The 71,799-nt window shown below is 47.1% G+C and overlaps 1 protein-coding gene across 1 annotated transcript; it reads left to right on the top strand.

The window, feature by feature from the left end:
- The first annotated feature begins 32,257 nt into the window (after positions 1–32,257).
- PPP1R11 (protein phosphatase 1 regulatory inhibitor subunit 11) lies at positions 32,258–69,882 on the top strand. Its single transcript, XM_030197473.1, has 4 exons — positions 32,258–32,346; positions 32,494–32,647; positions 64,534–64,642; positions 68,027–69,882. Exons 2-4 carry the CDS (start codon positions 32,579–32,581, stop codon positions 68,203–68,205), a joined length of 357 nt encoding a protein of 118 aa, XP_030053333.1. The 5' UTR covers positions 32,258–32,346; positions 32,494–32,578; the 3' UTR covers positions 68,206–69,882.
- Positions 69,883–71,799: the final 1,917 nt, after the last annotated feature.

The following is a 71,799-nucleotide window of genomic DNA, read 5'->3' as shown; positions in this document are numbered from 1 at the left end:
TTGGGACAAGCCAAGTCAAAATAACTAAAAACTATGCAAAAAACAAAACCCAACAAGAAAAAAAAAAACTAAAATAAAAGAGACAGGAAAGAACACATAAGTATTGCCATACTGGGACAGACCGAAGGTCCATCAAGCCCAGCATCCTATTTCCACCAGTGGCTAATCCAAGTTACAAGTGCTTGGCAAGATCCTAAAACAGTACAAATCATTTTATACTGCTTATCCTAGAAATAAGCAATAGATTTTCCCCAAGTCCTTTTTAATAATGGCTTATGGACTTTTCTTTTAGGAAGCTATCCAAACCTATTTTAAACCCCGCTAAGCTAACTGCTTTTATCACATTCTCTGGTAACAAATTCCAGAGTTTAATGACATGTTGAGTGAAGAAATATTTTATCCAATTCATTTTAAAATGTACTACTTTGTAGCTTCATTGCGTACCCCCTAGTCCTAGTATTTTTGAAAAGATACTGTTACTAATCTATCTATTTATATGTTTAAAATAAAAGGCATTGAGAATCCTTCCTCTTCTCTTTTAACAACTCTCCCACCCACCTCACTTTCTTCCTCTCCTTCTCTCAATCCCCAACCTCCCCCTATTTTTCTTTATCTCTTGAGTAGAGAGGTGTGGTAGCCGTGTTAGTCCACTTTTAAAGGTAATCAATAGAAATAAAACATGGAAATAAAAATGTTATAAGAAATGATTTATCTTGGGGAAAAGAGCTCTAGAGCACTCGCTACTGTTTATAATTTAAGAGCAGGCGCTGTATTTATAAGTTTTAGGATATTAATTTCTCCACCAATCACCAAAGGTGATAATTGCAATAAATTAAATAAATTAAGTATATATAAAAGATACCATATACTCAGAACACAAAGAGACCGTATTTTTAGCTTCAAAAAGGTTGATTTAATAATACAATTGCACACGAGAGGTAGGTTTTTTAAAGAGATCTTTTACAGATAATCTGTACTTAAGTAAGGTAAAGTAGCAGGTCTAGATCAAAAGTTATGTTACTTACAAGTCCTTGTTACATAGTATGAACAGCATGAGGTAAGCACATGTTCAGGACAGGAGCAGGGCTTCTGCAGTGAGTGGATCTGAATTGCTTGCAGCTGAAGAGAGAATCTGAATCTTGGGGAAACAGCTTTTGCTTTTATATCTTGCAAGCTGCAGGAGGATATGATCACAGAGTCCCAGCACCTGCTTCCTGGTTTGCACTGGATAACTTGCAAGGCATTATGGTTATTGTAGTCTGTTCACATGATCTGCAGATGTCCTGGTATCCATTTGTCTGATAGTTGATGGGAGGGGCAGGTATACCTCTGATGACAGGCAAATGTTCTGTTTATGCTTGTCCTCTGAGTTCTTTGTTTTCAATGGGGTATTCAGGTACCCACCTTAGTCAAGCTTTTGTTAGGTGGGAGGGCAGAGGAAGTTGGGCAGTCTGGATGGACCGTGCAGGTCTTTTTCTGCCGTCATCTACTATGTTACTATGTAAAACATGGAAAAGAAAATAAGATGATACCTTTTTTATTGGACACTAGTAAAAAAGGCCCGTTTCTGACACAAATGAAACGGGCGCTAGCAAGGTTTTCCTTGGAGTGTGTATGTTTGAGAGAGTGTATGTGAGAGTGACTGTGTGAGAGAGAGAGTGAATGTGTGTGTGTGAGAGAGAGAGTGTGAGTCTGGGTGCGAGTGTGTCTGTGAGAATGAGAGTGTGTGCAAGTGTGTATGTGAGACACAGTGTGAGAGAGAGTGTGTTTCACACAGATACAGTGTGTGCAAGAGAGAGTGTGTGTGAGACACAGTATCTCTGTGAGACTGAGTGTATGAGACCAAGAGAGTGTGGGTGACTGTGTGACACATAGAGAGTGAATGTGATACAGTGTGAGAAATAGAGTGTATGAGAGTGAGAGAAAGAAAGACATTGACTGTGAGAGAGAGTGAGAGAGTGTGTGTGTGTGACAGAGATACCTCCCCCCCTCTGTGGTGTCAGGCCTCCCTCCCTCCCTCTCTCTGGTGTCAGGCCCACCCCCCCTCTTTCTCTGGTGTCTGAGCATTACTGTGCAGGACGCTGAGCTCTGGCTGTGCTTGAAGAAACTGACCAATCCTATTTAAGCCGAGAAACCTCGTGTGGTTGGTCACTTCTGCTTGTGAGGAACCCGGAAGTACGTGATGTCAATTCAGGAGATGGATACAGAGAGCAGGAATGCCTCAGCCATGCAGTCAGCTTCAGAATGTTGGAGGTGCGTTTTATTATATAGGAGGATGATCTGAAAATACAGAGTTTAAAATTGCTGTTTCTACCAGGTAGAATAATTTTTAAAGCTGTTTTAGTGATATTTAATGTAGATTTCAAATAAATTAAAATGGTGTGCATTAAGAAACCAAACACAAAAACCTTTTGTCCTTTACCCCTAGTAAAAAAAAGGCCCTTTTCTGTCACAAATGAAACGGGCGCTAGCAAGGTTTTCCTTGGAGTATGTATGTTTGGGTGAGTATGTGTGAGATTGACTGTGTGTGTGAGAGAGAGAGAGAGAGTGAATGTGTGTGTGTGTGTTTTTCTTTTTTTGTGTGTGTTTGTTGCTTGTGTGGAAGGTTGGTTTTTCCTTTTTGTGTGTGTGTGTGTGGGGGGGGGGGGGGGGTGTAGCTCCTGTAAGCACTTGGGAACCTGCCTGCCAAGTCGTTAATATGCCTGTGCTCTGGTGAGCTGTGTTTGCAAATTTGAACTGCATGTGTATTTGTCAGCATTCCTTGTTCTGTGGAAGGCTGCGTTTTGATGTGTTTTTTTTTGGGGGGGTGGGGGGGGGAAGTTCCTTGAAGCACTTGGGTACCTGCCTGTGAAGTCATTAATGTGTTTTGTGGATAGCTGTGTTTGCTTGTGGTTGGGGGGAGTGTGTCTTTTGAAGCTCCTGCTTGCTGTTTTTATCTCCATTTGTATTTGTCTGGTTTTCTGGTTGTGTGGAAGTGTGCGTTTAGATTTTGTGTGGGTTGGGGGGGCGAGGGGGTGCAGACGTCGAGTCAGTGGTTAGTTTTGTGTGGGTGGTCATTTCTTAGGGTGGCTGCACATACCGGGAGCAGGAGCATGGGCATGCAAATAGTTTTGTCCTTCCAGCGACAAAGTTGGAGAAACAAGTCAAATGCTAAAGAAGAGATTTAATTTACATAGACACCATATGAAAAATGCTAGTACCAATAAAATGTCATGCCTGTGGGGCAGCACTTTACAAAACCAGAACACTGTACCAGTGATTTCATGGTAAGAATCCTTAAAGGGAACTTTAAAACAATACAGTCAGAATGATTAAATATTTTGACACCCATGACAGGACTTAACAAAGATCTGGGTTTTCTAGCCCATTATAAACCATAAAATTGTACTGCTTTGTCACCCTCCTATCTCCATGCATATCTCACCTGTCCCTCTTTCTGTCTCTCACCTGTCCACCCCCATCCTGTTAGACTGTTTCTGGAATCAATGCTTTGATGTTTCACTTATATATACTGTCATCTACCAACATTTGCTTATTTCCGATCTGACCAAGAAGGGCAACCTCCACCCCCATCCCGCTCTCTGTTGGAGTTCCTCAGGGATCTGTCCTTGGACCCCTTCTTTTTTCAATCTACACCTCTTCCCTGGGCTTGCTAATCTCATCTCATGGTTTCCAATATCATCTTTATGCTGACGACACCCAGCTCTATCTCTCCACACCAGACATCACTGCAGAAACCCAGGCCAAAGTATCGGCCTGCTTATCCGACATTGCTGCCTAGATGTCCAACCGCCACCTGAAATTGAACGTGGCCAAGACCGAGCTTATTGTCTTTCCACCCAAACCCACTTCTCCTCTCCCTCCACTCTCTATCTCAGTTGATAACACCCTCATCCTCCCCGTCTCATCTGCCCTCAACCTCGGAGTCATCTTCGACTCCTCCCTCTCCTTCTCTGCGCATATCCAGCAGATAGCCAAGACCTGTCGCTTCTTTCTCTATAACATCAGCAAAATTCGCCGTTTCCTATCTGAACACACCACCTGAACTCTCATCCACTCTCTCATTACCTCTCGCCTTGACTACTGCAACCTACTCCTCACTGGCCTCCCACTTAGCCATCTATCCCCCCTTCAATCCATTCAGAACTCTGCTGCACGTCTTATCTTCCGTCTGGACCGATATGCTCATATCACCCCTCTCCTCAAGTCACTTCACTGTCTTCCGATCAGGTACTGCATACAGTTCAAGCTTCTCCTACTAACCTACAAATGCACTCGATCTGCAGCCCCTCCTTACCTCTCTACCCTCATCTCCCCTTACATTCCTGGACCGGATGGTATTCATCCTAGAGTACTGATAGAACTGAAAAATGAGCTTGCGGAGCTACTGCTAGTGATATGCAACTTATCCTTAAAATCGAGTGTGGTACTGGAAGATTGGAGGGTGGCCAATGTAACACCGATTTTTAAAAAAGGCTCCGGGGAGATCTGGGAAATTATAGACCGGTGAGTCTGACATCAGTGCCGGGGAAAATGGTAGAGGCTATTATTAAAAACAAAATTACAGAGCACATCCGAGGACATGGATTACTGAGACCGAGTCAGCACGGCTTTTGTGTGGGGAAATCTTGCCTGACCAATTTACTTCAATTCTTTGAAGGAGTAAACAAACATGTGGACAAAGGGGAACCGGTTGATATTGTGTATCTGGATTTCCAAAAGGCGTTTGACAAGGTACCTCATGAAAGGCTACAGAGGAAATTGGAGGGTCATGGGATAGGAGGAAATGTCCTATTGTGGATTAAAAACTGGTTGAGGGATAGGAAACAGAGAGTGGGGTTAAATGGGCAGTATTCACAATGGAGAAGGGTAGTTAGTGGGGTTCCTCAGGGGTCTGTGCTAGGACCGCTGCTTTTTAATATATTTATAAATGATTTAGAGATGGGAGTAACTAGCGAGGTAATTACATTTGCTGATGACACAAAGTTATTCAAAGTTGTTAAATCGCGACAGGATTGTGAAAAATTACAAGAGGACCTTACGAGACTGGGAGACTGGGCGGCTAAATGGCAGATGACGTTTAATGTGAGCAAGTGCAAGGTGATGCATGTGGGAAAAAAGAACCCGAATTATAGCTACGTCATGCAAGTTTCCACGTTACGAGTTACGGACCAAGAAAGGGATCTGGGTGTCGTCGTCGATAATACACTGAAACCTTCTGCTCAGTGTGCTGCTGCGGCTAGGAAAGCGAATAGAATGTTGGGTATTATTAGGAAAGGTATGGAAAACAGGTGTGAGGATGTTATAATGCTGTTGTATCGCTCCATGGTGAGACCGCACCTTGAGTATTGTGTTCAATTCTGGTCGCCGCATCTCAAGAAAGATATAGTAGAATTGGAAAAGGTGCAGAGAAGGGCGACTAAAATGATAGCGGGGATGGGACGACTTCCCTATGAAGAAAGATTAAGGAGGCTAGGGCTATTCAGCTTGGAGAAGAGACGGCTGAGGGGAGACATGATAGAGGTATATAAAATAATGAGTGGAGTGGAACAGGTGGATGTGAAGCGTCTGTTCACGCTTTCCAAAAATACTAGGACTAGGGGGCATGCGATGAAACTACAGTGTAGTGAATTTAAAACAAATCGGAGAAAATTTTTCTTCACCCAACGTATAATTAAACTCTGGAATTCGTCGCCAGAGAAAGTGGTGAAGGCGGTTAGCTTAGCAGAGTTTAAAAAGGGGTTGGACGGTTTCCTAAAGGAGAAGTCCATAAACCGCTACTAAATGGACTTGGGAAAAATCCACAATTCCAGGAATAACATGTATAGAATGTTTGTACGTTTGGGAAGCTTGTCAGGTGCCCTTGGCCTGGATTGGCCGCTGTCGTGGACAGGATGCTGGGCTCGATGGACCCTTGGTCTTTTCCCAGTATGGCATTACTTTATGTTCCTACGCCGTAACCTCCGCTCTCAAGACAAATGCCTCCTTTCAGTACCCTTCTCCACCACCGCCAACTCCAGGCTCCGCCCTTTCTGCCTCGCCTCACCCCATGCCTGGAATAAACTCCCTGAGCCCATACGCCAAGCCCCCTCCCTGCCCATCTTCAAATCCTTGCTCAAAGCCCACCTCTTCAATGTCGCCTTCGGCACCTAACCACTACATCTCTATTCAAGTAATCTAGACTGCCCCAACTTGACATTTCGTCCTTTAGATTGTAAGCTCCTTTGAGCAGGGACTGTCCTTCTTCGTTAAACTGTACAGCGCTGCGTAACCCTAGCGCTTTAGAAATGTTAAGTAGTAGTAGTAGTAACCTTCAAAAGCTAATCAAGAAATGTATTATGTCCAATAAAAAAGGTATCAGGTTATTTTCTTTTCCGTGTTTTATTGCTATCTTTATCTCTTAAACCTCTGACTCCCTTTCCCGATTCTCAAACAGCAGCAGCAGTAAAGAGTAGTTACTTACCTGTAACAGGTGTTCTCCGAAGACAGCAGGCTGCATATTCTCACAAGTGGGTGACGCCACGTCGGCCCCGGAGGATTTTAAAGCAAAATCTAAAAATCTCTTCTACGGCGTTCCGTCGCGCGAGCGATCGCACTGCGCATGTGCGCACACCTCTTCCCGCTCGCTGTGCGGACACGCCCCTCAGTTTTTCTTTTTCCGCGTCTGAGGAGACACGGAGTTCGTTAGTGCTTCGTGTTTTCTTCAGGTCCTTGGAGTAAAATCTCTTTTTTTATTTTAACCTTTTGGGTGTTCTTTATTTTTTCATTTGTACTCTTTCATGGCAGGCTCATTGTGGCTTATATATATAGATACTTTTTGTACCTGGGGCAAGGAAAAGTTAAGTAATTGCCAGAGTCACAAGGGGCTGTGCCTGAAAGGAAGACAAAGCATATAAGCTTCTCTTTTTCTTTTTTCTTATAAAAGTGCTGGTATATTGTTATCTGTGGGCTCTCTCTCGCCAGCAAACTAAACAAGCCCACATTTTTAGGATCCATTTATTAAAACTTTACAAATGGCTCTCCAGAGCTGTGAGAGCCTGCTTCAGCACACCACTGTCCTTAAGTCCCACAAGTGGTGAAGGTGTATGTCACAGGAAAAAAACAGGGACCTAAGCAGGTGCATCCCTGGTCAGCCACTGAATGGGCAACCTGGTGACACAAAATCAGTGGTGTAACCTTTGAAGTGAGTCTCCACCCGCCTCGGCGCCTCCTGCTCTGCAGGTCATTCGGGCGCATCGGAGGATGTGTCTTGGGCCGGATCATCTCCCTGTGAAGCGCAAGTAGTGTCTCAAAGGCGAGACGTATTCTACTCTGCCAGGGATGCCCAAAGGAGATCATTCTGGAGTCCGACAGAGACCGATGCACGCTGGGTACAGTTATGCATCGAATAGGTCTCCACCTGCCTCGGCGCCTCCTGCTTGGCAGGTCATTCGGGCGCATCGGCGGATGTGTCTTGGGCCGGATCATCTCCCTGTGAAGCGCAAGTAGTGTCTCAAAGACGAGACGTATTCTACTCTGCCAGGGATGCCCAAAGGAGATCATTCTGGAGTCCGACAGAGACCGATGCACGCTGGGTATAGTTATGCATCGAATAGGTCTCCACCTGCCTCGGCGCCTCCTGCTTGGCAGGTCATTCGGGCGCATCAGCGGGTGTTGGTACCATCGGTGCCCAGAGCTTTGCTCCCTCTGTTATGGAGGTATCCGGGCTTCAGATATCAGTCGGTGCCGAGAGCGTTGCTCCCTCTGTTATGGAGGTATCCTGGCACTGGACGTCGATACACCAGTACCAGGTATCAACAGTGCCATCGGTACCGGGTATCATCGGTGCCGTGGATACCATCGGTACCGGGTGTCATGGGTACCGTCGGTACCGAGTATCTTCGGTACCGTCGGGGTACCGAGTATCTTCGGTACCATGGGTGCCGTCGGTACCGAGTATCATCGGTGCCATGGGTACTGTCGGTACCGAGGAGTATCGGTACCAGGAACATTGGTACCATGGTCGGTGCCATGGGTCCCGTCGGTACCGGGTATCATCGGTACCATGGGTCCCGTCGGCACCGGGTATCATCGGTACCATGGGTGCCGTCGATACCGAGTGTCATCGGTGCCATGGGTGCTGTCGGTACCGGGTATCATGGGCACCATCGGCACCAGGTATCATGGGCACCATCGACTATCGGTACCAGGTATCATCGCCCATCGGTACCGAGTATCATGAGTACCATCGGTACCATAGTATCAGGTATCGTCGGTACCGCGGATACCATGGGTATCAGGTATCATGGATGCCGTCGGTACATGAGTACCATCGATACCAGATATCATGACCAGGTACCATCAGTGCCATGGGTGCCATTGGTACCAGGTGTCATGAGCACCGTCGATGCCATGTGTACCATCGGTACCGTCGGTGCTGTTGGTGCCGGATATCATGGGTACCATCGGTACCAGGTATCATGGGTACCATCGATACCAGATATCATGACTATCATCGGTACCAAGTACCATGGGTACCATTGGTACCGGGGGCCATCGGTACCATGTGTATCATCGGTACCGTCGGTGCCATGGTCTGGCAGTCTGGTTTCGATTCCCTTGCATTTCCAGATTTTGTCCTTGGCTTCAGGACCATGGGTACCATTGGATGCCATGGGTGCTACCGCCTCCTGCGGCATCTAGCTTTTCACCTGGTCTCCTTCACCGATGCTGCCTCTGGTATGGGTGTTCGCACCCTACTGGGGCAACTTCTCGACCCCGTAGTAGAACTTACCGCGCCTCCATATCGGACGCGTTTGGATCTGAGCTGCTCTGTTTGAGTAGTTAGCTCAGTTCAATGATGGTTCATCTGACATTACAGTGGAGATTGTGAATCCCAATGCCCAGATGCTCGAGGTCCTAGACTACCATCTTCACCTGAGTCTTCTGCCACTCAGAACAGATAGGAGTTCTAAGAACTTACTTCGGTTACGAGCATTCCCACCAGAGTAGTCTAAACCTTTTCACCAAGTGGTCAGGTAGCACACGGTGTGTCGCAGGTTCCTGTCCAAGGGCATTTTCGACACTTGTAATGTAACACCTAGATTTCTGCTCTAGGTACAATGATGCGCAGACTCTCATGACTGTGTGCCTCTCACCTGGAGGAGGAGACTCAGCAGAAGATTGTAGATATGCTGTGCATACACTTCCTCATCTCGGAAGTTCTTTAGAGAGAAGAGTAGTTTTCCTTGTGCCTTAAGGGGTCGTACCTATACTCCTACTTCTCGACAGCCGGTTCAGGCTATGCCTCAGCACGCTCGTTCTAGTCAGCGGCGTGCACCTAATCAGGCCCCTGCAGCTATTCCCCAGGAACCAGAGAGGGGTTTTTGACTAGCCGTACCGGCCAATCTGCCTGTCGGGGGGGAAGTTTAAATTTTCTCCACCAAAGGTGACTTCTTTTATCCTCCAACCGGTGGTTTTTTTCAAATAGTCCGGTTAGGATACATTCTCAATCTGGAATCAAACCCTCCACATTGTTCATTGGAAGCTTAATCCTTTAGCTTCCATCAAACGTGAGTACTTGCAGAGGAACTCTCTGCCTTTCTCAGCGCCAATGCAGTCGAGCCCGTTCCACCAGGGCAAGAAGGGTTGCGATTCTATTCCAGGTCCTTCCTTGTGGGTTGCGTCCCATCATAGACATAAGGGGCCTAAACAGATTTTGGTACAGGATGCTTTCCCTGGGCATCCTTCTTCCCATACTTCAGGAAAACGATTGGTTATGCTCTCTGGACTTACAGGATACTTATACTCTCTTTGCTTCCAGAGTATGTTTTTTCCTAGTGCCTGGCTGTTGTTGCAGCGTATCTTCATGGACTGGGAGTGCATGTGTTCCCTTAACACGATGATTGCCCGTCTCAACAGATTACAGCACAGTACATATTGAGACTTCTAGACACATGGCTTCCACAGTTCACGTAACTCCCATGGCACTTTTGCACATGACATCCGCTCAGTGCATCCTAGCTTCCCAGTGGTATCAAGTTTAGGGTATCTAGAGGATGTAACCCAACTGTTCGCCAGTCTTCGGAATTCCCCTCAGAGGTGGTTAATTCTCTCCATTTTGATTCTGAGGCGTCCCGTCCACCTTACTCAGTCAAAAGCTGCTGACGAAGGTTGCATCCCTCCTGGCTATCCAACCAAATTATTTTAATTCAACCAAACAATCGGGTTGTGATGCACTCGATAACAAAGGAGTACTGGATCTTGCCCTCTGAGTCAGGATGCCATGCAGATGTAGCGGTGGGCCCGCAACGCGGCATGTTTTCTCCAAGCCACTTATCTAATTGGCGTAAACAGCAGTCTGGCCGACAGGCTGAGCAGGATAATGCTACAGTCATGGTTGTTGAGCATGCCTATAGTTCGAAAGATCTTCCGGAAGTGAGATACCCCCTCAGTGGATCTTTTTGCTACTTAGTCCAATCGCAAAGTCCCTCAGTTCTGTTCCAGGCTGCAGGTTCACGGCAGGCTACCATCGGATGCCTTTCTCCTTCTTTGGGGGACAGGTTTTCTGTATGCGTATCCTCCCATACATCTGGTGGAAAAGACTTTGCTGATTCTCAAGCAAGATTGTGGAGCCATGATTCTGATTGCTCCTTTCTAGCTGCGTCAGATAGGATTCCCTCTTCTTCTGGAGTTGGAGTTTTCCAGCTCTCATTACGCAGAATGAGGGGGCACTTCTACATCCCAACCTCCAATCTCTGGCTCACACGGTCTGGATGTTGAGAGTGTGGGTTTCGTTGAGTTTTCCAGAGTGTCTCCCGACTCTTGCTTGCTTCCAGAAAAGATTTCACAAAGAGGTGTTATTCTTTTTCATGGAAGAGGTTTGCCGTCTGGTGTGACAGCAAGGCCCTAGATCCTGCCTCTTGTCTTATACAGACCTTGCTTGAGTTCTTTCTACACCTGTCTGAGTCTGGTCTCAAGACCAACTCTGTCAGTATTCATCTTCGTGCTACAAGAGCTTATCATCAACGTGTGAAAGGTCAGCCTTTAGCTGTCCACTTCATGAGAGGTTTATTTCTCCCCCAATATTGAGAGAATTCCTTGTATGTGTCTAGGGGAGATTATTTCTGTTGGGCTTAGCACCCCCAATAAATTTGACAGTTGGCTCTTATGCTTCGGTCAGAGTCCCTATCACTCCTTATCCAGTATCTTGGGGTCTCAATGTCGTTTTCATCCAGCTGCTGCAAGCTCAATTCGGGCCACTGGATTCCTGCCATCTGAAGTATTGGACCTGGAAGGTCGTTTTCCTTAGTGGCTGTTCCTTCAACTCGTAAGGTCGGCGAGCTTCAGTCTCTAGTAGCTCAAGCGCCTTACCTTACTTCTCATCTTAACAGAGTAGTTCTCCGCATGCAGACAAAGTTCTTACTGGCGCTGGTATCAGAGTACCAGCTGATCCAGTCAATTGTCTTGCCAACATTCTTTCTCCCTCATCTTACATCCCTGGCGAAAGCAAGCTGCGCACTTTTTGCGTGGAGCAGACGAGCTCCCTCGGACGGTCCGCCCAGTTGTTTATTTCTTTTAATGCCAGTTGCTGTTGGAAACCGCATCATTTCTTCTTGGCTAGCAGATTGCATCTCCTTCATTTTTGTCCAAGCTGGACTGACTCTAGAGGGCCATGTCACGGCTCACAAAATTAGAGCCATGGCTGAGTCGGTGGCTCATCTAAGATCAGTCACTATTGAAGAGATCTGCAAAGCTGCGGCGTGGTCATCAGTCCACACATTCACATCTCACTACTGCCTTCAGCAGGATAGCCGACGCGTCAGTCGGTTTGGGCAGTCGGGGCTGCAGAACTTCTTTGGGGCTTAGAATCCAACTCCAACCCTCCTAAGCCCATTTTTGTTCTGTTCCAGGCTACACTCATTTAGATGTTTCTTCTTTTCAGGTCAATTTTTATTCTGGCCTCGCCGTTGCGAGACTCAATTGACCACTGTTTGTTGTGTTGTGTAAGCCTGGAAGCTAGGGATACCCCACTTGTGAGAATATCAGCCTGCTTGTCTTTGGAGAAAGAGTAGTTACTTACCTGTAACAGGTATTCTCCGAAGACAGCAGGCTGCATATTCTCACAAACCCTCCCACCTCCCCTTTTGGAGTTGTCTCCTCCATGTTTTGGATTTAACTGAGGGGCGTGTCCGCACAGCGAGCGGGAAGAGGTGTGCGCACATGCGCAGTGAGATCGCTCGCGCGACGGAACGCCGTAGAAGAGATTTTTAGATTTTGCTTTAAAATCCTCCGGGGCCGACGTGGCGTGGACCTACCTCCAAGAAACGCCAAAAGATCATCCCGCAAATTTCTCAACCTACACTTCCCCAGCTGTAAAGGACTAAAATACAAGCAGATGCACGCCACCACCTTCTCCTACATAAGCACGCAATTATAGAACGCATTGCCTATAGACCTAAGAACAATCGAAGAAACAACTGTTTTCCGCAAATCTCTGAAGACTTATCTCTTCAACAAGGCCTACAATGAGAACCGATAGCTACACTAGTCCCTCTCACCAACCCACTCAGTTAAGAAAGCCCACCTCCTATAATTACCCTAACCACTCCCTCCCTTCCTTCTTTCTTCCCTCACTTAATTTCTACACAATACTAAATATATCTGCTATCCTGTAACGACAATGTTTACATACTATGTAAGCCACATTGAGCCTGCAAATAGGTGGGATAATGTGGGATACAAATGCAATAAATAAATAAATGTTGAGAGTCTGATTTATCACAAAATTTTGGGACAAGCCAAGTCAAAATAACTAAAAACTATGCAAAAAACAAAACCCAACAAGAAAAAAAAAACTAAAATAAAAGAGACAGGAAAGAACACATAAGTATTGCCATACTGGGACAGACCGAAGGTCCATCAAGCCCAGCATCCTATTTCCACCAGTGGCTAATCCAAGTTACAAGTGCTTGGCAAGATCCTAAAACAGTACAAATCATTTTATACTGCTTATCCTAGAAATAAGCAGTAGATTTTCCACAAGTCCTTTTTAATAATGGCTTATGGACTTTTCTTTTAGGAAGCTATCCAAACCTATTTTAAACCCCGCTAAGCTAACTGCTTTTATCACATTCTCTGGTAACAAATTCCAGAGTTTAATGACATGTTGAGTGAAGAAATATTTTATCCAATTCATTTTAAAATGTACTACTTTGTAGCTTCATTGCGTACCCCCTAGTCCTAGTATTTTTGAAAAGATACTGTTACTAATCTATCTATTTATATGTTTAAAATAAAAGGCATTGAGAATCCTTCCTCTTCTCTTTTAACAACTCTCCCACCCACCTCACTTTCTTCCTCTCCTTCTCTCAATCCCCAACCTCCCCCTATTTTTCTTTATCTCTTGAGTAGAGAGGTGTGGTAGCCGTGTTAGTCCACTTTTAAAGGTAATCAATAGAAATAAAACATGGAAATAAAAATGTTATAAGAAATGATTTATCTTGGGGAAAAGAGCTCTAGAGCACTCGCTACTGTTTATAATTTAAGAGCAGGCGCTGTATTTATAAGTTTTAGGATATTAATTTCTCCACCAATCACCAAAGGTGATAATTGCAATAAATTAAATAAATTAAGTATATATAAAAGATACCATATACTCAGAACACAAAGAGACCGTATTTTTAGCTTCAAAAAGGTTGATTTAATAATACAATTGCACACGAGAGGTAGGTTTTTTAAAGAGATCTTTTACAGATAATCTGTACTTAAGTAAGGTAAAGTAGCAGGTCTAGATCAAAAGTTATGTTACTTACAAGTCCTTGTTACATAGTATGAACAGCATGAGGTAAGCACATGTTCAGGACAGGAGCAGGGCTTCTGCAGTGAGTGGATCTGAATTGCTTGCAGCTGAAGAGAGAATCTGAATCTTGGGGAAACAGCTTTTGCTTTTATATCTTGCAAGCTGCAGGAGGATATGATCACAGAGTCCCAGCACCTGCTTCCTGGTTTGCACTGGATAACTTGCAAGGCATTATGGTTATTGTAGTCTGTTCACATGATCTGCAGATGTCCTGGTATCCATTTGTCTGATAGTTGATGGGAGGGGCAGGTATACCTCTGATGACAGGCAAATGTTCTGTTTATGCTTTTCCTCTGAGTTCTTTGTTTTCAATGGGGTATTCAGGTACCCACCTTAGTCAAGCTTTTGTTAGGTGGGAGGGCAGAGGAAGTTGGGCAGTCTGGATGGACCGTGCAGGTCTTTTTCTGCCGTCATCTACTATGTTACTATGAGGCATATTTTCAAAGCACTTTGGGAGGCTAAGTTCCATAGGTTTCTATGGAACTTTGGGAGGCTAAGTGCTTTGAAAATGAGCCTCTATGAGGCTCATTTTCAAAGCACTTAGCCTCCCAAAGTTCCATAGAAACCTATGGAACTTAGCCTCCCAAAGTGCTTTGAAAATATGCCTCTATGTAAAACATGGAAAAGAAAATAAGATGATACCTTTTTTATTGGACACTAGTAAAAAAGGCCCGTTTCTGACACAAATGAAACGGGCGCTAGCAAGGTTTTCCTTGGAGTGTGTATGTTTGAGAGAGTGTATGTGAGAGTGACTGTGTGAGAGAGAGAGTGAATGTGTGTGTGTGAGAGAGAGAGTGTGAGTCTGGGTGCGAGTGTGTCTGTGAGAATGAGAGTGTGTGCAAGTGTGTATGTGAGACACAGTGTGAGAGAGAGTGTGTTTCACACAGATACAGTGTGTGCAAGAGAGAGTGTGTGTGAGACACAGTATCTCTGTGAGACTGAGTGTATGAGACCAAGAGAGTGTGGGTGACTGTGAGGCTCATTTTCAAAGCACTTAGCCTCCCAAAGTTCCATAGAAACCTATGGAACTTAGCCTCCCAAAGTGCTTTGAAAATATGCCTCTGTGTGACACATAGAGAGTGAATGTGATAGTGTGAGAAATAGAGTGTATGAGAGTGAGAGAAAGAAAGACATTGACTGTGAGAGAGAGTGAGAGAGTGTGTGTGTGTGACAGAGATACCTCCCCCCCTCTGTGGTGTCAGGCCTCCCTCCCTCCCTCTCTCTGGTGTCAGGCCCACCCCCCCTCTTTCTCTGGTGTCTGAGCATTACTGTGCAGGACGCTGAGCTCTGGCTGTGCTTGAAGAAACTGACCAATCCTATTTAAGCCGAGAAACCTCGTGTGGTTGGTCACTTCTGCTTGTGAGGAACCCGGAAGTACGTGATGTCAATTCAGGAGATGGATACAGAGAGCAGGAATGCCTCAGCCATGCAGTCAGCTTCAGAATGTTGGAGGTGCGTTTTATTATATAGGAGGATGATCTGAAAATACAGAGTTTAAAATTGCTGTTTCTACCAGGTAGAATAATTTTTAAAGCTGTTTTAGTGATATTTAATGTAGATTTCAAATAAATTAAAATGGTGTGCATTAAGAAACCAAACACAAAAACCTTTTGTCCTTTACCCCTAGTAAAAAAAAGGCCCTTTTCTGTCACAAATGAAACGGGCGCTAGCAAGGTTTTCCTTGGAGTATGTATGTTTGGGTGAGTATGTGTGAGATTGACTGTGTGTGTGAGAGAGAGAGAGAGAGTGAATGTGTGTGTGTGTGTTTTTCTTTTTTTGTGTGTGTTTGTTGCTTGTGTGGAAGGTTGGTTTTTCCTTTTTGTGTGTGTGTGTGTGTGTGGGGGGGGGGGGGGGGTGTAGCTCCTGTAAGCACTTGGGAACCTGCCTGCCAAGTCGTTAATATGCCTGTGCTCTGGTGAGCTGTGTTTGCAAATTTGAACTGCATGTGTATTTGTCAGCATTCCTTGTTCTGTGGAAGGCTGCGTTTTGATGTGTTTTTTTTTGGGGGGGGGGGGGGGGGAAGTTCCTTGAAGCACTTGGGTACCTGCCTGTGAAGTCATTAATGTGTTTTGTGGATAGCTGTGTTTGCTTGTGGTTGGGGGGAGTGTGTCTTTTGAAGCTCCTGCTTGCTGTTTTTATCTCCATTTGTATTTGTCTGGTTTTCTGGTTGTGTGGAAGTGTGCGTTTAGATTTTGTGTGGGTTGGGGGGGCGAGGGGGTGCAGACGTCGAGTCAGTGGTTAGTTTTGTGTGGGTGGTCATTTCTTAGGGTGGCTGCACATACCGGGAGCAGGAGCATGGGCATGCAAATAGTTTTGTCCTTCCAGCGACAAAGTTGGAGAAACAAGTCAAATGCTAAAGAAGAGATTTAATTTACATAGACACCATATGAAAAATGCTAGTACCAATAAAATGTCATGCCTGTGGGGCAGCACTTTACAAAACCAGAACACTGTACCAGTGATTTCATGGTAAGAATCCTTAAAGGGAACTTTAAAACAATACAGTCAGAATGATTAAATATTTTGACACCCATGACAGGACTTAACAAAGATCTGGGTTTTCTAGCCCATTATAAACCATAAAATTGTACTGCTTTGTCACCCTCCTATCTCCATGCATATCTCACCTGTCCCTCTTTCTGTCTCTCACCTGTCCACCCCCATCCTGTTAGACTGTTTCTGGAATCAATGCTTTGATGTTTCACTTATATATACTGTCATCTACCAACATTTGCTTATTTCCGATCTGACCAAGAAGGGCAACCTCCACCCCCATCCCGCTCTCTGTTGGAGTTCCTCAGGGATCTGTCCTTGGACCCCTTCTTTTTTCAATCTACACCTCTTCCCTGGGCTTGCTAATCTCATCTCATGGTTTCCAATATCATCTTTATGCTGACGACACCCAGCTCTATCTCTCCACACCAGACATCACTGCAGAAACCCAGGCCAAAGTATCGGCCTGCTTATCCGACATTGCTGCCTAGATGTCCAACCGCCACCTGAAATTGAACGTGGCCAAGACCGAGCTTATTGTCTTTCCACCCAAACCCACTTCTCCTCTCCCTCCACTCTCTATCTCAGTTGATAACACCCTCATCCTCCCCGTCTCATCTGCCCTCAACCTCGGAGTCATCTTCGACTCCTCCCTCTCCTTCTCTGCGCATATCCAGCAGATAGCCAAGACCTGTCGCTTCTTTCTCTATAACATCAGCAAAATTCGCCGTTTCCTATCTGAACACACCACCTGAACTCTCATCCACTCTCTCATTACCTCTCGCCTTGACTACTGCAACCTACTCCTCACTGGCCTCCCACTTAGCCATCTATCCCCCCTTCAATCCATTCAGAACTCTGCTGCACGTCTTATCTTCCGTCTGGACCGATATGCTCATATCACCCCTCTCCTCAAGTCACTTCACTGTCTTCCGATCAGGTACTGCATACAGTTCAAGCTTCTCCTACTAACCTACAAATGCACTCGATCTGCAGCCCCTCCTTACCTCTCTACCCTCATCTCCCCTTACATTCCTGGACCGGATGGTATTCATCCTAGAGTACTGATAGAACTGAAAAATGAGCTTGCGGAGCTACTGCTAGTGATATGCAACTTATCCTTAAAATCGAGTGTGGTACTGGAAGATTGGAGGGTGGCCAATGTAACACCGATTTTTAAAAAAGGCTCCGGGGAGATCTGGGAAATTATAGACCGGTGAGTCTGACATCAGTGCCGGGGAAAATGGTAGAGGCTATTATTAAAAACAAAATTACAGAGCACATCCGAGGACATGGATTACTGAGACCGAGTCAGCACGGCTTTTGTGTGGGGAAATCTTGCCTGACCAATTTACTTCAATTCTTTGAAGGAGTAAACAAACATGTGGACAAAGGGGAACCGGTTGATATTGTGTATCTGGATTTCCAAAAGGCGTTTGACAAGGTACCTCATGAAAGGCTACAGAGGAAATTGGAGGGTCATGGGATAGGAGGAAATGTCCTATTGTGGATTAAAAACTGGTTGAGGGATAGGAAACAGAGAGTGGGGTTAAATGGGCAGTATTCACAATGGAGAAGGGTAGTTAGTGGGGTTCCTCAGGGGTCTGTGCTAGGACCGCTGCTTTTTAATATATTTATAAATGATTTAGAGATGGGAGTAACTAGCGAGGTAATTACATTTGCTGATGACACAAAGTTATTCAAAGTTGTTAAATCGCGACAGGATTGTGAAAAATTACAAGAGGACCTTACGAGACTGGGAGACTGGGCGGCTAAATGGCAGATGACGTTTAATGTGAGCAAGTGCAAGGTGATGCATGTGGGAAAAAAGAACCCGAATTATAGCTACGTCATGCAAGTTTCCACGTTAGGAGTTACGGACCAAGAAAGGGATCTGGGTGTCGTCGTCGATAATACACTGAAACCTTCTGCTCAGTGTGCTGCTGCGGCTAGGAAAGCGAATAGAATGTTGGGTATTATTAGGAAAGGTATGGAAAACAGGTGTGAGGATGTTATAATGCTGTTGTATCGCTCCATGGTGAGACCGCACCTTGAGTATTGTGTTCAATTCTGGTCGCCGCATCTCAAGAAAGATATAGTAGAATTGGAAAAGGTGCAGAGAAGGGCGACTAAAATGATAGCGGGGATGGGACGACTTCCCTATGAAGAAAGATTAAGGAGGCTAGGGCTATTCAGCTTGGAGAAGAGACGGCTGAGGGGAGACATGATAGAGGTATATAAAATAATGAGTGGAGTGGAACAGGTGGATGTGAAGCGTCTGTTCACGCTTTCCAAAAATACTAGGACTAGGGGGCATGCGATGAAACTACAGTGTAGTGAATTTAAAACAAATCGGAGAAAATTTTTCTTCACCCAACGTATAATTAAACTCTGGAATTCGTCGCCAGAGAAAGTGGTGAAGGCGGTTAGCTTAGCAGAGTTTAAAAAGGGGTTGGACGGTTTCCTAAAGGAGAAGTCCATAAACCGCTACTAAATGGACTTGGGAAAAATCCACAATTCCAGGAATAACATGTATAGAATGTTTGTACGTTTGGGAAGCTTGTCAGGTGCCCTTGGCCTGGATTGGCCGCTGTCGTGGACAGGATGCTGGGCTCGATGGACCCTTGGTCTTTTCCCAGTATGGCATTACTTTATGTTCCTACGCCGTAACCTCCGCTCTCAAGACAAATGCCTCCTTTCAGTACCCTTCTCCACCACCGCCAACTCCAGGCTCCGCCCTTTCTGCCTCGCCTCACCCCATGCCTGGAATAAACTCCCTGAGCCCATACGCCAAGCCCCCTCCCTGCCCATCTTCAAATCCTTGCTCAAAGCCCACCTCTTCAATGTCGCCTTCGGCACCTAACCACTACATCTCTATTCAAGTAATCTAGACTGCCCCAACTTGACATTTCGTCCTTTAGATTGTAAGCTCCTTTGAGCAGGGACTGTCCTTCTTCGTTAAACTGTACAGCGCTGCGTAACCCTAGCGCTTTAGAAATGTTAAGTAGTAGTAGTAGTAACCTTCAAAAGCTAATCAAGAAATGTATTATGTCCAATAAAAAAGGTATCAGGTTATTTTCTTTTCCGTGTTTTATTGCTATCTTTATCTCTTAAACCTCTGACTCCCTTTCCCGATTCTCAAACAGCAGCAGCAGTAAAGAGTAGTTACTTACCTGTAACAGGTGTTCTCCGAAGACAGCAGGCTGCATATTCTCACAAGTGGGTGACGCCATGTCGGCCCCGGAGGATTTTAAAGCAAAATCTAAAAATCTCTTCTACGGCGTTCCGTCGCGCGAGCGATCGCACTGCGCATGTGCGCACACCTCTTTCCGCTCGCTGTGCGGACACGCCCCTCAGTTTTTCTTTTTCCGCGTCTGAGGAGACACGGAGTTCGTTAGTGCTTCGTGTTTTCTTCAGGTCCTCGGAGTAAAATCTCTTTTTTTATTTTACCCTTTTGGGTGTTCTTTATTTTTTCATTTGTACTCTTTCATGGCAGGCTCATTGTGGCTTATATATACAGGTACTTTTTGTACCTGGGGCAAGGAAAAGTTAAGTAATTGCCAGAGTCACAAGGGGCTGTGCCTGAAAGGAAGACAAAGCATATAAGCTTCTCTTTTTCTTTTTTCTTATAAAAGTGCTGGTATATTGTTATCTGTGGGCTCTCTCTCGCCAGCAAACTAAACAAGCCCACATTTTTAGGATCCATTTATTAAAACTTTACAAATGGCTCTCCAGAGCTGTGAGAGCCTGCTTCAGCACACCACTGTCCTTAAGTCCCACAAGTGGTGAAGGTGTATGTCACAGGAAAAAAACAGGGACCTAAGCAGGTGCATCCCTGGTCAGCCACTGAATGGGCAACCTGGTGACACAAAATCAGTGGTGTAACCTTTGAAGTGAGTCTCCACCCGCCTCGGCGCCTCCTGCTCTGCAGGTCATTCGGGCGCATCGGAGGATGTGTCTTGGGCCAGATCATCTCCCTGTGAAGCGCAAGTAGTGTCTCAAAGGCGAGACGTATTCTACTCTGCCAGGGATGCCCAAAGGAGATCATTCTGGAGTCCGACAGAGACCGATGCACGCTGGGTACAGTTATGCATCGAATAGGTCTCCACCTGCCTCGGCGCCTCCTGCTTGGCAGGTCATTCGGGCGCATCAGCGGGTGTCGGTACCATCGGTGCCCAGAGCTTTGCTCCCTCTGTTATGGAGGTATCCGGGCTTCAGATATCAGTCGGTGCCGAGAGCGTTGCTCCCTCTGTTATGGAGGTATCCTGGCACTGGACGTCGATACACCGGTACCAGGTATCAACAGTGCCATCGGTACCGGGTATCATCGGTGCCGTGGATACCATCGGTACCGGGTGTCATGGGTACCGTCGGTACCGAGTATCTTCGGTACCGTCGGGTACCGAGTATCTTCGGTACCATGGGTGCCGTCGGTACCGAGTATCAGCGGTGCCATGGGTACTGTCGGTACCGAATATCATCGGTGCGTCGGTACCGAGGAGTATCGGTACCAGGAACATTGGTACCATGGTCGGTGCCATGGGTCCCGTCGGTACCGGGTATCATCGGTACCATGGGTCCCGTCGGCACCGGGTATCATCGGTACCATGGGTGCCGTCGATACCGAGTGTCATCGGTGCCATGGGTGCTGTCGGTACCGGGTATCATGGGCACCATCGGCACCAGGTATCATGGGCACCATCGACTATCGGTACCAGGTATCATCGCCCATCGGTACCGAGTATCATGAGTACCATCGGTACCATAGTATCAGGTATCGTCGGTACCGCGGATACCATGGGTATCAGGTATCATGGATGCCGTCGGCACATGAGTACCATCGATACCAGATATCATGACCAGGTACCATCAGTGCCATGGGTGCCATTGGTACCAGGTGTCATGAGCACCGTCGGTGCCATGTGTACCATCGGTACCGTCGGTGCTGTTGGTGCCGGATATCATGGGTACCATCGGTACCACATGTCATGGGTACCATCGGTACCAGGTATCATGGGTACCATCGATACCAGATATCATGACTATCATCTGTACCAAGTACCATGGGTACCATTGGTACCGGGGGCCATCGGTACCATGTGTATCATCGGTACCGTCGGTGCCATGGTCTGGCAGTCTGGTTTCGATTCCCTTGCATTTCCAGATTTTGTCCTTGGCTTCAGGACCATGGGTACCATTGGATGCCATGGGTGCTACCGCCTCCTGCGGCATCTAGCTTTTCACCTGGTCTCCTTCACCGATGCTGCCTCTGGTATGGGTGTTCGCACCCTACTGGGGCAACTTCTCGACCCCGTAGTAGAACTTACCGCGCCTCCATATCGGACGCGTTTGGATCTGAGCTGCTCTGTTTGAGTAGTTAGCTCAGTTCAATGATGGTTCATCTGACATTACAGTGGAGATTGTGAATCCCAATGCCCAGATGCTCGAGGTCCTAGACTACCATCTTCACCTGAGTCTTCTGCCACTCAGAACAGATAGGAGTTCTAAGAACTTACTTCGGTTACGAGCATTCCCACCAGAGTAGTCTAAACCTTTTCACCAAGTGGTCAGGTAGCACACGGTGTGTCGCAGGTTCCTGTCCAAGGGCATTTTCGACACTTGTAATGTAACACCTAGATTTCTGCTCTAGGTACAATGATGCGCAGACTCTCATGACTGTGTGCCTCTCACCTGGAGGAGGAGACTCAGCAGAAGATTGTAGATATGCTGTGCATACACTTCCTCATCTCGGAAGTTCTTTAGAGAGAAGAGTAGTTTTCCTTGTGCCTTAAGGGGTCGTACCTATACTCCTACTTCTCGACAGCCGGTTCAGGCTATGCCTCAGCACGCTCGTTCTAGTCAGCGGCGTGCACCTAATCAGGCCCCTGCAGCTATTCCCCAGGAACCAGAGAGGGGTTTTTGACTAGCCGTACCGGCCAATCTGCCTGTCGGGGGGGAAGTTTAAATTTTCTCCACCAAAGGTGACTTCTTTTATCCTCCAACCGGTGGTTTTTTTCAAATAGTCCGGTTAGGATACATTCTCAATCTGGAATCAAACCCTCCACATTGTTCATTGGAAGCTTAATCCTTTAGCTTCCATCAAACGTGAGTACTTGCAGAGGAACTCTCTGCCTTTCTCAGCGCCAATGCAGTCGAGCCCGTTCCACCAGGGCAAGAAGGGTTGCGATTCTATTCCAGGTCCTTCCTTGTGGGTTGCGTCCCATCATAGACATAAGGGGCCTAAACAGATTTTGGTACAGGATGCTTTCCCTGGGCATCCTTCTTCCCATACTTCAGGAAAACGATTGGTTATGCTCTCTGGACTTACAGGATACTTATACTCTCTTTGCTTCCAGAGTATGTTTTTTCCTAGTGCCTGGCTGTTGTTGCAGCGTATCTTCATGGACTGGGAGTGCATGTGTTCCCTTAACACGATGATTGCCCGTCTCAACAGATTACAGCACAGTACATATTGAGACTTCTAGACACATGGCTTCCACAGTTCACGTAACTCCCATGGCACTTTTGCACATGACATCCGCTCAGTGCATCCTAGCTTCCCAGTGGTATCAAGTTTAGGGTATCTAGAGGATGTAACCCAACTGTTCGCCAGTCTTCGGAATTCCCCTCAGAGGTGGTTAATTCTCTCCATTTTGATTCTGAGGCGTCCCGTCCACCTTACTCAGTCAAAAGCTGCTGACGAAGGTTGCATCCCTCCTGGCTATCCAACTAAATTATTTTAATTCAACCAAACAATCGGGTTGTGATGCACTCGATAACAAAGGAGTACTGGATCTTGCCCTCTGAGTCAGGATGCCATGCAGATGTAGCGGTGGGCCCGCAACGCGGCATGTTTTCTCCAAGCCACTTATCTAATTGGCGTAAACAGCAGTCTGGCCGACAGGCTGAGCAGGATAATGCTACAGTCATGGTTGTTGAGCATGCCTATAGTTCGAAAGATCTCCCGGAAGTGAGATACCCCCTCAGTGGATCTTTTTGCTACTTAGTCCAATCGCAAAGTCCCTCAGTTCTGTTCCAGGCTGCAGGTTCACGGCAGGCTACCATCGGATGCCTTTCTCCTTCTTTGGGGGACAGGTTTTCTGTATGCGTATCCTCCCATACATCTGGTGGAAAAGACTTTGCTGATTCTCAAGCAAGATTGTGGAGCCATGATTCTGATTGCTCCTTTCTAGCTGCGTCAGATAGGATTCCCTCTTCTTCTGGAGTTGGAATGTTTTCCAGCTCTCATTACGCAGAATGAGGGGGCACTTCTACATCCCAACCTCCAATCTCTGGCTCACACGGTCTGGATGTTGAGAGTGAGGGTTTCGTTGAGTTTTCCAGAGTGTCTCCCGACTCTTGCTTGCTTCCAGAAAAGATTTCACAAAGAGGTGTTATTCTTTTTCATGGAAGAGGTTTGCCGTCTGGTGTGACAGCAAGGCCCTAGATCCTGCCTCTTGTCTTATACAGACCTTGCTTGAGTTCTTTCTACACCTGTCTGAGTCTGGTCTCAAGACCAACTCTGTCAGTATTCATCTTCGTGCTACAAGAGCTTATCATCAACGTGTGAAAGGTCAGCCTTTAGCTGTCCACTTCATGAGAGGTTTATTTCTCCCCCAATATTGAGAGAATTCCTTGTATGTGTCTAGGGGAGATTATTTCTGTTGGGCTTAGCACCCCCGATAAATTTGACAGTTGGCTCTTATGCTTCGGTCAGAGTCCCTATCACTCCTTATCCAGTATCTTGGGGTCTCAATGTCGTTTTCATCCAGCTGCTGCAAGCTCAATTCGGGCCACTGGATTCCTGCCATCTGAAGTATTGGACCTGGAAGGTCGTTTTCCTTAGTGGCTGTTCCTTCAACTCGTAAGGTCGGCGAGCTTCAGTCTCTAGTAGCTCAAGCGCCTTACCTTACTTCTCATCTTAACAGAGTAGTTCTCCGCATGCAGACAAAGTTCTTACTGGCGCTGGTATCAGAGTACCAGCTGATCCAGTCAATTGTCTTGCCAACATTCTTTCTCCCTCATCTTACATCCCTGGCGAAAGCAAGCTGCGCACTTTTTGCGTGGAGCAGACGAGCTCCCTCGGACGGTCCGCCCAGTTGTTTATTTCTTTTAATGCCAGTTGCTGTTGGAAACCGCATCATTTCTTCTTGGCTAGCAGATTGCATCTCCTTCATTTTTGTCCAAGCTGGACTGACTCTAGAGGGCCATGTCACGGCTCACAAAATTAGAGCCATGGCTGAGTCGGTGGCTCATCTAAGATCAGTCACTATTGAAGAGATCTGCAAAGCTGCGGCGTGGTCATCAGTCCACACATTCACATCTCACTACTGCCTTCAGCAGGATAGCCGACGCGTCAGTCGGTTTGGGCAGTCGGGGCTGCAGAACTTCTTTGGGGCTTAGAATCCAACTCCAACCCTCCTAAGCCCATTTTTGTTCTGTTCCAGGCTACACTCATTTAGATGTTTCTTCTTTTCAGGTCAATTTTTATTCTGGCCTCGCCGTTGCGAGACTCAATTGACCACTGTTTGTTGTGTTGTGTAAGCCTGGAAGCTAGGGATACCCCACTTGTGAGAATATCAGCCTGCTTGTCTTTGGAGAAAGAGTAGTTACTTACCTGTAACAGGTGTTCTCCGAAGACAGCAGGCTGCATATTCTCACAAACCCTCCCACCTCCCCTTTTGGAGTTGTCTCCTCCATGTTTTGGATTTAACTGAGGGGCGTGTCCGCACAGCGAGCGGGAAGAGGTGTGCGCACATGCGCAGTGCGATCGCTCGCGCGACGGAACGCCGTAGAAGAGATTTTTAGATTTTGCTTTAAAATCCTCCGGGGCCGACGTGGCGTGGACCTACCTCCAAGAAACGCCAAAAGATCATCCCGCAAATTTCTCAACCTACACTTCCCCAGCTGTAAAGGACTAAAATACAAGCAGATGCACGCCACCACCTTCTCCTACATAAGCACGCAATTATAGAACGCATTGCCTATAGACCTAAGAACAATCGAAGAAACAACTGTTTTCCGCAAATCTCTGAAGACTTATCTCTTCAACAAGGCCTACAATGAGAACCGATAGCTACACTAGTCCCTCTCACCAACCCACTCAGTTAAGAAAGCCCACCTCCTATAATTACCCTAACCACTCCCTCCCTTCCTTCTTTCTTCCCTCACTTAATTTCTACACAATACTAAATATATCTGCTATCCTGTAACGACAATGTTTACATACTATGTAAGCCACATTGAGCCTGCAAATAGGTGGGATAATGTGGGATACAAATGCAATAAATAAATAAATGTTGAGAGTCTGATTTATCACAAAATTTTGGGACAAGCCAAGTCAAAATAACTAAAAACTATGCAAAAAACAAAACCCAACAAGAAAAAAAAAAACTAAAATAAAAGAGACAGGAAAGAACACATAAGTATTGCCATACTGGGACAGACCGAAGGTCCATCAAGCCCAGCATCCTATTTCCACCAGTGGCTAATCCAAGTTACAAGTGCTTGGCAAGATCCTAAAACAGTACAAATCATTTTATACTGCTTATCCTAGAAATAAGCAATAGATTTTCCCCAAGTCCTTTTTAATAATGGCTTATGGACTTTTCTTTTAGGAAGCTATCCAAACCTATTTTAAACCCCGCTAAGCTAACTGCTTTTATCACATTCTCTGGTAACAAATTCCAGAGTTTAATGACATGTTGAGTGAAGAAATATTTTATCCAATTCATTTTAAAATGTACTACTTTGTAGCTTCATTGCGTACCCCCTAGTCCTAGTATTTTTGAAAAGATACTGTTACTAATCTATCTATTTATATGTTTAAAATAAAAGGCATTGAGAATCCTTCCTCTTCTCTTTTAACAACTTTCCCACCCACCTCACTTTCTTCCTCTCCTTCTCTCAATCCCCAACCTCCCCCTATTTTTCTTTATCTCTTGAGTAGAGAGGTGTGGTAGCCGTGTTAGTCCACTTTTAAAGGTAATCAATAGAAATAAAACATGGAAATAAAAATGTTATAAGAAATGATTTATCTTGGGAAAAAGAGCTCTAGAGCACTCGCTACTGTTTATAATTTAAGAGCAGGCGCTGTATTTATAAGTTTTAGGATATTAATTTCTCCACCAATCACCAAAGGTGATAATTGCAATAAATTAAATAAATTAAGTATATATAAAAGATACCATATACTCAGAACACAAAGAGAACGTATTTTTAGCTTCAAAAAGGTTGATTTAATAATACAATTGCACACGAGAGGTAGGTTTTTTAAAGAGATCTTTTACAGATAATCTGTACTTAAGTAAGGTAAAGTAGCAGGTCTAGATCAAAAGTTATGTTACTTACAAGTCCTTGTTACATAGTATGAACAGCATGAGGTAAGCACATGTTCAGGACAGGAGCAGGGCTTCTGCAGTGAGTGGATCTGAATTGCTTGCAGCTGAAGAGAGAATCTGAATCTTGGGGAAACAGCTTTTGCTTTTATATCTTGCAAGCTGCAGGAGGATATGATCACAGAGTCCCAGCACCTGCTTCCTGGTTTGCACTGGATAACTTGCAAGGCATTATGGTTATTGTAGTCTGTTCACATGATCTGCAGATGTCCTGGTATCCATTTGTCTGATAGTTGATGGGAGGGGCAGGTATACCTCTGATGACAGGCAAATGTTCTGTTTATGCTTTTCCTCTGAGTTCTTTGTTTTCAATGGGGTATTCAGGTACCCACCTTAGTCAAGCTTTTGTTAGGTGGGAGGGCAGAGGAAGTTGGGCAGTCTGGATGGACCGTGCAGGTCTTTTTCTGCCGTCATCTACTATGTTACTATGTAAAACATGGAAAAGAAAATAAGATGATACCTTTTTTATTGGACACTAGTAAAAAAGGCCCGTTTCTGACACAAATGAAACGGGCGCTAGCAAGGTTTTCCTTGGAGTGTGTATGTTTGAGAGAGTGTATGTGAGAGTGTGTGAGAGAGAGAGTGAATGTGTGTGTGTGAGAGAGAGAGTGTGAGTCTGGGTGCGAGTGTGTCTGTGAGAATGAGAGTGTGTGCAAGTGTGTATGTGAGACACAGTGTGAGAGAGAGTGTGTTTCACACAGATACAGTGTGTGCAAGAGAGAGTGTGTGTGAGACACAGTATCTCTGTGAGACTGAGTGTATGACACCAAGAGAGTGTGGGTGACTGTGAGGCTCATTTTCAAAGCACTTAGCCTCCCAAAGTTCCATAGAAACCTATGGAACTTAGCCTCCCAAAGTGCTTTGAAAATATGCCTCTGTGTGACACATAGAGAGTGAATGTGATAGTGTGAGAAATAGAGTGTATGAGAGTGAGAGAAAGAAAGACATTGACTGTGAGAGAGAGTGAGAGAGTGTGTGTGTGTGACAGAGATACCTCCCCCCCTCTGTGGTGTCAGGCCTCCCTCCCTCCCTCTCTCTGGTGTCAGGCCCACCCCCCCTCTTTCTCTGGTGTCTGAGCATTACTGTGCAGGACGCTGAGCTCTGGCTGTGCTTGAAGAAACTGACCAATCCTATTTAAGCCGAGAAACCTCGTGTGGTTGGTCACTTCTGCTTGTGAGGAACCCGGAAGTACGTGATGTCAATTCAGGAGATGGATACAGAGAGCAGGAATGCCTCAGCCATGCAGTCAGCTTCAGAATGTTGGAGGTGCGTTTTATTATATAGGAGGATGATCTGAAAATACAGAGTTTAAAATTGCTGTTTCTACCAGGTAGAATAATTTTTAAAGCTGTTTTAGTGATATTTAATGTAGATTTCAAATAAATTAAAATGGTGTGCATTAAGAAACCAAACACAAAAACATTTTGTCCTTTACCCCTAGTAAAAAAAAAGGCCCTTTTCTGACACAAATGAAACGGGCGCTAGCAAGGTTTTCCTTGGAGTATGTATGTTTGGGTGAGTATGTGTGAGATTGACTGTGTGTGTGAGAGAGAGAGAGAGTGAATGTGTGTGTGTGTGTGTGTGTTTTTCTTTTTTTGTGTGTGTTTGTTGCTTGTGTGGAAGGTTGGTTTTTCCTTTTTGTGTGTGTGTGTGTGTGTGTGGGGGGGGGGGGGGTAGCTCCTGTAAGCACTTGGGAACCTGCCTGCCAAGTCGTTAATATGCCTGTGCTCTGGTGAGCTGTGTTTGCAAATTTGAACTGCATGTGTATTTGTCAGCATTCCTTGTTCTGTGGAAGGCTGCGTTTTGATGTGTTTTTTTTTGGGGGGGTGGGGGGGAAGTTCCTTGAAGCACTTGGGTACCTGCCTGTGAAGTCATTAATGTGTTTTGTGGATAGCTGTGTTTGCTTGTGGTTGGGGGGAGTGTGTCTTTTGAAGCTCCTGCTTGCTGTTTTTATCTCCATTTGTATTTGTCTGGTTTTCTGGTTGTGTGGAAGTGTGCGTTTAGATTTTGTGTGGGTTGGGGGGGCGAGGGGGTGCAGACGTCGAGTCAGTGGTTAGTTTTGTGTGGGTGGTCATTTCTTAGGGTGGCTGCACATACCGGGAGCAGGAGCATGGGCATGCAAATAGTTTTGTCCTTCCAGCGACAAAGTTGGAGAAACAAGTCAGATGCTAAAGAAGAGATTTAATTTACATAGACACCATATGAAAAATGCTAGTACCAATAAAATGTCATGCCTGTGGGGCAGCACTTTACAAAACCAGAACACTGTACCAGTGATTTCATGGTAAGAATCCTTAAAGGGAACTTTAAAACAATACAGTCAGAATGATTAAATATTTTGACACCCATGACAGGACTTAACAAAGATCTGGGTTTTCTAGCCCATTATAAACCATAAAATTGTACTGCTTTGTCACCCTCCTATCTCCATGCATATCTCACCTGTCCCTCTTTCTGTCTCTCACCTGTCCACCCCCATCCTGTTAGACTGTTACTGGAATCAATGCTTTGATGTTTCACTTATATATACTGTCATCTACCAACATTTGCTTATTTCCGATCTGACCAAGAAGGGCAACCTCCACCCCCATCCCGCTCTCTGTTGGAGTTCCTCAGGGATCTGTCCTTGGACCCCTTCTTTTTTCAATCTACACCTCTTCCCTGGGCTTGCTAATCTCATCTCATGGTTTCCAATATCATCTTTATGCTGACGACACCCAGCTCTATCTCTCCACACCAGACATCACTGCAGAAACCCAGGCCAAAGTATCGGCCTGCTTATCCGACATTGCTGCCTAGATGTCCAACCGCCACCTGAAATTGAACGTGGCCAAGACCGAGCTTATTGTCTTTCCACCCAAACCCACTTCTCCTCTCCCTCCACCCTCTATCTCAGTTGATAACACCCTCATCCTCCCCGTCTCATCTGCCCGCAACCTCGGAGTCATCTTCGACTCCTCCCTCTCCTTCTCTGCGCATATCCAGCAGATAGCCAAGACCTGTCGCTTCTTTCTCTATAACATCAGCAAAATTCGCCGTTTCCTATCTGAACACACCACCTGAACTCTCATCCACTCTCTCATTACCTCTCGCCTTGACTACTGCAACCTACTCCTCACTGGCCTCCCACTTAGCCATCTATCCCCCCTTCAATCCATTCAGAACTCTGCTGCACGTCTTATCTTCCGTCTGGACCGATATGCTCATATCACCCCTCTCCTCAAGTCACTTCACTGTCTTCCGATCAGGTACTGCATACAGTTCAAGCTTCTCCTACTAACCTACAAATGCACTCGATCTGCAGCCCCTCCTTACCTCTCTACCCTCATCTCCCCTTACATTCCTGGACCGGATGGTATTCATCCTAGAGTACTGATAGAACTGAAAAATGAGCTTGCGGAGCTACTGCTAGTGATATGCAACTTATCCTTAAAATCGAGTGTGGTACTGGAAGATTGGAGGGTGGCCAATGTAACACCGATTTTTAAAAAAGGCTCCGGGGAGATCTGGGAAATTATAGACCGGTGAGTCTGACGTCAGTGCCGGGGAAAATGGTAGAGGCTATTATTAAAAACAAAATTACAGAGCACATCCGAGGACATGGATTACTGAGACCGAGTCAGCACGGCTTTTGTGTGGGGAAATCTTGCCTGACCAATTTACTTCAATTCTTTGAAGGAGTAAACAAACATGTGGACAAAGGGGAACCGGTTGATATTGTGTATCTGGATTTCCAAAAGGCGTTTGACAAGGTACCTCATGAAAGGCTACAGAGGAAATTGGAGGGTCATGGGATAGGAGGAAATGTCCTATTGTGGATTAAAAACTGGTTGAGGGATAGGAAACAGAGAGTGGGGTTAAATGGGCAGTATTCACAATGGAGAAGGGTAGTTAGTGGGGTTCCTCAGGGGTCTGTGCTAGGACCGCTGCTTTTTAATATATTTATAAATGATTTAGAGATGGGAGTAACTAGCGAGGTAATTACATTTGCTGATGACACAAAGTTATTCAAAGTTGTTAAATCGCGACAGGATTGTGAAAAATTACAAGAGGACCTTACGAGACTGGGAGACTGGGCGGCTAAATGGCAGATGACGTTTAATGTGAGCAAGTGCAAGGTGATGCATGTGGGAAAAAAGAACCCGAATTATAGCTACGTCATGCAAGTTTCCACGTTAGGAGTTACGGACCAAGAAAGGGATCTGGGTGTCGTCGTCGATAATACACTGAAACCTTCTGCTCAGTGTGCTGCTGCGGCTAGGAAAGCGAATAGAATGTTGGGTATTATTAGGAAAGGTATGGAAAACAGGTGTGAGGATGTTATAATGCTGTTGTATCGCTCCATGGTGAGACCGCACCTTGAATATTGTGTTCAATTCTGGTCGCCGCATCTCAAGAAAGATATAGTAGAATTAGAAAAGGTGCAGAGAAGGGCGACTAAAATGATAGCGGGGATGGGACGACTTCCCTATGAAGAAAGATTAAGGAGGCTAGGGCTATTCAGCTTGGAGAAGAGACGGCTGAGGGGAGACATGATAGAGGTATATAAAATAATGAGTGGAGTGGAACAGGTGGATGTGAAGCGTCTGTTCACGCTTTCCAAAAATACTAGGACTAGGGGGCATGCGATGAAACTACAGTGTAGTGAATTTAAAACAAATCGGAGAAAAGTTTTCTTCACCCAACGTATAATTAAACTCTGGAATTCGTCGCCAGAGAAAGTGGTGAAGGCGGTTAGCTTAGCAGAGTTTGAAAAGGGGTTGGACGGTTTCCTAAAGGAGAAGTCCATAAACCGCTACTAAATGGACTTGGGAAAAATCCACAATTCCAGGAATAACATGTATAGAATGTTTGTACGTTTGGGAAGCTTGCCAGGTGCCCTTGGCCTGGATTGGCCGCTGTCGTGGACAGGATGCTGGGCTCGATGGACCCTTGGTCTTTTCCCAGTATGGCATTACTTATGTTCCTACGCCGTAACCTCCGCTCTCAAGACAAATGCCTCCTTTCAGTACCCTTCTCCACCACCGCCAACTCCAGGCTCCGCCCTTTCTGCCTCGCCTCACCCCATGCCTGGAATAAACTCCCTGAGCCCATACGCCAAGCCCCCTCCCTGCCCATCTTCAAATCCTTGCTCAAAGCCCACCTCTTCAATGTCGCCTTCGGCACCTAACCACTACATCTCTATTCAAGTAATCTAGACTGCCCCAACTTGACATTTCGTCCTTTAGATTGTAAGCTCCTTTGAGCAGGGACTGTCCTTCTTCGTTAAACTGTACAGCGCTGCGTAACCCTAGCGCTTTAGAAATGTTAAGTAGTAGTAGTAGTAACCTTCAAAAGCTAATCAAGAAATGTATTATGTCCAATAAAAAAGGTATCAGGTTATTTTCTTTTCCGTGTTTTATTGCTATCTTTATCTCTTAAACCTCTGACTCCCTTTCCCGAGTCTCAAACAGCAGCAGCAGTAACAACAACAATCCACAAAGCTTGCCCGATAGCTCCGCCCTCTCTGACGCAACTTCCTGTTTCCGGCGGGACGCGGCAGCTGCGGGGCCGCCGTAGGTAACCTGTGCAAATCGTTGCTGCTGCCGGTGACCTGGAAGAGACACGTTTTTCAGGGTAGGAGGAGGACCAGACGTTGGGAAATGAGGGAAAGATGAGATGCTGGTCCGCGGGCGGGGGCGGGATCTTGGGTTCGTCAATGTTTTTGAAGCTGCTCGGTGTGTGTCGCAGCCTAATGCGTGTCCCTTGATATCTTTGTTATAGGTAAACGTAAAAGTTTATTCATAATTTCGCCCGTGGAAAGCCGACCCCTCCCCCCTGCGCCTCCCGGGCTTGTGTTGGTGACCTCATGGCGGAGTCCACGGCGACCGTCGGTCCTTCCTCAGCCACCGTCACCGAGACCACGGTGACCGAACCGGTGAGAGCAGGACGTCTGTCTTTGCACGGTGATGATGTCACAGATAGTGAAAACTTCCGGTGGGGGGGAGGGGTGGTACAGAGCTGTCAAGTCACCCAGTTGCAAGAGGGAGGTTTTAGGCATGTTCTGTATTTTTGCTGATCTTATTCTGGTGTGCACTGTGTGCCCTGCAAGCACTGATTTCAATGGATGGAATTTAAGTTAAAAAAACAACAACCCAGAACTGGTCTTAAAAATCTGCCTTCTGGAACTGGGGGTAGCGTTTGTTGTTAGTCTAGAGTTTCGAAAGTGAAACGAGCTGATAGCGCCTAGATTGACCAGTTTATTGAAAAAGCACAGGAGTATGCTTTCTCAGATGCATCTTGAGTAGAGAGTTGTGGTAGCTGTGTTAGTCCACTTTTAAAGGTAATGCATAGAAATAAAACATGGAAAAGAAATTAAGATGATACCTTTTTTATTGGACATAACTTAATACTCAATATTGGACATAAATAAAAGGGAAGTTTAAAACAATACAGGAATGTAAGACCTTTGAAGTCAGAATGATTAAATATTTTGACACCCACCAGACAGGACTTAACAAAGATCTGGGTTTTCTAGCCCATTATAAACCATAAAATTGTACTGCTTTGTCACCCTCCTGTCTCCATGCATATCTCACCTGTCCCTCTTCCTGTCTCTCACCTATCCACCCCCATCCTGTTAGACTGTCACTGAAATGCTTTGATGTTTCACTTATATATACTGTCATCTACCAACATTTGCTTATATCAGATGCATCTTGAAAGTTTTAACCTCAATAAAGTCAATAAGGTGCCTTCCGCCCATGTCATAGGCAGTGGTGTGGGGGCAATTTGGGTTTTGGGGCTCTTTAAAATTGAGGCACTGTCTTCCGCTTTGATTGCCGGAGAACCCCCAAGCCCTGCTAGTAAAAGCCCTCCTCCAACCAAAGCCTAATGTGTTCCTTGGGCCGCTGCTGTACCGGTTTGGCTCTCCCCCCAGGTGCTTGTTTTTTTTTTTTTTGTGAAACTTAGGTTTGCAGGAGGTGGGCCTCAATTGTAAATGCACAGGTTTGAGAAAACAGCTTGTGCAGGGGGTGGGGGTCTTGTGCAGTTTGGCTGGAGGAGGACTTCTGTTCACATGCATTGGGGACCCCATTAGATCAGGCATGTGGGTCACGGGGGGAGAGGCAAAATTGTGTGTGCCCCCCCATACATACCTTGGGCTCAGCCCCCACCCCACCCCCAAACTACACCCCTGATCATAGGTATCACCTCAGTCCCTGAGAGATGGGTCCTAGGATACAGTACTTGTGAGAAAGGGGAGCAGGGGAAGGGAGGAGGGAGTGTAGGAAATAAGAGTGATTATATATCGTTATATGTCTAGGGCAATAATTAATACCTATTTCCTAGCCCCTTGGCTCAGTATGCCTCACATAAATGCTGATAATAGAGACTGACTGTCAGATTGTGGAAAAATGTTTGTTTGTTTTTTTAAATCTAAGAACATAAATAATATAAAGCATGCTGCAATTTCCTAGAAAGAATTCAGATACAAATCTTATCACTAATAATCCTGTTTTAGATAAACTTAACCCCCACCTAAGAATACAAAATATTCCCTAATAGAATAAAAACATAATACCAGTTTGGTTTGGCTCACACTTCTCAGAGAAAAAAAGCAAATACTTCCATCTACCCCAAATAGTTGAAGGATTATAAAGCCTTTACGACCTTGTACAGAAGGAAGCTTCTGCCCCCAAATATAGTAGTTGTTTCTCGGTGAGACAATGTTTATTCTTCCCACTCAAGGTAAGAGCATTGAGTACTGAGAGTGAGAAAGGGAGAGAAAAAGCTGCCTTTGCTCCTGCCAAACCCTTAGTAAATGTCATTATTAGTATTGTGTCTTTGGTGATTGGCTGCATTGTAGTCATTTGTTGGTTATTCCAAGCTAGAAACTTAGGCTAGATTTAGCTGGTTCATAATAGAAATATTTATTTTATTTGGATTCTGCTCACACCTTTTTCAGTAGTAGCTCAAAGTGAGTTACATTCGGGTACTCTGGATATTTCTCTGTCCCAGGAGAGCTCACAGTCTAAGTTTGTACATGAGGCAATGGAGGGTTAAGTGACTTGCCCAAGATTACAAGGAGCAGCAGCAGGATTTGAACCGGCCACCTCTGGATTGCAAGACAGTGCTCTAACCACTAGGCCACTCCTCCACTCCTTGCAATATACGTGCAATCCTTGGCCTGACTTTATACTGGAGCTGTAATCTGTGGTCCAGCAGAGAATCCATATTGTGGTTCAGGCCTGTAGTCCACGTTTGACAGGTTAGGTTTGGTGATGCACATACCTCCCCCCACCGACCGCTAACAGTTTTTGGCGATATTTGGCAACATTTTGGATTTGCACGAACATCTTGCTTAGTGCTATTCTAGATCAGTGTGCAAATCTTATAGCATACAACTTGAGGGGTGTGTGGCTATGGGAGGGGCTTGAGCGGGTTAGGCGCATTCACTAAAGATGCGTGCAGTATTATAGAATACCAGGGATCCACGCCTAATTTACGCACCAGGATTTATATCAGTTTTCAGTTGGTGTAAATCCTTGCACCCAAAGTGTGGCAGAGAAATCGTCTCTTAGCACTGTTCTATGAATGGCACGCAACTCAGAGTGCCGCCTATATTATAACGTTCTGCTCGGACTTTTTTCTTTGCCATTTACTGAATCCAGTCCAAAATGCTGGTCTTGGCTATGCTGTGCAGGAGTGGAGAAGGATGGAGATTTGAAACAGGATTGGCTCAGCCTATCTACTGCCATTGTTTCATCCACATCTAGCGCTCTCCCTCCAACTCTGGTCACCTTGTCAGAGAAATTTGTCTTTTACCTTTTTGTATTTTTAAAGAGCTTTATACAGATTTTTTTTTTGATTATTGTGATTTCAAATTCTTCATTGCTGCAGATGATTTGCAGAAATGTAGCCAGTGTTGGGATTTTTTTTATCCTTTACAAATAATATTTGTGTGGAGAATATTTTTAGATCATGTATCTGTATTTTTTTTTTTACATTTAGTTGCCTAAATAGCAGTACTAGACAAATCCTGGGCGCCAGGTTACCATGACACCTGGAATTTTTATGTAGCTGGTGCCAAGCCAGGGGTACTCTCGCAGTTGGCAATTTAATAACAGTTTTAGCAACAGGGGTCAGGGTTTTCTCCACTGGTTCACATGACTTGCACGGGATAAGGAGAGCCATGCAGCACAGACTGCAAAGTGAACTCTTATTTCGGTAGTGGTAGCAGACAGCAAAGTGAAGTAAAGACTAGGAAACTAGTGTGTCAAGTTGGCTGGGTAGGAACAAAGGAGACTAGAGGACTGGCTAGAGGGTGGCTGGGGGAGGAGGAACGATGGGGTGGAAGTTAAGACAGGGTTAATAGAGAGAGATCACAGACAAGGTAGGGAGACTAAGTGAGAGCAGGGGAATAAGAGAAACATACATAGTAACATAGTAGATGACGGCAGAAAAAGACCTACACGGTCCATCCAGTCTGCCCAACAAGATAAACTCACATGTGCTACTTTTTGTGTATACCTTACCTTGATTTGTACCTGTCCTTTTCAGGGCACAGGCCGTATAAGTCTGCCCAGCACTATCCCCGCCTCCCAACCACCAGCCCCGCCTCCCACCACCGGTTCTGGCATAGACCGTATAAGTCTGCCCAGCACCATCCCCACCTCCCAACCACCAGTCCCGCCTCCCACCACCGGCTCTGGCACAGACCGTATAAGTCTGCCCAGCACCATCCCCGCCTCCTGCCACCGGCTCTGCCACCCAATCTTGGCTAAGCTCCTTAGGATCCATTCCTTCTGAACAGGATTCCTTTTATGTTTATCCCACGCATGTTTGAATTCCGTTTCCGTTTTCATTTCCACCACCTCCCGCGGGAGGGCATTCCAATAAGAATAAGAGAAAGACACTTGAGACAGCAGAAGGATTGCTGAAAGAGGAAGAGTGGGTGAGGATAGAATGAGGGAATTGAGGGAAAGGGAGACTGGATGATGGCAATAGATGAAGCACCATGAGAATAACTTCAGACATCTATTCTGACATGCTGCTGACTGCCCACTTGAGAAAGGCTACTGGCTTATACTAATACTTGTCACGTCTGTGGCTGTGACCACCCTCAACCTTACCTTCTTTCTGGGGGTCAGCAGCTCTGCTGGCTTCTGTCTATCTTTGTGTTAGTCTTGTCTCTGTCTGGGTGTGCTGATTGCTTCACTAGACCTCACCTGTGTGGGCTATGCCTCTCTAGGGAGCCAGCATCTAAGATGGCTGCCACCGGCTCTGTGCCAGCTTCCAAGATGGCTCCTGCTTGTCTTTCCTGTGGGCTCACTTCCTATGTGTGTCAAGCCTCTCTTTGGGGTCAGTGTACTTCCTTCTTCTGTCCTGCTGCTGGTGACTCATCAGTGAGAGCCTTCATAAGGAAGTGCTGTGCTTGCAGTCAGGGCCTTTGCATAGGTGTTATGCTCTTAGGCCAGGTCAGGTTAGTAAGTGTCTGCTGCACTACTGCTTAGCCTTTCTCTGGGTTCCAGCTCAGCTTCGCTCTGTGTCTGTTGTCTTCCTGTGGGGGGTTCTTCCCTGCCTCTGCGTGTCTGTGGACTGTGGGTCCTTCCTGACTTATCTTGTGTTTGGAGGGAAGCCTCTGCTCCTGGCTTACTCTGTGTTGGGGTGAAGCCTCTGTCCCTGGCTTACCCTGAGTTGTGGTGAAGCCCTTGTCCGGGTTGGTTCTCTGTCTGTATGTGAAGCCTCAGCCTTTGTGAGTTCCCCAGTCAGTGTGTGGAACGGCTGTGGCTTCAGACCCTTGGCCTGTATTCCTGGTTTGCTCTGCTGCCTGTCCAAGACCCTTGGCCTGTTCTTCCTGGTTTACTCTGTCTGTTCTCCTGTCTGCCCAAAGACCCTTGGCCTGATATTCCTGGATACTCTGTTTGCTCTGCTGCCAGCCCTAGACCCTTGGCCTGTTCTTCCTGGTTACTCAGTTTGCTGTGCTGCCTGCCCAAGACCCTTGGCCTGGTATTCCTGGTTTGCTCTCGTTACCCTAAGTCCTGCCTTGCCTAGCCTGTGTGCCTACCTTGCTTGTATATCCTGAGTGTATATCCTGAATCCTGTATCTGTCTAGCTAGTGTGTATTTCCTGGGTGATTATTCCTGTATCCTGTCTCCACCTAGCTAGAGGGTTTACCCTGTGGGTATTCCCGGATCCCCGTTCTGCCTAGTGTGTATGCTGCCCTAGTCCTTGCTCCTGCTAAGCTTCTGTACGCCTTGTGTCCCTTGGTCTGTCTTCTGGGTCTTGCTAGTGGCTGTGCAGCAGCACACTGTCTGAGTTTAGTTCCTAGTCTAGTCTCCCTCGTGTTTCCTAGACCCAGGGTGGGTCCTCTGGTTCTCCAGTTGCGGCCCTGTCCTACAAGTCCTGCCGGCCACCTGCACGCTAGAGCTCAACTCTAGCGGAACGGTGGCCAAGCGCAGGTGAAGCGGATCCTGTACTGCCGGTTCCAGTTGCCTACTTCCGATCCCGAGTTCCAGTCCTGTTCTTCCGTATGTCCGGTTCCAAGATGGTCTTGCCTGCCTCGGCAGGGGCCCAAGGGCTCACGATTCCCAGTGCTGCCCCGAGGACCTGACAGCATACCAAGGGCCTCGAGAACGCGACAATACTGTACTGTGGCACATAAACAGTCCTAATAAATTAAACCTAAAGAACTGTGGCTGACTTCGGATTCCCTTTCCTCTGCATCCCTCATGCTCTGCTCCACAGTTCTGGTGTGGATGAGGAGGGATGGTGAAAGGTCTCTGACAGTGGCTCCAAAGGTTTTAGGCTGGCTCCTGGAGTCAAAGAAAATTTGTCAAGCTCTTGTCTTTAATGGGTTGTACTTAATTGGTTTTCAGTATTTCTGATACCTTTGTGCTGGTTTAAATCTGTTTAATAATTTGGAGGGATTTTTCAAATTTGGTTGAAAGAAAAGTGCCCAAACCCTGATGTAAAGTGCTTGATTCTTGTTTCTGCGCTTGACTTGGCTTCCATGTTATTTCTGACCTGCTTTTCTCGGAGTCCTGTCTTTACCTGATTTTTGATATTTTTGTTCTAGAATGAGGATTGAGAGAATATTGGTGTATGGAAGTGTTGTGGTAGATTTCCATTCATTTTTTTACCCCTTTTGTTCATGGTTTGCTCTTTTTGTCATAATTTGTTTACAACCCAGTAAAAGAATAAAATAAAAGTGTGTGTGTGTGTTTTTTTTTTATTATTTTGCTGTAGATTTTGTGTATTTCTGTTTTCTTACATTCTTTTTGTTTACTTTTTACTTTTAAGTTTTTTTGTTTTTGTTTTTTTGGTGGTCTGTCTGCTCTAGGTGCTCTCTTCATCATTCCAGGCATGGTTCTTTCCTTTTCTTCATTCTACTTCACCCTTCTTCTAGTGTCCCTCCTTGTCTTGGTCTTGACAATAGAGACCTATTGCTTGCAGCTACTGTATCTCTCTCCAGCAGTGTATCTTTGGTCAGGCATCAGGCCCTGAATAGTAGGCGACCTGGTGCCCAGGAGTTTTCTGTCCGTGAACAAGGGGATGTCCTGTGCTCTAGCGATATGCCAGTACCACCCTGGAAGACAATGGAATTGAAAAGCGATGGAGGCCGTTGTCCATGACAGCATATAAGGAGTCATGTGAGGACACCTAGCTAAGCAGATACTTCTAGAATCTGATCCAAACAGGACCCTGAAAAAGAAACCCAGCAAAATCAACTTGGATCATACTCAAATACTCGGCAAAATGATTCCATTGTTCTTAGAAGCTATGACATTGCTGTAAGCTGACCCTAGGACGAGATTTTGATGAGTTATGACGAGCAAAGTTTATATTTATTTGTTACATTTGTATCCCACATTTCCCACATCTTTGTAGGCTCAATGTGGCTTACATAGTGCTGGAGAGCTGTTTGCAGACTCCGGAGTAAACAAATACAAGGTGATGTTGTGGTAGGATAAGGTTCATGTGGTAGGACTACATAAAGGAATCGTTTGACGGGAGAGTTGTGTGATGACCATTACGAACTTTAGTGTTGTTGTGTCGCAGACATCAGACAATTACGTTGGATTGGTAGGTTATGCCTTTTTAAACAGGTGGGTCTTAAGTGTCTTTCTGAAGTGTAAATGGTCTTATGTGGTTTTCAAGTCTTTTGGTAGTGCGTTCCACAGTTGTGTGCTGATGTAGGAAAAACGGGATGCATAAGTTGATTTGTATTTGAGCCCTTTGCAGCTTGGGTAGTGTAGATTTATGTATGTTCGTGATGATTCGGATGTATTTCTAGTTGGTAGGTCGATTAGGTCTGTCATTTAACCCGGTGCTTCATCATAGATAATTTTGTGAACCATATAACAGATTTTGAAGGCAATGCGTTCTTTGATTGGGAGCCAGTGTAGTTTTTTCACGGAGGGGTTTTGCGCTTTCAAATCGTGTTTTTCCGAAGATGAGTCTTGCTGCCATGTTTTGAGCGGTCTGAAGTATCTTTAAGATTTGTTCTTTGCATCCCGCATAAATTCCATTGCAGTAGTCTACATGGCTTAGTACCATTGATTGTATCAGGTTGCGAAATGTTTCTCCGAGGACAAGCAGGCTGCTTGTTCTTACTGATGGGTGACGTCCACGGCAGCCCCTCCAATCGGAATCTTCACTAGCAAAGTCCTTTGCTAGCCCTCGCGCGCCCGCGCGCACCGCGCATGCGCGGCCGTCTTCCCGCCCGAAACCGGCTCGAGCCGGCCAGTCTTCTTTCGGCCGCACTCGGTACGGCTGTGTTTTTTGCCGTGTCGAGCCCCGGAGAGTCGACCTCGCGCGTCCGTTATCTTAATCGACGTGTTTTTTCTTCGGAAAAGTTCTCTTTTCGTTCGGAAAGTGCTCCGAAAACCCCCTTGGGTTTCGTTTGCCCCTTCCCGTATTTCCAGTTTTTGCCCCGGTAAGTTTTCTTTCGTCGTCGGGGTAGGCCTCTTTTCGGCCTCGGTCGAGATTTTTCTCCCTCAAAGTTTTGGTGCTCAAATTCGTCATTTCGGATTTTGATTTCGCCGGCGTGATTTTTCCGCCCATGACATCGAAGCCTTCCAGCGGCTTCAAGAAGTGCACCCAGTGCGCCCGGGTAATCTCGCTCACTGATAGGCACTCTTCGTGTCTTCAGTGTCTGGGGGCCGAGCACCGTCCTCAGAACTGTAGTCTGTGTTCCCTGTTACAAAGGCGGACTCAGGTAGCGAGATTGGCCCAGTGGAACGTTTTGTTCTCGGGCTCTTCGTCGGCATTGGCACCGGGGTCATCGAGTGCATCGACGTCATCAGCGTCCAGACCTTCATCTTCGGCCGCCAGTGCATCGAGTGCATCGAAGCATCGGCCCTCTGCATCGGCGCCGAGACATCGGATAGCTGCATCGACGTCGGTGGTACCGGGACCTCGTCTCCTGATGTCGTCGGACGGTGGTGCATCGTCAGGAGTGCAGGTGAGGGCTGTCCATTCCCCTGCTGGTGGCGGTGAGCCTTCGGGTGGGTCTCCCCCTACCCTGAGGGCTCCTGCGGTACAGCCCCCCCGGGATCGACCTGCTTCGACCTCGGCCCCGAGGAAGCGACGGATGGATTCTACGTCCTCCTCATCGGTGCCGGGGAGCTCCGGTGTCATGCTTCGGAAGAAGTCTAAGAAGCATCGACACCGGTCTCCTCCCCGCGTCGGCACCGAGAGCTCTGGGTCGCCGAGGGAGTCGGCACCCAGCAGGCATCGGCACCGAGAGGACCGCTCACCCTCTGCAGGAGGTGTCGATGCGCTCCACTCTGGACAGCCCGGAACAGCCTCCACGCCCGGAACAGGTTCTGACGTCGATGCCTGCATCGGCCTCCATGCCTTTCTCTGCAGCCGCTCTGAACGAGAGCCTCCGGGCCGTTCTCCCAGAGATTCTGGGAGAGCTGTTGCGCCCTACCCCTCCGGTACTGGCGGTGCTTGCGCCTCCGGTACCGTCGAGCGTGGCGCCGGCTGGCCCATCGCCCGGGGTGAGGTCCCCGACGTCGGTACCGCGTGCGGTGCCGACTGCGGCCACCTCCCAGGAAGGCTCCCCGACTACGTCGGCGGAGGGAGCTTCGCCGATGCAGGCGAGGGAGTCTACCTCTCGACGCCCCCATCGTGGACGTGGCTCCACGGAGTCGAGCCGGGCGAGGTTGCAGACACAGGTCCGTGAACTTGTGTCTGACACCGAGGGTGAGGCCTCGTGGGAAGAGGAAGAAGACCCCAGATATTTCTCTGACGAGGAGTCTGAGGGTCTTCCTTCCGATCCCACTCCCTCTCCTGAGAGACAGCTTTCTCCTCCCGAGAGTCTGTCTTTTGCTTCCTTTGTCCGGGAGATGTCTACGGCCATCCCCTTCCCGGTGGTTGTGGAGGATGAGCCCAGGGCTGAAATGTTTGAGCTCCTGGACTATCCTTCTCCACCTAAGGAAGCGTCCACTGTTCCCTTGCACCATGTCCTGAAAAAGACATTGCTTGCGAACTGGACCAAGCCACTAAGTAATCCCCACATCCCCAAGAAGATCGAGTCCCAGTACCGGATCCATGGGGACCCAGAGCTGATGCGCACTCAGTTGCTTCACGACTCTGGAGTTGTGGATCTGGCCCTAAAGAAGGCTAAGAGTTCTAGGGAGCATGCTTCGGCGCCCCCGGGCAAAGACTCTAGAACCTTAGACTCCTTTGGGAGGAAGGCCTACCATTCCTCTATGCTCGTGGCCAAAATCCAGTCTTACCAGCTCTACACGAGCATACACATGCGGAACAATGTGCGGCAGTTGGCGGGCTTGGTTGATGCTCTCCCCCCTGAGCAAGCCAAGCCTTTTCAGGAGGTGGTCAGGCAGCTGAAGGCGTGCAGAAAATTCCTGGCCAGAGGGGTGTATGACACCTTTGATGTTGCGTCCAGGGCCGCTGCTCAAGGTGTGGTGATGCGCAGGCTCTCATGGCTGCGTGCCTCCGACCTAGAGAATAGACTCCAGCAGCGGATTGCGGACTCGCCTTGCCGTGCGGACAATATTTTTGGAGAGAAGGTCGAACAGGTGGTAGAGCATCTCCACCAGCGGGATACCGCATTCGACAAATTCTCCCGCCGGCAGCCTTCAGCATCTACCTCTACAGGTAGAAGATTTTTTGGGGGAAGGAGGACTGTTCCCTACGCTTCTGGCAAGCGTAGGTACAATCCTCCTTCTCGACAGCCTGCGGCCCAGGCTAAGCCCCAGCGCGCTCGCTCTCGTCAGCAGCGTGCGCCTCAGCAAGGCCCCGCGGCTCCCCAGCAAAAGCAAGGGGCGAGCTTTTGACTGGCTCCAGCAGAGCATAGCCGACATCCAAGTGTCAGTGCCGGGCGACCTGCCGGTCGGGGGAGGTTGAAAGCTTTTCACCAAAGGTGGCCTCTCATAACCTCCGATCAGTGGGTTCTGCAAATAGTCCGGCAAGGATACACCCTAAATTTGGCCTCAAAACCTCCAAATTGTCCACTGGGAGCTCAGTCCTACAGCTTCCAGCACAAGCAGGTACTTGCAGAGGAACTCTCCGCCCTTCTCAGCGCCAATGCGGTCGAGCCCGTGCCATCCGGGCAAGAAGGGCTGGGATTCTATTCCAGGTACTTCCTTGTGGAAAAGAAAACAGGGGGGATGCGTCCCATCCTAGACCTAAGGGCCCTGAACAAATATCTCGTAAAAGAAAAGTTCAGGATGCTTTCCTTGGGCACCCTTCTCCCCATGATTCAGCAAAACGATTGGCTATGCTCTCTGGACTTGAAGGATGCCTACACACACATCCCGATACTGCCAGCTCACAGACAGTATCTGCGATTTCAGTTGGGCACACGCCACTTCCAGTACTGTGTGCTACCCTTTGGGCTCGCCTCTGCGCCCAGGGTGTTCACAAAGTGCCTAGCTGTGGTAGCAGCGGCACTTCGCAGGCTGGGGGTGCACGTGTTCCCATATCTCGACGATTGGCTGGTGAAGAACACATCCGAGGCAGGAGCCCTGCAGTCCATGCAGATGACTATTCGCCTCCTGGAGCTACTGGGGTTTGTGATAAATTACCCAAAGTCCCATCTTCTCCCAGTGCAGAGACTCGAATTCATAGGAGCTCTGCTGGATTCTCGGACGGCTCGCGCCTATCTCCCAGAGGCGAGGGCCAACAACTTGTTGTCCCTCGTCTCGCGGGTGCGAGCGTCCCAGCAGATCACAGCTCGGCAGATGTTGAGATTGCTGGGCCATATGGCCTCCACAGTTCATGTGACTCCCATGGCCCGCCTTCACATGAGATCTGCTCAATGTACCCTAGCTTCCCAGTGGTTTCAGGCTGCTGGGGGTCTAGAAGACGTGATCCACCTGTCCACGAGTTTTCTCGAATCCCTGCATTGGTGGACGATTTGGTCCAATTTGACTCTGGGACGTTCTTTCCAAATTCCTCAGCCACAAAAAGTGCTGACCACGGATGCGTCTCTCCTGGGATGGGGAGCTCATGTCGATGGGCTTCACACCCAAGGAAGCTGGTCCCTCCAGGAACGCGATCTGCAGATCAATCTTCTGGAGTTACGAGCGATCTGGAACGCTCTGAAGGCTTTCAGAGATCGGCTGTCCCACCAAATTATCCAAATTCAGACAGACAACCAGGTTGCCATGTACTATGTCAACAAGCAGGGGGGCACCGGATCTCGCCCCCTGTGTCAGGAAGCCGTCAGCATGTGGCTCTGGGCTCGCCGTCTCGGCATGGTGCTCCAGGCCACATATCTGGCAGGCGTAAACAACAGTCTGGCCGACAGACTGAGCAGGATTATGCAACCTCACGAGTGGTCGCTCAACTCCCGAGTGGTGCGCCAGATCTTCCAAGCGTGGGGCACCCCCTTGGTGGATCTCTTCGCATCTCGAGCAAACCACAAAGTCCCTCAGTTTTGTTCCAGGCTTCAGGCCCACGGCAGACTGGCATCGGATGCCTTCCTCCTGGATTGGGGGGAGGGCCTGCTGTATGCTTATCCTCCCATTCCTCTGGTGGGGAAGACTTTGTTGAAACTCAAGCAAGACCGAGGCACCATGATTCTGATTGCTCCTTTTTGGCCGCGTCAGATCTGGTTCCCTCTTCTTCTGGAGTTATCCTCCGAAGAACCGTGGAGATTGGAGTGTTTTCCGACCCTCATCACGCAGGACGAAGGGGCTCTTCTGCATCCCAGCCTCCGGTCCCTGGCCCTCACGGCCTGGATGTTGAGATCGTAGACTTTGCCTCTTTGGGTCTGCCAGAGGGTGTCTCCCGCATCTTGCTTGCTTCCAGGAAAGATTCCATTAAGAGGAGTTACTTCTTTCTATGGAGGAGGTTTGCCGTCTGGTGTGACAGCAAGGCCCTAGATCCTCGCTCTTGTCCTACACAGACCCTGCTTGAATACCTTCTGCACTTGTCTGAGTCTGGTCTCAAGACCAACTCTGTAAGGGTTCACCTTAGTGCAATCAGTGCATACCATTACCGTGTGGAAGGTAAGCCGATCTCAGGACAGCCTTTAATTGTTCGCTTCATGAGAGGTTTGCTTTTGTCAAAGCCCCCTGTCAAGTCTCCTACAGTGTCATGGGATCTCAATGTCGTTCTCACCCAGCTGATGAAACCTCCTTTTGAGCCACTGGATTCCTGCCATCTGAAGTACTTGACCTGGAAGGTCATTTTCTTGGTGGCAGTTACTTCAGCTCATAGAGTCAGTGAGCTTCAGGCCCTGGTAGCCCAGGCCCCTTACACCAAATTTCATCATAACAGAGTAGTCCTCCGCACTCACCCTAAGTTCCTGCCAAAGGTCATTTCGGAGTTCCATCTGAACCAGTCAATTGTCTTGCCAACATTCTTTCCCCGTCCTCATTCCTGCCCTGCTGAACGTCAGCTGCACACATTGGACTGCAAGAGAGCATTGGCCTTCTACCTGGAGCGGACACAGCCCAACAGACAGTCCGCCCAATTGTTTGTTTCTTTTGATCCCAATAGGAGGGGAGTGGCTGTAGGGAAACGCACCATATCCAATTGGCTAGCAGATTGCATTTCCTTCACTTACGCCCATGCGGGGCTGACTGTTGAGGGTCATGTCACGGCTCATAATGTTAGAGCCATGGCTGCGTCGGTAGCCCACTTGAAGTCAGCCTCAATTGAAGAAATTTGCAAAGCTGCGACGTGGTCATCTGTCCACACATTCACATCTCATTACTGCCTGCAGCAGGATACCCGACGCGACAGTCGGTTCGGGCAGTCAGTTCTTCAGAACCTGTTTGGGCTTTAGGATCCAACTCCACCCCCCGAGGGCCCTGTTTGTTCTGTTCCAGGCTACACTCTCAGTTAGTTGGTAAATTTTTTAGGTCAATCTCAGTTATGTCCTCGCCGTTGCGAGGCCCAATTGACCATGGTTGTTGTTTTGAGTGAGCCTGGGGGCTAGGGATACCCCATCAGTGAGAACAAGCAGCCTGCTTGTCCTCGGAGAAAGCGAATGCTACATACCTGTAGAAGGTATTCTCCGAGGACAGCAGGCTGATTGTTCTCACAAACCCGCCCGCCTCCCCTTTGGAGTTGTGTCTTCCCTTCTTTTGTCTTGCTACATATGAGACTGGCCGGCTCGAGCCGGTTTCGGGCGGGAAGACGGCCGCGCATGCGCGGTGCGCGCGAGGGCTAGCAAAGGACTTTGCTAGTGAAGATTCCGATTGGAGGGGCTGCCGTGGACGTCACCCATCAGTGAGAACAATCAGCCTGCTGTCCTCGGAGAATACCTTCTACAGGTATGTAGCATTCGCTTTACTTCAGGAAGAATTGTTTCATGCGTTTGAGCTTGCACATTGAGTAGAACATTTTCTTTGTTGTGGATTTTACTTGGCTCTGTAGTGTAATGTTGCGGTCCAATGTAACGCCGAGGATTTTCAGTCTGTCTGAGACAGGGAGGGTGTGGTCTGGGGTGGTGATAGTTGTGGGATTGTCCGTGGTGTGTTGGGATGAGAGGATAAGACAGTGAGTTTTTCTTCATTGAGTTTTAGTTGAAATGCATTTGCCCAGGAGTACATGGTATTCAAGCTGGTCTTGTTTTCGTTAGTGATTTCTGTCAGTGTAGATCTGTAAGGGATGTGAAAAGGCCCAACAGCAGGAGCAGAAAATGGCTGGTGAGTTAACCTAACTGATTTTCATCTTGCAAGAAGCATAAGTTAAGGAATTAATAATAAATTTGTTAGTGGTCCTTCAGGACAAACTATCAAAGATTCAGTTGTCAATTGTGGAAATCAAAGAGGGAATGGAAAACCCAACCAAACAGAGGAATATATTTCCTAGCAGAAGGACCGAGCAGATGATATGGAGGCACATGAGAGAGGTGGAGGCCATAAATAAATAACTTGTGGCCCCCAGTGAGGAACTTTAAAACAGATGCATTATGAGGGACAAGAGTAGTGGGGAAGTAAGGCCAGTGCTGGGCAGATGTCTGCAGTCTGTGTCCCACATATAGCAAAGACAGATCAGGATCAAGTATGTGTATTTGATGTCACATTTATATCATATGCTATGAGTGTGGGGTTTATTTATCTCTGTAGGGGAAGAAAAACAGCTTAACAACATTGTACTCTCTTAATTTCAACCTTAATTAGCAATATGTTTGGATTATTGGTTTAATTTTTGCCATAATGAATTTGACTATGCTGAGGCCATAATAAAACCAGACTATTGTCATGGTGTTGTGGTATTGCAACATCGTATAGAACTGCCTATGGGGCTCATTTACAAAAGAGAAAAACGTTTAAAAAGTGGCATAAACTGGCAGATAGGCGTGGTTTTTTTTCACCAAAATGTCCAAATCGGTATTTTTGAAACCCATTTTCTGGGTGTTTTTCTATGCTTTCGTCTGCAGTGTGCCCAGATGTCAAGGGGGTGTGTTAAGGGTGGGATTTGGGCAGTCCTATAAGAGCAGCATGCAGGTTAGTGCAGTGCACTATGGAGAAGGGGACCCAGGCCCATATTCCACTCTACCTGTTCCACTTGTGGTGGCAAGTGTGAGCCTTCCCACATTCATGAAAAACCTATTGTAACTACATGTAGGTGACACCTGCAGCCATAAGGGCTACTGCAGTGGTGTACAGTTGGGGACAGTAGGTTTTTGGTGGGTTTTGGAGGGCTCACTATACGGGAGCAATGGTGAGATGTCTACCTGGGAGCTTTTAGGTGCAGTCCACTGCAGTGCTCCCTAGGGTGCAACACTGCTCTCCTGGGATGTTTTTGTGATAGAATGCTGACGCCTCCTACCTCCCAGTGGCTTGGTTTTGTGCGTTTTTCACTTGGATGTTTTTTTTTGGGGGGTGGGGGTGGGGGGGTTGAAAATGGTAAAAAAAGATAACATACTGACTACAGCAATGTCAAGAAAAGGTCATTTTCGAAACAGATAAACATTTTTCTGTTTCGAAAATGGTCCTATTTGCTATTCAATTTTTGGCTGTTTTCAGCAAAACATGTAAAGTCGGATTTAGACATCATATCAAAAGTGTCCCTCTATATGTGATAGGCATAGTAACAAATCTGCCCTTGTGATGCCAGTATTCAATCATGAAGGAGTCTAACTTGCATAGAGTGGTGGATGTGGCTCTGGCTGCCTTGTTGGGAGCACTGGATGGACTAGACAGGTCTTTTATCTGCCATCATTTACTGTATTACTGAGTAGAGGAAGAATGGATAATGTTCATATAATTGGCTTCGTAGCGTCTTCCAAAGATCAAGACCTGCATAGAGTTCTGGAGTCCTGCTTCCGGAGACTTTGGGTTTTCAGTTTGCAGAGCTCCTAGTGAAGATGGAAAGGATCCATCTGCTGAGATTGCGGAAAGGGGAAATCGGTAGACCACAATCAATCACGGCAAGGATTTGTAATGTTGTCAATAAGGCCAAGATCAAGAAGAGAAATGTTTTACAAGGGATCAAAAATGATCCTATTTCAAGATTTCTCACTGCAGATTATGGTGCGCCAGAGAGCAATGGCCCAATATTGTATGAAACTTAGGGCATCCCAGTAGAAAGGTTGCAAGAAAAGCAAAGTGCCTTTAAGTGAAAAGCAGACAGGATTGAAGGATTGCAAATTATCCCTGTTGACTGACGGTAAGCAAGTTGTAAATGACAGCAGCTAAAGACCTGTGTGTTCTGGCCTATCAAGTCTACACAACAAGGCAGCTAGAGTTGTATCTGCCACTCTGCAGGTTACACTCCTTCATAATTAAACACTGGCAATCGGCAGTTTATTGTTCTGGCCTTCCTCTTTCTTCCTGCTATACTATTTATAGATTGTAGTTCCTTTTCTGTTTGTCTTGCTTTATTATTTGAATTGTAAGCTGCTTTGATCCTTGTTTGAAATGTGGTATATCAAGCACAAAATTGACATAAAACATAAAGATATGTCAAGCATTCACACTAAAACAGGGCAGTTGGCAGTTTGCCACTGTGCTAGCCACAAATAGGCAGCTACAGTGGTGGAAATAAGTATTTGATCCCTTGCTGATTTTGTAAGTTTGCCCACTGACAAAGACATGAGCAGCCCATAATTGAAGGGTAGGTTATTGGTAACAGTGAGAGATAGCACATCACAAATTAAATCCGGAAAATCACATTGTGGAAAGTATATGAATTTATTTGCATTCTGCAGAGGGAAATAAGTATTTAATCCCTCTGGCAAACAAGACCTAATACTTGGTGGCAAAACCCTTGTTGGCAAGCACAGCGGTCAGACATCTTCTGTAGTTGATGATGAGGTTTGCACACATGTCAGGAGGAATTTTGGTCCACTCCTCTTTGCAGATCATCTCTAAATCATTAAGAGTTCTGGGCTGTCGCTTGGCAACTCGCAGTTTCAGCTCCCTCCATAAGTTTTCAATGGGATTAAGGTCTGGTGACTGGCTAGGCCACTCCATGACCCTAATGTGCTTCTTCCTGAGCCACTCCTTTGTTGCCTTGGCTGTATGTTTTGGGTCATTGTCGTGCTGGAAGACCCAGCCACGACCCATTTTTAAGGCCCTGGCGGAGGGAAGGAGGTTGTCACTCAGAATTGTACGGTACATGGCCCCATCCATTCTCCCATTGATGCGGTGAAGTAGTCCTGTGCCCTTAGCAGAGAAACACCCCCAAAACATAACATTTCCACCTCCATGCTTGACAGTGGGGACGGTGTTCTTTGGGTCATAGGCAGCATTTCTCTTCCTCCAAACACGGCGAGTTGAGTTCATGCCAAAGAGCTCAATTTTTGTCTCATCTGACCACAGCACCTTCTCCCAATCACTCTCGGCATCATCCAGGTGTTCACTGGCAAACTTCAGACGGGCCGTCACATGTGCCTTCCGGAGCAGGGGGACCTTGCGGGCACTGCAGGATTGCAATCCGTTATGTCGTAATGTGTTACCAATGGTTTTCGTGGTGACAGTGGTCCCAGCTGCCTTGAGATCATTGACAAGTTCCCCCCTTGTAGTTGTAGGCTGATTTCTAACCTTCCTCATGATCAAGGATACCCCACGAGGTGAGATTTTGCGTGGAGCCCCAGATCTTTGTCGATTGACAGTCATTTTGTACTTCTTCCATTTTCTTACTATGGCACCAACAGTTGTCTCCTTCTCGCCCAGCGTCTTACTGATGGTTTTGTAGCCCATTCCAGCCTTGTGCAGGTGTATGATCTTGTCCCTGACATCCTTAGACAGCTCCTTGCTCTTGGCCATTTTGTAGAGGTTAGAGTCTGACTGATTCACTGAGTCTGTGGACAGGTGTCTTTCATACAGGTGACCATTGCCGACAGCTGTCTGTCATGCAGGTAACGAGTTGATTTGGAGCATCTACCTGGTCTGTAGGGGCCAGATCTCTTACTGGTTGGTGGGGGATCAAATACTTATTTCCCTCTGCAGAATGCAAATAAATTCATATACTTTCCACAATGTGATTTTCCGGATTTAATTTGTGATGTGCTATCTCTCACTGTTACCAATAACCTACCCTTCAATTATGGGCTGCTCATGTCTTTGTCAGTGGGCAAACTTACAAAATCAGCAAGGGATCAAATACTTATTTCCACCACTGTATGTACAATCCAATCTTGGAACCCGATACCACACCACCATGCCAGTAGTCTGAAAATTGGTTTTATTATGGCCCCAGCATAGTTGCATACATTGTCAACACATAATTAATCCAACCGCATTGCTAACTAACAATGTTAATACTAGCTTCAACATTAAGATGTCTTCCCCTCCCCACTAAGATACACAGCGCCTGCACTCAAAGTATAGGATAGGATTGTGATATAAAATATGAATATTTGATCATGATCTGTATTTGCCATTTTCGAGACACAGACTATAGAAATCTGCCCAGTATTGACCTTGCTTTCTGAATGCTTCAGTTGGCCGTCAAAGCACCATTCCTGCCCATCATAGCATATCAACCGCCATGAGGTCATTTAAAATTTTGTTTTGATCTTTGTATTTAGGGATAGCCTGTTTATCCCACATATTTTCACCTCCCTGGGAGGGTATTCCAGGCATCCACCACCTTCTCTGAAATGGTATTTCCTGATGTCTCTTTAAGCCTTATCACTTTTAACAACCTTAATTTATGTTCTCTAGTAGTTCTGCCATGTCTCCCATCTCGGAAAAAGATTTGTTTGTACAGTGATACCTCGGTTTTCGTTGATAATCCGTCCGAAAACAATCAACGAAAACCAAAACAGACGAAAACTGAGGCAATTATTGCCATATGAATCAATGTAAATCCAATTAATTCGTTTTAGACACTCCAAAATACATACCAAAAACACATTTTATAGAGAATAAATATAGTCCCATGATGGAGCTAAAGGGAAAGGGTTAACTTATTAGCAAGGGAAACACTTAACAGGGAAAATGAGATTTGAGCACATGTGATTTTATCTAGCGTGTGTTGCGTTAGACACGCGGGGTGATGCTCACACATCGAGAAACAACGCCACAATGAGTAGGAGAACACGTGGGTCACCCTTTGTTTTCGCAAAATTAGCAGCAAGGTCACGTGGGCACACCAACGAAATCCGAGGCAACCAACAAAATCCAAGACAAATTTTTCACTGAAAAAATCAACGATAACCGAAGTCAACGAAAACAGAGGTTTCACTGTATATTAATACCTTTTAAGTATCCAGATGTCTTGATCTCTCCCTTCCTTTCCTCTAGGGCAGGGATTCTCAACCCAGTCCTTGGGACGCACCTAGCTGGTCAATTTTTCAGGATACCCACAATGAATGTGCATGAGAGAGATTTGCATGCCCTACCTCCATTATATGCAGATTTATCTTATGCATATTCATTGTGGATATCCTGAAAACCTGACTGGCTAGGTGAGTCCAGAGGACTGGGTTGAGAACCTCTGGTGTAGATCCTTTGAAAAGTCTTTCTACAAATGCTAAACACCTAAAAAATAAGGTGGGAGAGTTAAGAGTATATAGCATTGATTGAATAGGCATCTCAGAGACTCTGTGGAAGCAGACAACCAATGAAATGCTGTGGTACCAGGGTACAAATTACATTGTGGTGGAAGGGTGGTCTGTTATGTTAAAGAGGGCATTGAGTCAAACAGAAAGGGTATGATACATACCTGTAGCAGTTGTTCTCCGAGGACAGCAGGCTGATTGTTCTCACGACTGGGTTGACGTCCGCGGCAGCCCCCACCAACCGGAAGAAGCTTCGCGGGACGGTCGGCACGCAGGCCACGCCCACCGCGCATGCGCGGCCGCCTTCCCGCCCGTGCGCGACCGCTCCCGCCAGTTGAATGACAAGCAATAAAATATGAAACACACAACTCCAAAGGGGAGGAGGGAGGGTAGGTGAGAACAATCAGCCTGCTGTCCTCGGAGAACAACTGCTACAGGTATGTATCATACCCTTTCTCCGAGGACAAGCAGGCTGCTTGTTCTCACGACTGGGGTATCCCTAGCTCTCAGGCTCACTCAAAACAATAACCCAGGTCAATTGAACCTCGCAACGGCGAGGGTACAACAGAAATTGACCTACGAAGAACAACTAACTGAGAGTGCAGCCTGACCAGAATAAATTCGGGTCCTGGAGGGTGGAGTTGGATTTACACCCCAAACAGATTCTGCAACACCGACTGCCCGAACCGACTGTCGCGTCGGGTATCCTGCTGGAGGCAGTAATGAGATGTGAATGTGTGGACAGATGACCACGTCGCAGCCTTGCAGATCTCTTCAATAGTGGCTGACTTCAAGTGGGCCACCGACGCTGCCATGGCTCTGACACTATGAGCCGTGACATGACCCTCAAGAGCCAGCCCAGCCTGGGCGTAAGTGAAGGAAATGCAATCTGCTAGCCAATTGGAGATGGTGCGTTTCCCGACAGCGACCCCTAGCCTGTTAGGGTCGAAAGAAATAAACAATTGGGCGGACTGTCTGTTGGGCTGTGTCCGCTCCAAGTAGAAGGCCAATGCTCTCTTGCAGTCCAATGTGTGCAACTGACGTTCAGCAGGGCGGGTATGCGGCCTGGGGAAGAATGTTGGCAAGACAATTGACTGGTTAAGATGGAACTCCGACACCACCTTCGGCAGGAACTTTGGGTGAGTGCGGAGCACTACTCTGTTGTGATGAAATTTTGTATATGGAGCATGAGCTACTAGGGCTTGAAGCTCACTGACCCTACGAGCTGAAGTAACTGCCACCAAGAAAATGACCTTCCAGGTCAAGTACTTCAGATGGCAGGTATTCAGTGGCTCAAAAGGAGGTTTCATCAGCTGGGTGAGGACGACGTTGAGATCCCATGACACAGTAGGAGGCTTGATAGGGGGCTTTGACAAAAGCAAGCCTCTCATGAATCGAACGACTAAAGGCTCTCCAGAGATGGCTTTACCTTCCACACGATAATGGTAAGCACTAATCGCACTAAGGTGATTCCTTACTGAGTTGGTCTTGAGGCCAGACTCTGATAAGTGCAGAAGGTATTCAAGCAGGTTCTGTGCAGGGCAAGAACGAGGTTCTAGGGCCTTGCTCTCACACCAAACGACAAACCTCCTCCACTTGAAAAAGTAACTCTTTTTAGTGGAATCCTTCCTAGAGGCAAGCAAGACCCGGGAGACACCCTCAGACAGACCCAACGCAGCGAAGTCTACGCCCTCAACATCCAGGCCGTGAGAGCCAGGGATTGAAGGTTGGGGTGCAGCAACGCTCCGTCGTTCTGCGAAATGAGAGTCGGAAAACACTCCAATCTCCACGGTTCTTCGGAGGACAACTCCAGAAGAAGAGGGAACCAGATCTGACGGGGCCAAAAGGGCGCTATCAGAATCATGGTGCCGCGGTCTTGCTTGAGCTTCAGTAAGGTCTTCCCCACCAAAGGTATGGGAGGATAAGCATACAGGAGGCCGGTCCCCCAATGAAGGAGAAAGGCATCTGACGCTAGCCTGCCGTGTGTCTGAAGTCTGGAACAGAACAGAGGCAGCTTGTGGTTGGTCTGAGAGGCGAAAAGATCCACCAAGGGGGTGCCCCACTCTCGGAAGATCTTGCGTACCACTCTGGAATGGAGCGACCACTCGTGCGGTTGCATGACTCTGCTCAGTCTGTCGGCCAGACTGTTGTTTACGCCTGCCAGGTACGTGGCTTGGAGAAGCATGCCGAACCGACACGCCCAACGCCACATACCGACGGCTTCCTGACACAGGGGGCGAGATCCGGTGCCCCCCTGCTTGTTGACGTAATACATTGCAACCTGATTGTCTGTCCGAATTTGGATAATTTGGCAGGACAGCCGATCTCTGAAAGCCTTCAGTGCGTTCCAGATCGCTCGGAGCTCCAGGAGGTTGATCTGCAGATCCTTTTCCTGGAGGGACCACAGACCCTGGGTGTGAAGCCCATCGACATGGGCTCCCCACCCCAGGCGAGATGCATCCGTCGTCAGCACTTTCGTGGGCTGCGGAATTTGGAATGGACGTCCCAGGGTCAAATTGGTCCGTATGGTCCACCAGAGCAGTGAAGTGCGGCAACTGGTGGAGAGGCGGATGACATCCTCTAGATTCCCGGTGGCTTGGAACCACTGGGAAGCTAGGGTCCATTGAGCAGATCTCATGTGAAGACGAGCCATGGGAGTCACATGAACTGTGGAGGCCATATGACCCAGAAGTCTCAACATCTGCCGAGCTGTGATCTGCTGAGACGCTCTGGTCTGCGAAGCCAGGGCCAAGAGATTGGTGGCCCTCGCTTCGGGAAGGTAGGCCTGAGCCGTCTGGGAATTCAGCAGCGCTCCTATGAATTCCAGAGACTGAGTTGGCTGGAGATGGGACTTTGGGTAATTTATCACAAACCCCAGCAGCTCCAGAAGCTGAATAGTGCACTGCATGGACCGGAGGGCTCCTGCCTCCGAGGTGTTCTTGACCAGCCAATCGTCGAGATATGGGAACACGTGCACTCCCAGCTTGCGTAGGTAGGCCGCTACCACCACGAGGCACTTTGTAAACACTCGTGGGGCAGAGGCGAGCCCAAAGGGCAGCACACAATACTGAAAGTGCCGTGCGCCCAGGCGGAATCTGAGATACTGTCTGTGAGCTGGCAGTATCGGGATGTGAGTGTATGCGTCCTTTAAATCCAGGGAACATAGCCAATCGTTTTTCTGAATCATTGGCAGAAGGGTGCCCAAGGAAAGCATCCTGAACTTTTCTTTGACCAGGAATTTGTTCAGGCCTCTCAGGTCTAGGATGGGACGCATCCCCCCTGTTTTCTTTTCCACAAGGAAGTACCTGGAATAGAATCCCTGCCCTTCCTGCCCGGGTGGTACGGGCTCGACCGCATTGGCGCTGAGAAGGGCGGAGAGTTCCTCTGCAAGTACCTGCTTGTGATGGGAGCTGAAAGACTGAGCTCCCGGAGGACAATTTGGAGGCAGGGAGGCCAAATTCAGGGCGTATCCGCACCGCACTATTTGGAGAACCCACTGGTCGGAGGTTATGAGAGGCCACCTTTGGTGAAAAAATCTTAACCTCCCTCCGACCGGCAGATCGTCCGGTACGGACACTTGTAGGGCGGCTATGTTCCCGTGGATCCAGTCAAAAGCCCGTCCCCGGCTTTTGCTGTGGAGGCGCAGGGGGCTGCTTAGGCGCACGCTGTTGACGAGAACGAGCGCGCTGGGGCTGTCCCTGTGCCTGACGAGGCCTTCGGGCCGGCTGGTTGTACCTACGCGTCGCAAAAGAATAGGGTGCAGCCTGCCGAGCCCGGGAAAAACGCCCGCCCGGGGGGGCGGGTGCTGAAGGCGCCCGGTGGGAGAGCTTGTCGAGAGCGGTTTCCCGCTGATGCAGTTGGTCAACCATCTGCTCGACCTTCTCGCCAAAAATATTATCCCCCCGGCAAGGGACGTCAGCCAGTCTCTGCTGGGTGCGGTTGTCCAGGTCAGAGGCACGCAGCCATGAGAGCCTGCGCATCACTATACCTTGGGCCGCAGCACGAGATGCCACGTCACAGGTGTCAAAAATCCCCCTGGACAGGAACTTTCTGCACGCCTTCAGCTGCCTGACCACCTCCTGATAAGGCCTGGACTGCTCCGGCGGGAGCTTATCGACCAGGTCCGCCAGCTGTTGCACATTGGTCCGCATGCGGATGCTCATATAGAGCAGGTAAGATTGGATGCGGGTCACGAGCATGGAGGATTGGTAGGCCTTCCTCCCAAATGAGTCCAGAGTGCGAGACTCCCGCCCCGGGGGCGCCGAGGCGGTATCCCTCGAACTCCGTGCCCTCTTGAGAGCAGAATCCACGACCGCTGAGTCATGGGGCAACTGGGGCCGCATGAGCTCTGGGTCAGAGTGGATCCTGTACTGGGACTCTGCTTTCTTGGGAATGGTGGGGTTAGTTAGTGGTCGCACCCAGTTCCGAAGCAGCGTCTCCTTCAGGACATTGTGCAGCGGTACCGTGGAGGACTCTCTAGGTGGTGATGGATAGTCGAGGACCTCGAGCATCTCGGCCCTCGGCTCTTCCACAGAGACCACGGGAAAGGGAATGCTTATAGACATATCCCGCACAAAGGAGGCAAAGGAGAGACTCTCAGGAGGTGAGAGCTTCCTCTCCGGTGACGGCGTGGGGTCCGAGGGAAGGCCCGTAGACTCCTCTGAGGAGAAATATCTAGGGTCCTCCTCTTCCCCCCACGAGTCCTCATCCTCGGTATCGGACATGAGCTCATGTAGCTGAGTCCGGTACCGGGCCCGGCTCGACGTCGAGGCACCAAGGTCTCGGTGTCGTCGAGCGGTGGACTCCCGCGCCGGCGGGGACGGAGCTCCCTCCATCGACGTCGACGGGGACTCCACCTGCGTGGCGGTCGAGACCGGCACCGCAAGCGGCGGCGGTGTCGACAGCCCCGGCGCCGGGCTAGAGCTCGCCGGCGCCACAGTCATCGGCGCCGGGGGCGCAAGCACCCCCGACGCCGGCACAGCCTGGCGCATCAGCCCTTCCAGGATCCCCGGAAGGATGGCTCTGAGGCACTCGTCCAGGCCCGCTGCCGGGAAAGGCGGTGGGGCCGGTAAGGGTGTCGGTGCCAGAAGCTGCTGGGGGCCAGGAGACGGCACCGAGGTGCCGGAACCCCGACGCGTCGGTACCTCCACCACCGACGGAGATCTCTCCTCTCTGCGATGACGCTTCGGCGTCGACTCCTCTGCAGGGTGCACCGAGGGCTCCCGGTGACGGCGCTTCTTATCTTTTTTCCGGTGCACGTCACCGGCGCCGGAGGGCATGGAGGAGGAGGAGGTCGATCCCCCTCGGTCTCGAGGTACCGGGTCCGACAGGGTTCGGTCCCGTGGCTCACGAGTTGAGGGAGTGACCGGGGCCGACTGCCCACGCGGCCTCTCAACCCCACTCTCACCGGCGGACCGGCGGGCCGACGGGACCTGTTCTCCTGGGGTCGCTGCCATCGGTGCCGATGTCTCGGGCATTGATACCGGTACCGAAGAACCGGCCTTCGATACCGATGCCGTCGAGGTCGACGTCGAGGGGCCGGCGCAAGTTCCAAAAAGACGGTCCCGCAGAACTTGCCTCGCAACCTGAGTCCGTTTCCGGAGACCGAGACACAAAGCGCACGACTTGAGATTGTGCTCCGGCCCGAGGCACTGGAGGCACCAAGCGTGGGTGTCGGTCTGCGAGATCGGCCGGCCGCAGCGACCACACTTTTTAAATCCACTCGGGACCTTCGAGGACATCGACGGAAAAATCGCGTCGGCGAAGTCAAAGTCGGCAATGGTGGCTAAAATCACACCATGAAAAAATCAACCGACCGAGCGGCCACTAGGCCGCAACGTGGCGTCCCCGCTAGAAAGCGAGGGAAAAAGGGGAGCGCGTGCTCCACACGCGCAAAAAAATTTCTTTTTTCTTTTTTTTTTTTTTTTTTTTAAACAATATAAACAAAATCAGAGGAAACCGAACGGGAATCCAAGCAACGATCCGCGTAAACGCGGTCGAAAATCCGGCGGCTGAACAGAGAGAGAGGCAAACGCACCCCTCTCTCAGTCGCGGAAAAAAAGTAACTGGCGGGAGCGGTCGCGCACGGGCGGGAAGGCGGCCGCGCATGCGCGGTGGGCGTGGCCTGCGTGCCGACCGTCCCGCGAAGCTTCTTCCGGTTGGTGGGGGCTGCCGCGGACGTCAACCCAGTCGTGAGAACAAGCAGCCTGCTTGTCCTCGGAGAATAAATGTCCTGCAGAAAATAGAATGCATCATTGGGATCTTTATGTATAGAAATTCCATGTGTTAAAGGGAAAGAAAATAGTGTTGAGTGTATATAATCAATAAGCAAATCTATTATAACCAATGTAGGATATCAAAAAATGAATGGAAAGGGGGGGGGGGGGGGGGGGGAGAAAGACCTCAGACAGGTGATAATCAGCCAAATTGCTGAAATTACTCATAGAGAGTCACCATACTTCAATCATCGGTCATCACCCAACCTCCTCCCTTGGTGTGGAAAAATGTTTTTTTTTAAAGGAAATTTTTATAAAGTGTATAATTATGGTACAGCCAAAGACCCCCCCCCCACTGGAATGGTGGCGGGCCCAGTCATAGAGCTCAGACTATTTCAGACCTTGGCTGAGTCAGAAATCTGATGGCTGACATAATTGGGAGCTTACTGGAAAAGTATGGCCTAGTTGTTAGCACAGATAGAGGCCTGATGGTAAAGCCAAGTGTAGTTTAGATTGTAAGCTCTTTGAGCAGGGACTGTCTTTCTTCTGTGTTTGTACAGCACTGCGTACACTTTGTAGCGCTCTAGAAATGTTAAATAGTAGTAGTTGTCAGGCTTAGGAAAAGGCCTGAATGACTTAAATTGGAAAGTTAGGTCAAGGAAAAAAATGAAACAAAATGGAAGATTAGAGAATTAAAATGGAAACTATCAGTTACAAAGTGGACTTTTCTCTAATCTAAGTTAGAAAAACAAATTGAGAAATGAATGCGTCATGCCAGGTGCAAGGAAATGATTAAGAAAAAGGGGTGTCAACTTTGCAATTGGGCAAGATTGTGGTCAGCTAGCTTGGGATAAACAACTTTACATGGTAGCTTATGGGCCCCATTACTTAGAATGGAGATATGAGAATATATAAGGTGGGTAGATTTTGGGCGTGCCAGAAGACCTTCTGACTTGCTACACGAAGTGCTGTCCGGCCGTCCACCTATCTGCTTGTATTCTTGATCCTACTGTGTTACTGTGGTAAGATATAATAAAGGTAATTACCCTTGCTACCTGTCTTCTCTCCTTCTTAACTAATGACTAGCAGGATGCTTAACCTCCTGAGCCTAAATTAGTTATGGGTAGGACCCTTACTCATCTACTGATATTCACGGATATCAGGAGTCAGATGAAAGAGGTCATGTTAGAGGAATATATTTTAAGCCTTCTGGGAGACTCCCCTCGTCCATTTGGACACATGTCCATTGTGGGAGAGGGGCAATTCTTCCCGGGATAGAAAGGAAGAATAAAAACAAAAGAGAATGCTACATCCACTGTGTCAATCAAAACTTTCAAGACATCAAAATGCGAAAAAAGCACTTAGCTTGAAGCAGCGTCAGGAATGGGCCTCCCCACCCAACGGACCCGTTTCGCCGGTGGGGCTTCTTCAGGGGAAAAAGGATGCCCAATTGAGGATCCCTGCTCAAATAGTGATGTTTACTTGACGGCTGACTGGCAGCTCAAAAAGATAGCGTCACCGTTCCAGTTCTGGAGTTCCTTTTGTGCTTTGTTTTTTTTTGTTACTTTTTGTGTACTTTTGTACCCTCTCTGTCTTGCTTTTTGCTAATATAACAGATAACACACTGTACCTTAGATCGGACATATCTTCCTTGTTGTCTGAAGTCCATTTGCATCTTCAAAATGGTGCCTGAAGATTTAAATAGACGCTATCTGACATACTACCAATCCATAGTTAATACATAAGCATCCGATAATTTGCATGTTTTCTGACTACCACTGCAAATACTTACCAAAAATGCTTTTCAAATCTTCGCCTTTGTCAGCTCTCCTCACTGTTAAAGAGGGATCTGTACACCATTGAGATAGAGCTTGACGTTCTAATTTAGTGATATTATCTTGTCAATATTTTTCTAGGTGTTTCATCGTCACATCTTGTATTCCCTGTTGTTTAAATATATCTACCAACGGGTCTAAATGACTGGGGGGGGGGGGGGGGGGGGAGATCCAATTTGATTTATTTTGCATAATTGATCTATCCATTCCTTGTTCTTTATATGTAAAATGTATTTTTAAAGAAAGAATGTGCACAAATCTTTTATCCAACAGAAATTGGAACATATTCAGTTTTTCATTAGGAACAAACGATGGTCCCTTAGATAATAGTAGCAATTCCTGTGCTGATAATAAGTTGAACACTATGTGTTGTTGTCTTGTGACCTCATATTGGGTCGACTACCTATCTGTCCTCGTGTTTGTATCTCCCTCGTCTGTGGCTGAATCTGCCTCTCACTAAAAAAAAGCTTGTTTAGAGGACCCTTCATTCGAAGAGCTAGAAGAGGGAGTTGAACTGGAACCTTCACTTGAAATTTTCTTATGGGATGGATGTGTTGATTCTGTAGTATACATCTATTTGTTTACTTGTTGGTTTGTATAATCATTTTCATCCCTTATCCATTTTTTATTTTTTTTTGCTTTTTCATGTGATCTTTATATTTATCTACGACCACTAAAGACTCTTTATAATTTTTTCGAACTGTTCTGTTCCTTGTGCCATTTTCAGTCGATTTATTTCTTGCTCTGCTATCTCTCTTTGAATTGCCAGTTATTGCTTGCTCCTATCAGTAATATGTAGCATTAAATCTAATGAACAACAGTTTAGTATCATATTCCACTTGTTTACAGAATCTTTATGGATATTATTTAAAAATACAATATTGGATGCCCAGATGTATCTCAAGTATTAAAAAGACAGAAAGAAGACCAAAGAGCCACTATCATGAAAAGGTGAATTGAAGGAGGCTATTAATAACAGACCATCCTTCAAAAACACCTATTATTAAGGAATACCAGTATAGATAACTTAATGGATTGAGGTTCTGCTCGTTTCCACTTTCTTCAGGTTTCAAAGATAACCATTGATGTAACTCTTAAGATGGTGAGTTACTTAAGCTGCAGGCTTATGGGACTGAAACACCGTGCCCTGCACTGTCTCTGGGACCTTCATCCTGTTGAAACTTGTCATAGATATGAACTTCTTTTTCTAGTGTAGCTTTGGTTGATGTGCTCTGTAGACATTACAGAGATATTGGGGGATGTGTAAATTTTAAAATTTATTGTATTCCAAGCTCAATGAGGAGGTATGAAAAGAATGCATTTGGGTAGTCTTTCCCTCAGCATTGTGCCCTTGAATAAGGGACTGTTTCAGGTTGAAGGGTTATCATAAAATGTTCCTTTGCAGCAATACAGAGTGTGATTTCCAAGGTGCTCTATCAGCTAGCATAAAGCAACGATCAGTGTGCCAGCAAGCATCAGTTGTAAGAAAAGAAAATTCCATTGTCCATTATGTGCAGGGAATTTAAGTAACTATAGGCAGGCTTGTCACAGTTTCCAGTCCTTGAACTTGCAACTAGGCAGGTTTCAGAATACTGTTTATTAACTATGCATGAGAGATTTGTCTGCCCACTACATCCCTCCTCATGCATAGTTCTTCGTAGTGTCTGCTGTGGTCCTTGAGGACTGAACTTGGGTTATTGGCCTGCACCCCTATAGCTCGTGTTTCCGAAACGTGTCCTGGGACCCCACAGGCCTTGTGGCTTTGCACATTTGTCCATGCATATTAATATTTCTTGATTACACCACTGTCAAATAACCCCACCATTCACTGCAAGTTACAATAAATTAATGAAACACCAAATCGCGATCAATACTAATACATAAATACAACAGTCCATCGCTGCTATTCACTGCACGATCAATCTGAACCTCTCCCCCCCCCCCACCCCCCCCCCCCCCCCCCCCCACCCCCCCCCCCCCCCCCCCCCCCCCCCCCCCCCCCCCGGCTGTGTTGTCTTCAAGACAGGCTTACAAAATCCTGCCTATAGCAAGTGATCCATTTCAAGAGGAATTCCTGAAACTGTAAAATTAAAATTTGCAAAGAAAACAGTGCTACTTTTCTGCATATGTGAGTTCCAGGCTGTGAATGCATGAATAGCTCCAAAAGGAGCTGTAGATGGGATTTGATATACTGCCTTTCTGTTGTTGTAATCAAAGCAGTTTATATATTATGTACTGCTATTGATTTTGTACCTGGTGCAATGGAGGGTTAAGTGACTTGCTTGGAGTCACAAGAAGGTACAGTGAGAATTGAGCCCAGCTCTCCATGCCACTGCATTAATGGGCAGATGATCAGAAGCCCCGCGCTGTTCCAAATAGCGCTGGAACAGCACGGGGCTTTAAGCACGCAATTCTCTCTGATCATAGACAATCCTCCTGCACTTGTTTGACAGGTCTGAGCTCTCAAAAGCACAGACCTGTCAAACACAGGGGCTGGAGGTCCACCAGACCCCAACTAGCCCCGCTCCAAGCCAAGCGAAATGGGGGCTGGAGGTTTGGTGGACCTCCGGTCCCTCCGACCTCCCTGTCCCAAGGTCGGGGGATCGAAGGTCCCCCTGTCACTGGGGGGTGGGGTTGGGTCAGGGTCCTTGCGGGGGGCTGCTGCATTTGGGGGAATGGGGGCCTGCTAGCATGCAAATGCATGCTGAACAGGCCTCACCATTCCTCCCCAATGGTCTGCAAACGCTAACACCAGCTTCGAGCTGGTGTAGGGTTTGCCATGGCCAGTGAGCCAATCTTTGGCACGCTGGTCGCTGATCATTGGGGATGAATAGGTTTTAACATGCATTTGCATACTGCTTGTTCTAAGAGCCCTGTTTTGCGTGCATTTGCTTTCTAGTTGCGTTCAGAGCCCGCAAGCGCGTTGTTTCATGTGCTCGGGGACTCTGATCACATATGGCAGCAGCAAACGCAGATGCTAGTGTGGCACTAACAGCCTCTAGCGCCTGCGTTTGCTTCTGATCATCAGCTCAGAACTGTTTTAGAACCAAATGATTTGGCTCTGAAACAATTGCTGTAGACTTCATCTTCAGATAGGCACATAGCTGGAATGGCTGCAGTACTTAAATCTTGTTCTTATTTTTGGTGGTATTTATTGTTTATTGCCCCTGCTTGGCTAGCAGAGAAATGTCCACCCTAGAGAGAGTCTGATACACCTAATTTCATAGGACTCTCCCCTCTTCAGCAGGACTTTGCCCATTATCCTAGCTCTGAGAGGGCTAGACTTAACTAAGGTGCGTCTCTGCACAGTGCACCCAAACACACATTAAGGGGCCTGTTTACTAAAGCACAGTAAGCAGTTACCCTTTGAATTACTGCAGAGCCACAGTGTTAACAGTTTGCTGTGACAGGAGGTGGAAGAAGGGTGGAGAATGGCCAGCTATGGAAGTTACTATTTTTGCTGTCACCACTGCAGGTAGCCTGGGTATACTTAGAGCTAGAGCTGTACCGAGTAGCATATTATAATTTTCAGCCGAATATGAAAAATATTATTCAGCCGAGTACAAATAATGGGCATTGAGCGTTTATAACAAATAATAAAAGAAGCAATGTGAAATCTGAGATCAAGTGTTTATTTCAGTAGGATTTAGCACAGTAGAGCCCCGGATTATTCGTATTTGAATTTAAATCACTGTTCAGCCGAAAAGAAATAATGTAGGTGGAGTCAAATAGAATTGAATACAAATATTTGGTACAGCTTTATTTATAGTTGCTCGAGAGGAGACAGTAAATGCATCCACATGATGCATCTAGTTACAACAGGCCTCCTGCTTATATTTAAAAAAAAAATATTATTCTCCCCACAATTCTGCCCTGCACTTAGCGGGGTGTCCCTGATGGGTTAGTGGTGAAAGGCAGGACCAATCTCCAAATTCTTCTACTCCTTCACTGGCCTATGTTCAAACTGACAGCTGTGATCCCTAGTGGTAGTCTTGCTGTACTGCACGGTAATGTGATAGCACACTTCTAGTAAATCTAGCCCCAATCTGAGAGGGCTCAGTTCTTGCAGCTGGCTCCAATGCTTTAACTCAGACACTTGCCCCAGCATGTTTTAGTGTGTTTGTTTGCGAGTCTGTATATTAGATTGTGAGCTTTAGGAAGCAGGAACTGTCTTCTGTCTCTGTAGAGCATTGTATATTCCTGGTAATTCTATCCAGATAAGAAATCGCTAATAAAGAAATATTGTCTCCTCTTTCCCTTCCCCTGTCTTCTCCTTTCTCTCTCTCTCGTTCCCTGGACCACCTCGCCCCTCATTGTTCCCCCTTCTTAGGAGAATCGCAGTTTAACGATCAAACTGCGCAAACGGAAGCCTGATAAGAAGGTGGAATGGTCAAGTGACACAGTTGATAATGAGCACATGGGAAGAAGGTCTTCTAAATGTGAGCACCTCTACCATTTTCTCTGTTCTCTCCTCTACCTTCCAGCAGCAAAGCTTACCCCCACACTGAATTTAATATATTGCATTATTCACAATCAGAGTTTCGAAAAATGTATAGTACTAAAACCATTTTAAGGGCACTGATTGCACAGTGTAGGCAATTGTTGAGTCGAGGGCAAAATTCAATAATCCAATTTGATTTATCAACCACTTTTGATTTGGTGGACCATACGATTTTATTGCATTTTTTGGATAGTATTGGACTTACAGGTGTAGTATTTGTAGAGTTAAGATGCAGGATATTTTATCGCATGTTTGGGTGTCTGAATGTGGGGTGCCGCAGGGAGCCCCCTGTTGCCGTTGTCATTTAATGTTTTGTTACAGCCTTTAGGGAGAATACTTGAAAACCGTTGAAAGTGGGTTTTTAAAAAATATATTTATGCAGATAATACAATCTTGTTGCCAGCTTCTATAGATCACAAGAATACGTTAGATAGGATTTAAGAATGTTTTTGTGTCATTGAGAGTTGGGCAATGGACTCTCGATTTAAACCTAATTCAGGAAAAAATCTTTATGGTTGGGATCCCCTAGAGATGTGCAGGGAAGGAAAACTTTATTGCCAATATGCAGTTTAATTTTGATTTTGTTACAAGAGTTTTAGGAGTAGAAGTGAGCAGTCGATTGACTATGGCTAATCGTAGATAAGGTGGTGGAACATTCTTTTTTATTACTGAGAAAGTTAAGATCTATACTGAAGTTCTTTGAACTTGGAAGTTTTTCAATGAATAGTGCAGTCGTTGCTTTCAAAGATGGAATATTGCAACATTGTTTATACAGGCTGCACTAAATCACTAATGAGAAGGTTGCAAACAATACAAAATTTGGCAATTAGGGTTATTTTCTCCATGAAAAGGGAGGAATCTGTTAGACAATGCAATTTATAAAAATATAGTATACCATTTATTGCAAGATCTCATTTTAAGTTATGTACATTAGTGTTGAGGTTTTTGCAGGGAAATCTGCCGTTTATATGGTGGGTTCCTTTCCTCGATTGGGTCGACAGTTGTTAAGAGGACAGGTTTCCGTACAGTTTTCATCAATTAAGCTGGTTAAGTACTCTAGATAGCTTTCTGCTTTGATTTCTTATCAAGCTGCCTCTTTGTGGAATTCTCTCCCAGCAACTATTCACTCAATTTCTATTTATTTAGTAGTAGTAGTATTTGATGTTTCGTTAAAGCAGTTTTATTTGAGCAAAGTGTACGTTAATTATAGTTTTTAATCTGTTATATTGTTCTCTACTATAATAATTTGCTCTGCCAACGTTCTGATGAGGCTACCTGCGATCATAACCACATCCTGATCTCCTGACGTCACTGGCCCAGGGAGGCGGGAAGCGCGCGACCACAATCTCGAGGAGCAGCTTCATGGCCCAGGGAGGCGGGAAGCGCGCGACCACAATCTTGAGGAGCTGCTTCAAAACTTTAGCGGACTGGCGGGCAGAGACGTTTCAAAACTTTAGCGGACCACTGAGGCGGGAAGCGCGTGACTACAATCTCGAGCACCAGCTTCAACACTTTAGATGTCGTTCCCCCCCCCCTCCAAAATCGGCAACCTCCCCTCCCCTCTCTTACTGGGGTCCCAGCGGCAGCAGTGAAGGGCGAGCAGGCTCGGCGAGCCTGCTGCCTTCCCTTCTGTTCACCCTCAGCTCTGACTCAGGTCCGGCCCTTGCGGAAACAGGAAATGAGGGCGGGACCAGAGTCAGAGCTGAGAGCGAAGAGAAGGCAGCAGACTCGCCGAGCCTGCTTGCTCTTCACTGCTGCCGCTGGGACCCCAGTAAGAGGGAGGGAGGGTAGCAGAGGGGGGTTGCCGATTTTGGAGGGGGGAAGACGTGCACGTAGGGGGACGGGCGGGGCCAGTGTCGGGGTGGAGGCATCGCAAGGACGTGTCTGTGAGACTGAAAGAGGGGGGGTGGCGATTTTGGAGGGGGTGCGGGGAGGGTCTGGAACGGGGGAAGGGAGGTCTGGAAATCGGAGGGGGGATGGGGGACTGGAACTCGGAGAACGGACAGAGGGAGGGGGGGGGGGATCATTATCCTAGCGCCCGTTTCATTTCTTCCAGAAACGGGCCTTTTTTTAATTAGTTTCCCAGATAAGTGTGTTGGTTATCTTGTGGTCCGCACAGAACTATAGAGGATGTTGAGGCATGTAAGACTAATGTAATGTAAGATTGTAGAGCAGGTACAGTATGAATCAAAGCAGTGCAATCTCTGCCCCCCCCCCCCCCAAAAAAAAAAAAATCACATACAAACTACCCCAGCATAACACGCCAGGCAGCAGTCGTGCCATTCTTTGCCTGCCACCTTCCTATAAATGCATATACAAATGCACAGTATTTTTTCACAGAGAGGGTGGTGGATGCTTGGAATGCCCTCCCATGGGAGGTGGTGGAGATGAAAACGGTAACGGAATTCAAACATGCGTGGGATAAACATAAAGGAATCCTGTGCAGAAGGAAGGGATCCTCAGAAGCTTAGCCGAAATTGGGTGGCGGAGCAGGTGGGGGAAAGAGGGGTTGGTGGTTGGGAGGCGAGGATAGTGGAGGGCAGACTTATAAGGTCTGTGCCAGAGCCGGTGATGGGAGGCGGGACTGGTGGTTGGGAGGCGGGAAATACTGCTGGGCACACTTGTACGGTCTGTGCCCTGACTAAGGCAGGTACAAATCAAGGTAAGGTATACACATATGAGTTTATCTTGTTGGGCAGACTGGATGGACCGTGCAGGTCTTTTTCTGCCGTCATCTACTATGTTACTATGTTACAGCCACTGTAGAGTAGCTATAGCAGCAACAGCTCTGACAATCCGAACTTCACATCTATATGTCCTGTCACAGTAGTTTAAGAAGTGGGCCTGAGTGTTGCTGGTTTGATTTGAATCCTGGATTTAATTGTCTGCCTTTCTATCCCTTAATTAAGGCAAGTTACAAATCAGGTAATAGAAGATAAAACTGTAGGTCCCTGCCAGAAAGGAGGCTTAAGTTGGTTGGATGAGGCTTTGACCCCATAATTCTGGCCAAATAAAATTGTGTGACCTCCTTGAGGTACAGAATATGATGCAGAACCCACCTAGGTCATGACCCCAAACTTATGTTTTGTGATCCCATCTGGAGTCCCAACTCACAGTTTGGAAACCGTGCATTAAGAAATCCATTAGATTACATTTCTGTCAAGGTTTCTGCTAATGTTCATAATATGTCTTTTTATTGTTCTCTGTCCCTTTGTATCTTTGATCCTCTCTTTTTGCTCTTCAGTGACTTTTTTTTCACACATACCTCTGCTGCCGTCCTTCCTCTACTTACCCTCTGCTTTCTCTTGCCCCTCGGGGATAGGTTGCTGTATCTACGAGAAGCCTCGGGCATTTGGTGAAAGTTCTTCAGAGAGTGAGGATGAAGAGGGCTGTGGCAATTCGCACTGTGTCCGGGGCCACAGAAAAGGAGCTCGCCAGGGTGCGGATCATAGCCCCAGGAAAGCAGAGCCCGGCAGTAGCCCGGAGCCCATGCAACACTGAGCTCCCAAGCTGAGACACCAAGGGGGAGGGAGAGAGAGTGGAGACTCCCTTCTCTCAATGTCAGTGAGCGGATCCTGGTTCAGTGTGACTCTCCCCCATCACGAACTCATGAAACCTCTGCCCAGCAGAAACTGCTCAGATTCCTGTTAAAGATCACACCCTAAAGTGCAGAGCAAGAAAGGACTGCAAGGGCACCTGTTAACAGTCTCACTTCGTATTTGGGGAGGGGTAAATTGGATGGGAGGAGATGGAAACAATAGGGTGTATGGATGGATCAGTTTACTTTTCGATAAGAGAATGTGTGGTGCAGCTGTAACACTCTTGTTTTTGTGTTTATTGCCTTGGTATATATTGCCCCCAGTGATCTCTTGCACATCAATTGTGGGGTGCCCCTATAGAGGGAGCTGAAAGATGCCCTATATACCATTTGAGAAACAGGGCATACACTACTGACACTTTCACCTTAGAAACGACAGCTTGCTGACTTGAGATATCATCTTGCCTAATTTGTCATTCCCCTACTGGTCTTATTCTTCATTCTCTGTTTTTTTGTTCTGATTATATGCCTTTATGGATTTTACATTTTTATTTTGAATAAACGGTGTGCACCTTTTATTACAGCTACCTTTCTTATAAATGGAGGTGAAATGGGACTGTTTTGCTGATTGTCATCAGAGCCCCAAACAGCAGAAGGATTTTAAAACGTGGGGGTATGATATAAGAAGAGGTGTACACCTTTTATTCTAAAATACAAGCCATGGAATACTTCACAGTATATATGACTTAGGAGAAAGACCAAAATACAGAAACAGCATGCAGAAATGTGTTTTGTTTTGTTTTTTTAATTGGTAGCAGTTCTGCTATGGCCATGTTGGAATTTCAGGCCATGACTGATGTGTTCTGGCTAATGAATTGTGGGACTAGTAGCCTTAGTAAAGCACAGTAAGTCCCAGAATGCATCTGAATGGTTAGTAATCCTGCTCTTGTGTGACTGCAGACAGTGGTAAAAGAGAGTTTCCATCTTTGTCTCGGGTTATTTGTTTACAAGAATGCCCAGTTCCCTAGGAGCTGACAGTGGCCTACCATTGACAAAGAATAAAAAAGATATTAGTTATGTGACTTGTCAGGTTTTAGCTTCACCTCTAAGCAGTTTTAAAGCAGTGAAGTTCCCCACTCACAGAAAATGCAGGCTTTAGTATTGTAATATCAGATGACAGGACCACTTCTGTCTGATGCTGTCATTCAGGGGCGAAACACAGCCTATACTTTGTATTCTGTCACCACTCTGCAGCAACTTTATATGAAGTTAACAAGCTGAGGTGGCAATCGTAAGAGTTACCCAATAGCACTATTCTTACACAGGGACTTGTATCACTGGAGCAATGCATGTGTTCTTGCTGTTTCTTTGTAAGACAGCATTTGTGTCCAGATTTGTGTGGGCCACTAACTTTCTTCCTGACTCCTGCATCTTTTGATATGTTGGTGAGTGGAAGAGTCTGTGACTCCTGTCTTTGCTGGCGATTGTAAACCACGGTGAATGTACTTTAATCAGTCTCGCCAGTTAAGGACCTGCTTATTAAATATTTGTATGCGTGAGTCTGCTACATTTCCTCTTTTATTTTCTTGGTAACTGTATTTACATTGGAGTAAAATGACATTAAAACAGTTTTAATGCCAGGAGAGGTCTCATGGATTTCAGTTTTTTTGGGGGGGGGGGGGGGGGGTCTCAGGGTAACATATGGAGTACTGAGAGACGGTGCATGAGGTTAGAGGGTCAAAGAGGGGGCTGTGTGATAGGGTGTGAATTGAAGTTCTCCACAGACAGGAATGCAGCCACGCTAGTTTGTGATGTCATCTACCAGCGCTAACATGCCAGAGCTCTCCCCTAACATAAATTCAAATTTTACTATTCCAGGTATGTGTGAGGACTCCCAGATGAAGAGAGCCTGCCATGCACACTGAGATCAGTTTACCTCATCCACGCTACCATCTGAATCGCTGTACGGCTGAACATCAAGCAGGCCTTCCTGTGGTGGTGTGTATATTGCAATCTGTTCTCCGAGTGCCCTTTCACCATTCCATCAGCTGACCCTTATGACCAATCCATCCCAGACCGGAGAGCTCATCTTTTCAGATTAAAGACTCAAGGCATGCGGTCCATACTCAAAGCAGGCCTCCACATCAGTCACCTGGAGCTCAATGCGATGCGGCTCGCTCTCTCGCTCCAGCACAAGGACCTTCTTATCCAACCTGACAACCAAGTAGCTATGTATTATGTCAACAAGCAGGGCAGCATGGGATCCCATCGACTATGTCACAAAGCTCTCCACCTCTGTTGCCTGGCCTTGACCATTCCAGTCTACATACAAGTCATTTATCTCCCAGAAAAATGCAACCAGCTCACTGACTCCCTAAACTGCAGCTGGACCCTCAGGAATGGTCCCTTGATGTAAATGTCAGGGCCAGCCTCCCATCGATCTGTTCAAAGCCCGAATGAATGCAGAGTCTCAAACACTCTGCTTTATCTAGCTAGAAGTGCGCAGGTATGCTTGTGATGCCTTTGCCATACCATTGGACAGGGGCCTGCTGCATGCCTTTTCCTCCGATAAACAGAACACTTCTCAAGACTCGGGACATAGCATAATTTATCCTCATTGAAGCCATACAACTCTGGTACTCATTTCTGTGCTCCATGCAGGCTGCTATGGTAGACCTGATCTCGATATGCTGGCAGGCTCTATTTGCGCTGGAGTCCCTGCACATTCCTGGAACAGTAAAAATTTGAATTTAAGCTAGAGTAGTACTCCGGTATGTTGGCTCTGTCCAATGTCATCATGTAGTTGCATTCTTCTGCTGCCAGTGCAGAACCCTAGTTACAGGTAAGCAACTTCACTTTCTTAGGTTGTATCATGAAGACTACTGCATGGCACTAGGTGGGGTTTGGAGATCTCTCAGTGAGTCAGGAGTAATACAGTGGGGGAAATAAGTATTTGATCCCTTGCTGATTTTGTAAGTTTGCCCACTGACAAAGACATGAGCAGCCCATAATTGAAGGGTAGGTTATTGGTAACAGTGAGAGATAGCACATCACAAATTAAATCCGGAAAATCACATTGTGGAAAGTATATGAATTTATTTGCATTCTGCAGAGGGAAATAAGTATTTAATCCCTCTGGCAAACAAGACCTAATACTTGGTGGCAAAACCCTTGTTGGCAAGCACAGCGGTCAGACGTCTTCTGTAGTTGATGATGAGGTTTGCACACATGTCAGGAGGAATTTTGGTCCACTCCTCTTTGCAGATCATCTCTAAATCATTAAGAGTTCTGGGCTGTCGCTTGGCAACTCGCAGCTTCAGCTCCCTCCATAAGTTTTCAATGGGATTAAGGTCTGGTGACTGGCTAGGCCACTCCATGACCCTAATGTGCTTCTTCCTGAGCCACTCCTTTGTTGCCTTGGCTGTATGTTTGGGTCATTGTCGTGCTGGAAGACCCAGCCACGACCCATTTTTAAGGCCCTGGCGGAGGGAAGGAGGTTGTCACTCAGAATTGTACGGTACATGGCCCCATCCATTCTCCCATTGATGCGGTGAAGT

The sequence above is a fragment of the Microcaecilia unicolor genome, chromosome 3 (assembly GCF_901765095.1).
Source record: "Microcaecilia unicolor chromosome 3, aMicUni1.1, whole genome shotgun sequence".
Taxonomy (NCBI): Eukaryota; Metazoa; Chordata; class Amphibia; order Gymnophiona; family Siphonopidae; genus Microcaecilia; species Microcaecilia unicolor.
Note: the sequence above shows the minus strand (reverse complement) of the source record. Positions and strands in the feature narration are given on the sequence as shown.

Coding starts and splice junctions, on each gene's coding strand:
- PPP1R11 (XM_030197473.1), top strand. CDS start 32,579: ATGGCGGAGTCCACGGCGACCGTCGGTCCTTCCTCAGCCACCGTCACC. Junction 32,648..64,533: donor AGACCACGGTGACCGAACCG/GTGAGAGCAGGA, acceptor CCCCCTTCTTAG/GAGAATCGCAGTTTAACGAT. Junction 64,643..68,026: donor GGGAAGAAGGTCTTCTAAAT/GTGAGCACCTCT, acceptor CCTCGGGGATAG/GTTGCTGTATCTACGAGAAG.